The following is a 66,301-nucleotide window of genomic DNA, read 5'->3' on the forward strand; positions in this document are numbered from 1 at the left end:
ATACCTGTACTGAGTACAGGCTGATGAGCCTGATGATCCAGCTTTTGGTCAAAAGCCACCATTGCATCCTCATCCCCACTCCTGCATCCTTATCCTCATCCTGCATCCTCATTTTTGTGCCCTTATCCTTACCCTTGCACTTGCATCCTCACCCCTGCCTTCCACACACAGCCCTCAGTTCTTCCCCATTCCACACTGGAGTACTTTACAATGCCAAGGCCACAATCGGCTCGTTCTCATGCTCCCTCTCCCCAAACGCCCACTGTGGCTGTCAGCACCACACATCTGGTCCCTGAAGGTTTCTCTGAATGGTCTATGAGGTTAAAGCCTTGGGACCCCAGTGGGAATGGAAGATGAGGTTGGGAACCCTGGTAGGTGAGCCCATGGGGGGACAGGGGGCCACTGAGAACCATGCAGGATCAGAGCATAAGATTTCACCACTGTCCTTTCATTACCCCAACGACTGCAAATTCCCTGTCTCTTGGTGTCTCATAAGAAGGACAGGAGAGGATGTAAGCATTCTCCTTGCCAGACAGGGAAACAGAAAGGAAAATCAGCATTTACAAGAAATCAGCACTGCAATCAACCCCCACTGCAATCAAAAACTCTATTTGTCAGCAGTCCCAAACATCCTTCACTCTGGCCCTGAACTTGATCTGATCCTGCCCTTGTCACTTTTGCTTTTGTTTTTGCTTTTGCTTTTGCTTTTGCTTTTGCCTGGGATATGCAACCAGGGCTGCCCACCTGCAGCCCGCAATGCCTGGGGTCTTTCTATTACTATTAAGGCACATTAATTTTCTTCATCTGCCACATCCCTTCACCCACTGCAGATCACCAGCTGTCCTCACACATATGCCCTTGCCCAGCGCTCATGTCTCCCTATCCTTCTGTCCATCTCCTGCTGTGACCAGGGAGTCATTTGGGGCGCAGGACCTCCTGCAGGGCAGGGTGGAAATCCAGACGCAGCCCTCAACCAGTAGACATGGTTCTAAGGTTCCCCAGATTGGGTGATGCCAGTGGGAAGCCCCACACAACCCCTCCTACATCCCTGTTCCCACGCGTCCCCATTCCCATCCCTGTTCCAGTCCCCCTGTCCATTGCCATCCCTGTTCCATTCCCCTGCCCATCCCCACCCCTATTCTAGTTCCCATCCCCAACCCCAGCCCCACCTCCAGTCCTTATCCTTGCCCTGTCCTCGTCCCCCCAACCCCGCTTCTATCCCCATCCCTGTTCCTGTGCCCGTCCCAATCCCTGTCCACATCTCCCATCCCCCATCCCTCATCCCTGTTCCCATCCCCACCCCCATTCCCGTTCCGATCTCCCGCGCCCCTTCAACTTCTTCCTCTTCTCCATCCCCATTCCTCTCCGCGTCCCTGAGCCCACCCATTCTCGTCCCTTTTGCAAATGCCGCCTCAGTGTTTTCCGGGAAAGCAGCGGAGAAGTCGGGGATATAAATACGAGGGCGGCACAGGCACTGCGAGTTTCGGTCTCGCCGCTGCATCCCAATGAGCCACCGCTTCCTCTTCGTCCTCTCTCTTCCCGTGGGGATGGCCGTGGCAGCGACCGCGGCAGGATGCCAGGTGGGAGCTCCTGCTGGGAGAAGAGATTGGGAAACTCGGCGCCGGGGGAGGCTGCATGGGAGCACGTCTCGGGAGTCCCGGAGTTCGAAAAGGGAAAGGCATGCCAGTGTCATCGGGAGGGTGGCATACGAACGGGAGCTGCAGCGCTTGCGGGAGAATAACACGCGTAGGAGACACATCTGCGGGGGAATTCCCCGACAACAGAAGGAACCTCTGATCCAGGGGGTACACAGGTGGTGCCCCTGCTGAGGGAAGTGATCCAAGAGGAAAGGGATGCTCTGGCGTTGTCCGTGTCCCCAGAAGGCATGTGCATGGGGATTCCTTTCTAGGTGCTGCGGGCAATCCTGTGGGATCACCTCCCCTCCCAGGGACATGGAGGGGAATTGGGACAGAGGAAGCATGGGGTCCCTGCCCCAGGGGTGTGACTTGCCCCTGCGTGGGAAGGTGCAGTATGGGAGAGGACAGGCAATGCTTAGAACTGGAGGTGGAGCCTTTAGCAGGTGAGGTGTGCTGGGCTCTGACTGTGATGGAGGCCGCCATGGACCTGAGGGCCCATCGCAGTGGGCTCCCCACTCAAGCCACACATGGGTGCTGAGCACAGCACATGTCCCCACAGGCATGGGCAGGTGTGCCCTGGGCTCACACAAATCACCTGGCAGGGCTACAGCAGGGGTCCTGCCTGTGCTCTTGTCTGTCCAGGGCTCCTACCTTTAGCTTTTCACCTCTCCCCTTTGCTCGGCTTACCCCAGCTTTTGGCTTTCCTGACACAGCTGAGATAGCAGCAACTTTGTAAGTCATGTCTTTTAAAAACGAGTACCTGAGCACTCATGGGTCTTCAGAGACACCCTGCAGTGCCACTGTCCATGGCTTCACCTGTGTTTTCTTTCTTTTCCAAGCTTCTCTGCCAGGAAGCTGAGATCCCAAGTGGGAAAGAGGCCAACAAGGAGAAGGCGAAGGCAACCTACAGCAATTGGTGGCTAGGCCGCACAAGGAATGCCAAGGTGAGTGCTGGCACTCCTTGGGCATTGGGGGTGCAGGCATAGGGCTCAGCGTGTGGGGCAGGGACAGGGGCTGTGTGCAGATAGCCCCAGGGACATGTCTGCTTGTCTCCAGCAGTGCAACTTGACTGGCTGGTGGGAGAACGATCTGGGCTCCAAGATGCACGTGTTCGAAGTTGACAGTGAGGGCAACTTCTCTGGCGAGTACCACACTGCTGTATCAAGCACCACCAATCCCATTCAGCCATCCCCCCTCATTGGCTCTCAACACCTGGACAAGGATGGGCAGTGCACCTTTGGCTTTACGGTCAACTGGAAGAAGTTTTCAGGTCTGTAGCTGCAGCTGTGGCTGTCTGTGGATGTTGTAGGGGGATGGGGAGGGGAGGTCCTGCTGGTCTCAATGTCCATCTCAGTCCCTGTGCTCTCTCTCCTGCCCCCCACCTGCCCTTCCCTGATCTCTTCCTACTCTGGATGGTGTCTGTATCACCTCCCAAAAAACTGTTTCAGTGAGGCAGCTCCAAGAGTTCCTTTTGCAGCATCTCTGCCACACAGCATTTCCCTGCAAACATCGGGATACTCTCAGGCTCCACGAGCATTAAATCCACTAGTGCTTATGAAGCCCCAAAATCAGCTGGGGTCCCACTGGGATGCTAACAGCCATCATCGCTCCAGACTCCACAGCTGTCTTTGTGGGCCAGTGCTTCACAGGGGACAATGGGGATGAGGTCCTGAAGACCTCCTGGCTGCTGCGGGAGAAGGTCAACTCCCAGCCCAATGACTGGAAGGCCACCAGGTGAGCCAAAAAACATCCAGTCCACCTGAGATCCCTACCCCTCTGCCAGCTGGGCACCAACAGGCTACTACTTCCTCACAGGACCGGCCACAACACCTTCAATCGTGTGGGCTGAAAGGAAGGAGAACTATCTCACATCAGGCTTGGCAGACTAGGAGTCCCCTCAGCAGGACCAGTGTGTACCAGCACCTGCTGATGTTATCTGCTCTGGAGGAAGATGTCCCAAAAAGTACCAAATAAAAGTAAATATTTTTCATTTAAACCAAACCTTATTCAGTTTGTTGATATGTCCTGGGAAAGCTGGGCTAAACCACTGCAATGGGTGCAGGATGAAACTTTCAGTCTTTTCTTCTGCGAAGAGACTGGCCCCAGAAAGCCCCTTCTCCAGCCTGAACAGGATGGTGGATTCCCAAAGTGACTCTTTGGCCATGTGATCAGTACTTGCTTTTTTCTGCTCAAAGCCTTATGAGTGTGGTGGGAGGGTAGGCTGGGAAGCTCTTCTGCACCCCAAAAATGTGGCTGGGAGCCCCCTGGTTCTGAGACAGCCCTTGGGCAGGCAGGTGAGGGGTCTTGACAGTGTCTATAGTCCTGGAAAGCAGCAAGGACTGCTCTGTACCAGCAGCACAGTGCCAGTAGCTGCAGTACATCCTGTCCTAAAACTCTTCCTAAGAGAACATGTGATTTACTGCAAAGCAGATGAGTAGCAAATCCAGCCCCAAAGCTCTGCCTGATGGACTATACTACCATAATGGGCAGTGCATGCCATTGTTGCCTTAGACACCCATTTCAGCCAAAACAAATGATTTCCAAGAAATAACTCTGGATGTGAAACTGAAACTTAGTCCTTGTGCCCTTGATTCTCAAAATAACCTGGAACAGTACTGCGTGCTCTGAGCTGGCATGCTGCCATGGGATTTGAGGAGCCTAAGGATAGGAGTGAGCTGTTGGCACTGCCACCACCCACTGCTCCCCTGATTTTTCTGCCACAAATGCTGTGGGAGAGCTTTGCTAACAGCATCTGTGGCTTTAGCAAGTTTGCCACCTGCTCTGTATTTAAGCCTGCCTTGTTGCAGACTTGCATGTGGTTTGCTTCTCACATCTTTCCCCTTGGGGTTCATCTTCCGCTTTTAGTCATGCTGCTGTTCCTTTCTCAGTGCCTCGCTGGCATTGCTCCAGCTTCTTCAGTTCCCTTACAGCCTTTCTGATCAGAATGCCTTTACATTAGCCCTCTGTTGTGCATGTATGTATCTGCTTACATGCTTCAGAGGAAAATGAGAACTAGGAAAGTGGGAGTCAGAGGGACCACAGGACTCTGTTCTCACCCTGAAGCAGGGCCAGCTCAGCAGTGGGGCAACCTGTAAAGTCTGCAGCCTCCCTGCATGCATCCTTCTGAGTTTATTACTGCCTTCATGCCAATATTTCCCCAGGGCAGCACTCTCCAGAGACTGCAGCATTTCTGGGGTGCTCCAGCCAGGTAGCAGTGCTGACCATAGTTGGAGCATCCTGCAAACCCCTGCAGGCAGCCACGGTGCTGGTGAGAAATGCAGTGAGCATTGGCTGGCAGAGCTGTTTGCAAGGCCAGTCCCCATCTGAGGGCACTCAGCAAGGCTGCAATGCGTCCAGCTTCTTGGATTTGAGGTGTCTGGTGATAGGGCGCAGTGTGCTGGAGGGTACCTACAGGCATCTGAGAGTGGCTAAGGTTGAAGATGCTTGCCCATGGGTGTTAATCATCCAACACAGCTCTATTTGCCTCCTTCTAGCACGGGCTCATCAGCAAGACAAAGGTGAACAGCAGGAAGTCCCTTCAGCCCCAGTGCAGACTTCCCTCTGGAAGGAAACCCCACTGTTTCTGCTGCATGACAAGACTTGGTCAGGGTTATACATATACTGTGAATGCTTTTAGGGTCAGGGGGAGCAGGTGGAGGCAGGAGGCATCCAGAATCTGGACTGGAATTGGACCAAGGGTTGGACTTGGTGATCTCGGAGGTCTTTTCCAACCCAACACAACCGATTCTATGATTCTATGATTTTATGATTCTATGATTCTATAATCACATGCAGCATACAACTGCTGACATGTCTGTGTCATGTGTTCATACATAGTGTATCAATTAAAAAAAGAAAAAAGAAAAATCAGTTTATTAGGATCTTGGCACGGTGTGTTGCTCACATAAGGGTCAAATTCCTCAAACAGACAGTCACTGTTAGAATGCAGAAGGAGTCTCCATTGCAGAGGTCCTCCAGCACTTACATGTCTTAAGCACTTACGAAAAACTGTTCTATGCAACCATTTCTTCAGGGACTGTTCCTGTTGATCATTTACAAATGTCTCAACACTGAACATCTTGGTACTCCACATCTGTCTCAGTATAACTGTCATGCCACCTAAGAAGATGGAGGCAGAGAGTTCCCAGGTCATTCAAGGACTCCATGGCTGGTGGGTTTTACAGGCAAAACCTGGTACCCAGCCACACTGCAGCAATGGCAAAGGAGTAAATTTGATCTTTAAGCCTGTACCTTCTCTTATGAGTGAGGACACATAGCTCCCATCCCCGCCACCATTTCTGCATGGTCCTCTGGTCAGGACTACACATCATGCTCTGCTCCTTCACTTCCCTTCACGGCCCAGTTTCAGCTGCAGCCTTGCCAAGCACAGTCAGCCATCCTGAGAGGACAGGGAAGTTCCTTGGCCATGTTTTCAGCCCATCCTGGGGCTGGTTTGGAAACAGGGAACCCTCCTAGGTGAGTTCTGCCTCCCCAGCTCACAGCTGAGCTCATCACACTTGGGTGTATAATCCCTTAGGTGGATGAGGAACCCGTAGCTTGTCCAGATTTCCTTCCATGGCTCATAGGGTTACTCACTCTTGCCACCCTGCCCACACCCAGATTGTGCTGCAGCACTAGTGCTGAGTCCTTTCCACTCCAGTGCACCCCAACTGGGCACCGGGTCAGTGACCTGGGCTCCAACATGACCATCTTGGCCATGAACAGAAAAGGCAACCTCACCAGCTCCTACCACACGGCCATGACAGCCACCATGAATGAGGTCTGGGTGTCACCACTGCAAATGACACACAATGAAACAGAAGGGCCAGTCCACCTTCTGCTTCACTGTCAACTGGAGCTTTCCTGGTGCTTCTCCTTTCCCAGCCTCCCTCTTGTGTTGTCAGAGTTTCCCTGTACTCCTCTGTGATGTCCCCAGTTTCCCTGCCCTTCCTGTGATGTCCTTGATACTCTTCTGCACTTCCCTGCAGTATGTTTTTTAATCCCCTGCTTTCTCCTCTGCTGTTCCAAGCCCTGTTCTCTCTCTACAGTGTCCCTAGAACTTCCTACCCTTCCCTGTGGTGTTCTGGATGGTCACCTACCTCACCGTGGGGTTCCCAGGGCTCACCCATCCCCAATACCAGAGCTGCTTGGCTGGTGGCACCTCTTTGTCCCCACCTCTGGCACATCTTGCCCAGGATGAGGTGGGGCAGAGCTGGATGCAGTCTCAGCTGGGCTCATCCCACCAGCCCTGCATATCCCACACCTGTTCAGTGCCATGCCCCTGGTCTCAGCAGAACAGGATGCTAGGGAGGGAAATATCATCCAGCCATATGCAGCCTTTCCCACTCATAAACTGGAAAGCTGTTTACCTAAGAGGGACAGCCCCATCCCAACACCCTCTCATCCCACTCTTTCACAAACTGCAGACTCCATCACCACCTCCATGGGCCAATGCTCCATGGATGAGGAAATACTGAAGACAGCATGGATCATCCAGGGTGAGGCTGACACATGAGAATGACTGGAAGCCAGTAGGTGGATTACAGGGCACTTCTCCATCCCTATTCTGTGCTGGGGCTGCACCCATGGCTGCTGCCTGGAGCCCACAGTGGAGCACGGAGCCCTGAAGGTGGGTGCTGGGAGCTAGTTGAGAAGAAAGTGAGGAGCAATGGTACCCGGACCCCATGGACTTCTGGAGAAAGTCCCTGAAGTGGAAGCTGAGAGCAGATCTCTAAGTTCTTAGTTAAAAACAAAGTGTAATTTGAACACAGGCACTGCCAGATCCTATTCCCTTGAGTAGGAAGAGAGTGGTCTTCCTTATGTCTTCAAGCCAGGGAAAGATGAGGAGGATTCTCAAATCAAAGCTTATCCCATGTACTGGGCAAGGGCTAGAGAGGTTCCACCTGACCTGGATGCAGCCAGATGCCACCTCTGCCTTCCTCTGGAGCACCGGCAATGACATGTTCACCTGGTTGGAATGATATTTTAGAGGATGTGTCTGTGCTGTCTCCTTATGCAAAGGCCAGGCAGTTTGAGAACCCTTGGCCACGTGCACATGCCTAGCACAGTCTCATACCATTGGAGATTTGCTGGGAGGGTTCAGGCAGGGCCCTGCCCAGCCTCAAAGCACCATGCATGTGTCATCACCTTCCATTGTGTCCAAGGGGCCACCATGCACAGGACATCCCCTCCCATGAGAACAAGCAAATTTTAACATCTGTACATATTTCAGGAAAGCCCTTCTGCATTTAGAATGATTAATTCCAGAGCTCCTGCTGCAGTGACAGTCACAGGTCCCAGACCCAGGGAAAGCCCAGCACAGCCAGAAGGAAAAACAACTTAGAAACAGCAGCAGACACTTACAATGTAGGAGAGGATGGTCTTGGGAATGTGTCCCTGTGGGCAGACACACCACTCTTCAGTGCAGCGGAGCAGTGCTGGTCAGACTGTGCTTACTGCAGCCCTGTGGGTCAGTGGCAGTGGGATAAGGGCAGTCAGGCCATGCCTGCTCCCAGAGTCCAACACTGAGCAAGGAACAGGTTGACAGAGCCTCCTGGATGGAGGATATGTAAATCACCCCAGTGTTCCCACCTCTTTTCTCAGCCGTGCTCATTCCCACATTCCTCCAGCGCTGCCCAGGTCACGCAGACCTCCTCTCCTTGCCTGCCCTGGGCACACTGACATCGGGCGACTTGCCCCGTGGTGGCCAGCCCGCTGCCAGAGGGGCTCCGGTTACAACACTATAAAGGGGATTGGGATGCAGAGCAGGAGAGGGAGCTGTGCCAGGCATTTTGCAGCCCCGCAGCCATGGACAGAGGCACTTTCATCCTGGTCTTCACTCTGGCCGTGGCAGTGCGTGTTGCCCCTGCAGAGAGGAAGGTATGGACACAGTTGACAATGGGAGCATGGCAGTGGAATGCAGCGTGGGCGGACAGGGGTTCTCTCTTGAATGCCAGTTTAGGCTTGGACAAGCAGGAAAACTTTGCAGGCACCCAGTCCAGGCAGGGAGCAGGATATCTCCAGGTCACTCCCAGACACCTGGTATCAGCTCCAGGAAGTTTTACTCCCAAATGAACATCATGCACAGGACACTCCCTCCCTTGAAGTTTGTGTCCGGGAGCACCATGCAAGGGACAGCCCTTTGCATGGGGTCTGTGCCTGGGGCACCATGCATAGAGAATCCTCTCTCATGGGATACTTGTCCAGGGCACCATGCACAGGGCAACTCCTACAAGATGTATGTCTGGAACACATGCGTGGGGCACCCCCTCCCATGGGTTATGTGTTCAGGACACCATGCATGAAGCATCCTTTCTCATGGGATGTGTCTAGGACACTATGCATGGGACATCCCCTCCCATAGGATATGTGACTGGGACACCATGCATGCATGGAGCATCCCTTCCCACAGTGTCTGTGCCTGGATGTACCCTGCTCTGGGCACCCTTCCCACATGATCTTTGCCCAGGGGTGCAGTACACAGGGCACTCCCTCTCATGGGGTCTGTGTGAGCATACTGTGCTTGCTAGCCGGCTGGGACATACTGGCCTTGCTCCACCATCTACTCAGCAGCCAGCAGCATTTCCTCAAACTGGGGTCAAGAAGGGCCATGCGCTGCAGTTGCAACTACAGCAGAGCTTGTGGCTCCAGCTGGGGCAGCAGTAGGGATGGGGACCCCATTTGTGCCATGTTTGAGAACAGAGACCGTGTGACTCTATCCCTTCAGTGCCAGCTCAGCGGGCTGTGGAGGAATGAGCAGGATTCACTGATGGAGATTTCGGCATTGAGGGACAACGGGGACTTCCAGGGAAAATACCTCACACGGGTCACCCTCTCCAGTGGCTGTGCCCACATCTCCCCCCTGAAGGGCATCCAGCAGCAACCTGGTGAAGGAGGCCGGCCCACCTTCGCCTTTACTGTGCGCTGGGACAAGTTCTCTAGTAAGTGTTGGGACACCTGGAGACGGTATGGCACAATTTTCTTTTGCCAGGAATTCTGCTGGGTGATACTTTGGTGCAGCTGAGCAGTAACACCTGCTCAGTGTGGGGCTAAGGGGCAATGCTGGGCTTGCACAGGGCAGCCCCTCCTCACTCACCATCTTACCACCCATCCCAGCAAGGCAGCCTGGGGTGACTACAGTGGGTCCAGACCCTGTTAGGGCACTGGCGACGTGGTGATACAGATCTTGTCTTGTCTGAGAGAGACACAGGAGAAGGGCAGGACCCCCCCCAGTGTGGGTTTGGTGGGTGTGTGGCCATTGGAGTGGGAACACAGCTGCCTCTGGGAAGACAATGGGGAAAGGGAAACGGTCGGTTTCTCCATAGGTCTCCTAATAAGTGCTTCCTCACAGATGCCACGACCGCCTTTGTGGGGCAATGCTTTGTGGATTCGGGTGGAAAGGAGACACTGACCACCATGTGGCTGCTGCGTGAAGCTGTTGGGTCCCTCAAGGAGGACTCAAAAGCCACGAGGTACTGTGGGGCCATGGGAGGCAGCAGTTCCACAACAGGGTCCTGGAGAGGACCCCTGAGGATGAGCAGCTCCCTGAATGAGGGGACCACCCCTGGGAATGCTGCCAAATGGGTTGGCAGCAGGAATGCCATTGTGTCCTGCCAAAGAGCTTGCCTAGCACAGGGACACCTGGCATCTGCTTGAGGAAAGCTGGGGGCATTTAGTGCCTGTAGGCACTGGCAGCATTGAGTGGGCAATTTGTGTGGGTCATCCCACAGGAACTCTCTTCTTCTCACAGGGTGGGCAGAAATGTCTTCACACGCAAACGCACTGCAAAAGGAAAGATCCTGCCAAGCTTCTCCCCATCCTGTGAGGATGTGTCTTTCCCAGCTCCATGACAGGATGATATGGCTGCAGCCTGGCCTACCAACAAGGCAAGCAAAACCTGCCTCTTAGATGAAAATAAAACTTGAAAACCATCTCTTGTGGTTTCCTTCTTTAAAAATCTGCCTTTGTTACCCCTTCTTTCTACATGGATACCCCTGCTAAGGCAATAGCTATCCATTGCCCTTCCCCAGGGACATCTGTGTCTCTGCCTGTTTCCACTTATCCACGTCCCTCGGCACATTTCCCACCTCATCTTAACCCAGCCTTCCACCCTGTGTCATCATTTCCCACCTGCTTGATGGCACCAGAGCTTCCAGCAGCATCCTGAATACATCTGAGTTCCTTGTACTGCCCTCATATCCATCCCCACCAGACTCTTTCCAGTACAAGCACTCCATGCTCAGTAGGGTCGCATGATAGAGGTAACAGTATCAGTAGATATGAAATATTGGTTAAGTGCTCTCTTTGTGGTGTACAGCTCTCCAAGTAAAATGCACACAAGTTAAAACTCCCACCCTGTCCCATCCCATCTCTTACAGCCACCTGCATTACACCCAGGGATTTTTCCCTTCTCTACCACCACATTTTGGCAGGGCTGCTCTATTTGTCTCTGTGGACACCTGCAAATTTAAGTCAGCTCTTTTTGGTGCAAGTGTAAGCTGCATTTTGTACATCCAAAGCTCTTTAGAGATACTGATACAAGGAAGAGGTGTGAATACAATCCTGTTATCATGCAGTGTGTGTTTAGCAAACACGTGCTAAGACCTCAGTATCTCACTGTGGTTACTTCTTCCTTTAACTTCCAGTAAGTAAAAACAAAAGCATCACAATCAGCAGCTGATACACAGAGTATGCTGGGGAAATATTGCTACTAAAGCAGAAGTCAAGCAGCATCTTCCCTTCTGTGCAGCACTGCAGCTGCTACAGATGGCCCTTGCCAGAGATGCCCTGGCACCACCTGGGTGACACCCTGCTCAGGCAGTGGCACCAGCCAAGCAGAGAGAGGGTAAATGTTTAAACAGGTGATAATTTCCAGCCTGCTTGCACAGGAGTCAGATTCCCATGGGTGTTATTGGTGTTTTCCAGGCTGCTATAAATGGCTTATAAATTATCTGTGCCCCTGACCCTCTGCAAACTGTGCTCATCCCTGCATTTCTCCAGCACTGACCAGGTCATGCAGACCTCCTTACCTCCCTTGCCTGTCCCAGGCACCCTGACATTAGGACACTCACCCGTGGCTGCCAGCCTGGGACTAGTGGAGATCTAGTTACAGCCCTATAAATGGGGCCGGGCGAGGAGGTGTGCCGGGCTCAGCAGTCCTGTCGCCATGGGGAGCAGTGCCTTTTTCATGATCCTCACCCTGGCCTTGGCAGCCTGTGTTGCGTCTGCAGAGAGAAAGGTATGGGGATGGGTGGACATGGTGCTGGCATGCTGCTAGACCCCCAGGATGCTGCTGGGCCTGCAGAGCCAAACAGGGGGCCAGGCTGCTGGATTTGGTGGGACCAGCACTATGCAGAGCTGAGGGAAGCAGCAGCAAGGGTGGGAGAGAGGGACTGCTCCTGCAAGGATGCTCCTCACTGAGGGTATCATCGAGAGACAGTCAAACGGAGCCATGCCCCAGAAAATTCCTGTTTTCCCACCAAGCATACATGAAAAGCAGTACATCTGCTGCTTTAGCATGGGAATCTGCTCTCCCTTGAGTGCATCAAACTTACACCTAGAAGCAGCTGGGCTGAAGGCAATCACTGCTAAGTTGTGACACTCACACTGAGGTGGCAATGCCAGCAGCACATCAGGTCTGTGGCACCACCCAGTCCTCCAGGCATTTCTTGGAAGAGCCAGGGTGGTGGTGTGTGAGCAGGATGTCCCTCTGCCTGCCCAGGCACACCCAAGCCTCATGCTGTCCTTGCAGTGCCTCCTCTCCGGATCATGGCGAAGCGACACCGGCTGCCGGATGGTTGTGTCCACCCTCAGCAAGGATGGCAGATTCTCTGGTTCCTACCTGCCTGGTCCTGCCACTAGTGACTCTGAAATCCCCACCTCACCACTGGAGGGGTCCCAGCAAGATGCAGGACTGGTCCCACAGCCCACCTTCTCCTTCACCGTGCACTGGCGGCTCCAAGGTAGGGCAGGAGGGGTCCATCACTCTGCAGCCGGGAGGCCAGCAGGACACAGAGCAGTGGCCTTGTGCCTCACTGCCCAACTTATGTGACTGCAAATCCTTCCAGACTCAGAGACAGACCAGACAGCCGTCTTCCTGGGCCAGTGCTATGTGGGCACCAATGGGGAGGAGATCCTGCATGCTCTGTGGCTCCTCCGAGAGGCAACTGACAGTCCCACTGAGGACTGGAAAGCCACCTGGTGAGTGCTGGATCTCAGTCACTGCTGTGCTAAGCTCTCCTGCATCCCAGGCTGGAGAAGGGAGAAAGCCCCTGGGATGAAGCATGGCAGGACCATGAATGTTAAATGGGTTGGTCACTGGTGCTGAGCAGGGACTAAGGAGCACCCCTGTAACATAGTCAGCTCCTGTATGCCAGATGTGCCCCAGAGTGGTTGACCCTAGGATAGGGTCTGACCACAGTGGGCCCCCACAACGACCCTCCTTCCACTCTCCATGGCAGGAGAGGAGGAAAAGGTGCCAGCACCTGATGCAGTCTCTGCTGTTGGAGCCTGGAGTATCTCACTCAGCATCCTCCTGGCCCCCTCCTTGGCTTTCCCGTTTCATACCCTCCACAGCATAAGTGACCCCACTTGGGTGAAGCACAGTGATTTGGTGTTTTCTGCAGGATTGGCACAAGCATCTTCACACGGATAAAATAACAGCAAGTGGGGAAATCCAGGAGGCTCAGGACCACAGGGAGCCAGTGCTTCTCACAGGCAGGCTCTACCTACACTGCCGTGCTACACTTGAGCAGCTCTCAGCCCACAGGTTCATGCTTTCTCAGGCAAGTTCACCAGATGCAGAATAAAGGGTTTCTGTGGGGATGCAGGGCTTAGTTCTGTTTTCTGTCTTGCCTTAAACCCATGAGGTTTGTCTTGCCCCACAGCCACCCTTCCCCCACTTCATGCTGCATGGCTGTGAGCAGCTGGGTCCCTGGAGATGAGGGCTGTCCCATGTCCTCTTCCTGCCAGTGTGCAGCAGTGCTGTGCCTGCAAACCTGCTGCTGTGCTCTGGGTAACATGTCCCTCAGCATCACTCCCAGATGTTCCCAAGGGTGGGGAACAAACTGGGCTGTGACCAGGCAGCAGGATAAGGCACAGCCTCGGAGTGCTGCCATGGCCAGCATGTCCTAAGGCTGCAGGACAGGATTCAGGCAGAGCATTCCCCATGTGAGCAGCGCAGAGGAAGTTTCTCAGGTAGCTGAATGCATGGAGTGGTTGCAAATGGCTTTTGCAGAGACGGCAGTCTCCCGTTCCCAGCCCCAGCGGATGTGCAGCAGTGGCTGGCTGCCAACTGTCCTCCCATTTCATGGCTGGGGAAAGCTCCCAAATGCCCTGCCCTAAAAGATCCCTTTGCACACCTGTGTTCTCTGAGCAATGCATAGGTGGGGATCTCTAGCCAAGCCCCTGATGTCCAAGCATAGCCAGGGGAAAAGAGTGAAAGGTGCCTCTGGCACTGGCTGGACTTTTCTGGGAATCACAGCCCAGCCTCTCTGCTTTCTGCTTTAGACACCTTGCCAAAGTGCTCCCAGCCTGATTCCTTGGGGGTTCAACTGGCCCAGGGCTGAGGTGCCCCGCTGTGGGAGCTGAAAGGAGACAGCGGCTCCATTGCTGTTTTTCCAGATGCTTTTTAAACCAGTTTTCACATTTCTGCTAGTTTTTCTGTTTCCACCAATATCCAGCAGCTGGTGCTAGTGGATAAAAATAGGATTGATGCTGACACAGGGTTTAGTTTTCCTGTGAAAAGAAAGGTATGTTTTATTTCTACTACAGACTGAAATTCCCATCTCTACAAGAAACTTTGATACATGTAAAATAGGGGAGAAACCTAACTCCTTTAAAGCCATGACCAGGAAGTATTTTGTATTGATTACACAGCCCATGCCTTCCTCAGCAATGGGAGGCAAATTTCATGTCATGCTTTCACAATTTTCTATACATTACTGCCATGGAAAGGAGATGGCACAACCAACACTCAAAGAGTCACCAAGCAAAAAAGAGCCATTCAGCAACACCCATATGGGACTTGCCAAGAGCTGAGCAAAATATTTTGCCCTGAAAGGCCCATGTTTCCAGTCTGTCAGTGTGCTCTCACAATGTAGACACAGGCACCTGCTGGGCCATGAGCAAGGTACAAGTTGACCTTGGGTGTAACAGAGGGAACACAGTGGGGAAGGCAAACAGGGACCATAACACTGACCAAACGCAGAGTGTGAGTGATGTGTGTGTGTAATCAGTGCTGATGCACACACAACCTAGGCTCTGATCCCTGCCGTGTGCAAGGAAAAAACATGGAGGAACTGCAGCAAGGAGGAGAGTGGCAGGAACACCAGGTGCCTCCTGCTCCTTTGCTTGATGTAATGAGGTCCTCAGCTGAAGAACTCATTATGGACACTTTTATCATTGCTTCCCCTTAATCCAAGGCATGAGGTCCAGGCTGAGCTTTCTTCCACTCACCAGCTCAGGGCTGCTCACTGTGGGACAGGCACGAAAACACAGAAATCAATGTAAAATAGCAGACCTCTGTCACCGTGGGTTGAGATCACGATGTAACCACCCTTAGAACTCCCAGATCCTGGCTCCGTGCCCACTCTCCTAAAGCTGTATACCCTGTTGGCATTTGGCCAAGCAAGCCAGCCTGGTATGGAGAGCTGATCCCATCAGCCCCAGGCAAACAGCAGCACCAGCGGCTACTCCCTACTTTGCTGGCAGCACCATCATGTATTACTTCCGATGACTCATTCAATAGCCATTATTGCTGGGCCAGAGACCCCATGTGACATCAGTGGCATTACTCACCCCGGCGCTGAACTGCAAAAAGTGAAATTAAAGTGGGGACGGGCATTACACACCCCTGCCTGGAACTACAAAAAATGAAACTAGAATGAGGATGGTGCAATACTCAGCCTGACCTTGGGGTCTGCTAGCCCCTCCCGTGTACCTAGTGATCCCAACCAGTCCCAGGACCTAGCCCGGATTTAGCAACCCCGCAGAAGGGAGGGCTCTCGCGGTGGCCCCGGCTGGCCGAGGGGACAGGGCTGTTGCAGCACCCTGGCTCTGCTCCACTTCCTGCGATTGTGCAGCGCCCCGTTACGAAAGCAGCGGCGGGGCTGAGAGCGACTCCCCGCACTTCCTACTGGGGAAGCTGCTGCTTCCGCGGCGCTGGCGGCGTGGGTGTGCATGGTGGGCGCGGGGTGCTCGCCACACGCACTTTTCCTCTAAGAGTGTTCTCGTACCCTTGAAAGACGGTGAGAGCAGAGCAACAACCCTGCAGACCCATGCCGTGCTTCAACAAGACTCTCTGCACAGCCGCAGCCGCGGGAAGGCAGTGTACCTTCCTTCCCTTTCATCAAGCTGTGACAGTGAGACCACAGCCTCCCCTGGGTTCCTCTCACGAGGCTCCCAGGCCCAGCCGCAGCCCTCAGCCTTCACCCAGCAGGCCAGCACCTCACCAAAACAGCCACACAGGACACAGTCACACACCATTAATATTTATTTAGACTTTATTAATAAGGAAGCTATTATTATTATGATCCAGTTGAAGAAGTTCCTGCTTATTGCAGGGGGAATGCCACTAGATGACCTTTACAGGTCCCTTCCAACCCAAACCATTCTATATGACTATATGAAATGTCCTGAAGTAGGATGAGATTAATCCACAGGTACCACTAAGCTGCACTTCAGGAAAGACACTCCTCACCAGTTCAGTGTTTCTGCTCAGCCCTGGGGAGCAACCAGAACCAGTTGACTGCATCACCAGCCAGCACGGCAAGGCTTGGGTACATGAGGACATGGTTTTGAAACCGTCCTGTGGCCAGGAAAGCCTTCAGAAGAGCAAGCATCTCTGCTGCTCTCCGCTCCATGGTGCCTCAGCAGTCTGGCTCAAGGCATGCCTGCTTCCTGAGGCCCAGAAGCCTGCAGGATGTGAAAACCTCAGCCCTTAGGGTAGGTAAACAGCATACATGGCTCAGGAAGGACTCCACATTACCTCCTCCAGCCAGGCTGAGAGCTGTGGCCATGGCTCAAAAGCTAGCAGGAACAGGCGACACAGTGGGTCTGTCGCAGTGGGAGGCAGGACCACTCACTGTGAGGGCACTGAATGTCAACTCGCTACCTCACACCTAGAAATCAGGCAACACTGCAGCATGAGGAAGGGACATGGGAGAGATGCATGCAGCCACCACCCACAGTAAGAGGTGCCTGTTCAGCTGGGCAGGGAAGGAGGGCAGCAGCCTTCACCAGCAGCTGTATCCAGTCAGACCAAGCACGGGCACCATGGACCCAACTGCCTTCACCCTTCATTCCACAGCCCATCCCCACAAGCCACTAGATGCACTCTGGGCTGCAAGCCACATCAGCAGCCACAGTGAAGTTTCCAGAACTTCCTGATCTGTCTACTGCTACAGTGTCAGAACAATTTCTCTCTGGTAAACCCTCTGGAGTGCTGGCAATTGGGAGAGTATTCAGAAGAAACTGCTTGGATAGATTAGCTATTAATGCAGTTCTGCCCAGCATCACCTCAAGGAGGCAGGTGCCCTGCATCACCTCAAGGAGGCAGCAGTGGTCACATCTCATTGGCATGGTGCTGCTGGATGAGAACTCTATCAGGGTGTTCCACCCACTCCTGACTCTCGGTTTTCCAGGGCACCAGCACTGCTGCTGGCAAAGGGTCACTCTTGGAAGGGCCCACCTCAGAGTTTGCTGCTGCTGGAGGGTCAGAGGATGAGTTGCTGTTGAAAGACCTAGGACTGGGGTTGAGTGGACTTTGCCTCTCTTCCCATGACTGACTGAGGTTGCCTGACAGCGAAGAGTCCCCAGGCTCTGGGCTGAAGCCCTCCAGCTGAGCATCCTGCTGCACATCAGGTGCTTCGTGGTTCGGGAACTCGCGGATCTGCCGTGACAGCACTGTAAGAGAGGTAGAGCCAGCCCTGTAATTTTCAGCCTCTAACTCTCCAGCTCCAACCATGGAGCCACCACAGAGCACAGGAGAGAGGACAAACTGTTCAACTTAGGGCTTCGTCCTCCCAGGGGAGGCGGGGAGGATGCTGCACAGCTGCCAGGCACAAGCACAGCTTGTCCTCCAAGAGGGACCGGATCTCTCCAGTCCTTGCACCGCCCCTGGCCCTGGGCCTTGCTCCCAGTCAGGCCTCTGCAACAGCGCCAAGAAGGAGTCCAGAGCCTGGGCAGGACAGCAAAGCCAAACCTAGTTGTCATCCTAGGCAACGGGCTGCTGAGCTGGAGGTGTCCCAGAGTTCAGGCTGTCTTTGAGGAAGGTGCTGTGACCTGGAGGGCAGCACTGCACCTGAAGCCATGCCTCAACCCTCACCTGAGCACTCACCTTTGGGCACCAGTTGTGGCTCTATGCTCCCAGGTGAGCGGATGCTGGGGCAGAGAATGAGGCAGAAGGACAGAACCACAATCTAGAAAGATCAGCACAGATCTCAGCAAAGATGGATAGGCACCACTGCCTGCAGTAAACACTTCATCCAAACTTGTAAGGACAACCAAGTCCTCTTCACAGATACCGGGACTGAAACCACTTACCATGGTGCAGGTTGTTCTTCTGGTAGTTTTAGGGGCGGATCGCCTCACCAGGGTCTGCAGTTTCCACAGCTGCTTGAGCAGCGATCTGCAGGAGAGCAGGCAATGCAGGTTAGCAAAGCAGCTGAACAAAGGTTTGCAGGGTTCCCTCCACCCTTTGCAGCCAGGGACAGGTCACAGTCCCCAGCAGAGGAAGAGTCTTCCCCACCTCAACTCCTGCCACATCCAACAAGAGCTTACATGTTCTGCTTCTGCAGCTGCTGCACCTTCTTTTCCAGTTCATGATTTTGAGCTGTACAGACTGCCACCCTTTCCAAGAAAGACGAACAGCACCAGGATAAAACAGAGAGGTTCTGTTAGTCAACAGCAGGAACTTCACCGAATCAGCCACAACCTCTGGGTGGCTGGGGCAGGAAAAACTGGTCCAGGTCTACCTGGTACCAACTGCAGCAAAGGCCAGAGAGTGACACCTCACACCAGATTTGAGGAGGGGTGAAGCTCTGCCTGGTCCTGCAGAAAAGCACCAGACTAAACTATTAAGGACGTTGTCTCCTAGCAACACACCAGCTCTGCAGATTTGTGTCTTCAGGCTGTATTGCAAACTAGTCTGACCTGGAAAACACACTGGATCTGGCAGGTCAGCCACCTAGCTTGAAGAAAGCATGCTCTGGACCATATCTAAATAAAAGAGAGCCAGGCAGGCTATGTCCTGAGATTCTGAACCCTTTGCAGAAAGTTGTGGCCCTACAGGGACAATCACACTTTCTGCCCAGGGTGGCAAAAGCCCAGCAGCAGAGCAGCACAGCAGCTTGTGACAGGCACTCCTTGCTCCCAGCTCAACTAAGGCCATGTACAAGGGGAACAGCCTCACTGTGATCAAGCGGGTCACATATTCATTCTCATCTCCTCATTATCAGGTCTTGAAGGTCCTGTGCATCAAGTACCAAACCAAAGAGATTTCTCCTTTTCCTCTCTGATTACCTCAAGGTTCCTGGGCACCAGGCTTGTTACTCCCTTCCCTTACCAGCCTTGAAGATCCTAGGCATACAGCCAGCTCTGTCACAGCACAGGGAAGCACAACAGCACAGAATGCACTGTCCAAAAAAATCAAGCAATTACAAGTGCTAAGGGGAAACTTGAACTAGAACTGCTGCTAGACAGCGAGACCCAGAACCAGGGACATCTCCACCATTGCCTGTTTCCTCCCAAGACTGAGGGAGTGACGCGTATTCTTTTATGTAATTTTTGAGTCTATGTTATTGTCATTATATTGATACAGAAAACCATGTATTAAGATCTGACCCAATCTGCAAAGGGTGCAGGTGACTAAAAATCATAAGGTGCATTAGGAAGTAGGTGACTAGAAATGTTAAGTAGTATGGTAAATCCTGTATTATGCTGCTTATACATTGTACTATGTCAATTCTGCCACCTGTGCCATTCTAAATCACAATTTCTGGCTATACTAATCATAACATGGTAAGAAATCAGATTTTAAAAAAACAGTAATTGAAACCATGACTTAGCGTCATCATCATTCTGCCAAGGACCCCTAAAAGAACCTATGTGTCCTGTCAGTATTGAACAACACTGCTGTGTGCTCATACCTGTTTTCCAGGCCATCCACATATATCTTTCTCCTGCGACGACTATCCTGAGCTGACTGCTTGTTCCGGATCTTACGGCGCACTTTTCTCAGAACTCGCTCTTCAGCCTGCAAGGTCATTTCTTGTTAACAGCAATCCCAGGGTGTTGGCAATCCCAGCTTCCCAACCCCCACACACATCTCAGTGCCCAGCCCAAGTGCTTGTGTCTTCTGTCCTTCTCACACCACTAAATGAACTGCAAGGCAAACTCTGGCTGCTCATGTAGCCAGCAGCTTCCATAGTGTAGTAGAAGTGAGGCAGACTTAAGGGAAATGAAAAGCACACACCTCACAAGCCACTAGGCAAGCAGGAAGAAAAAGGGTTGGAGGTATTTTTGACGTATCTGCCTCCTGCAAGCAGTCATGAGTGTGGAGTCTGACAGCAGCAGTATAGTATTTACCTGAGCTGCACAGCAGAAGTTTCTGTGCATGTGAACACCCCCAGACTCAAAAGTAGGAAAAGGTCACCAACTCCTGATGCACACTGGTCTGAACACAGTACCTGGACACCAATATTTTCAGCAAGGCACTGTCCTGGGTTTTGAAACCCCCGCACTAGCTGACATGTTTGATTGGTCCAAGCCTGTTTGGCTCTAGCAAGAACTCACTTTGGTCAGTGGGAGACATGTTGGTAAAGTAACACCTTCTTTCTCCAGGAGCTGCTTCTCCTCCTCTGTCAGGACCAGCTCTGGGAAGTCAGACTAGAAAACAGTGAAAATACACATGCTGAGAATGCAAACTACAGGGCAGGGAAGGCACGCAGCAAACACACAGGAATGAGATCAGGACTCTCGCAAAGCAACACCATGCTTTCCCTCAGAGATAGGTCTCACAGAAGCCAAGTCAGAAGAGATGTGAGCAAAAGCAAAGGCTGGGGTACACAGGCATGACAGTCAGTACCTGCACGATGGTTCCAGGCATGAGCTGGGGTTCAGCATCCACAGCAACAGCAATGGAGAAACTAGAGCTCTGTTCCACTTTCTTGCTTGTGTCTTCCAAACCCACCCATGTCCCTGGGGAAGGAAAGGAGAGTCAGATACTGGGCTTTAGTAAGGCAACACCCAATCAGCCAGCTTTGCGTAGCATGAAACTGCAATTTTGTGGCAGCAGAAAGCCTCTACACTTGGATCTCTTCCTCACTTCCTGGCACCCATCCAAAAAAATCTCAATGCAGGAGTGCTTTTCTGCCTGTACCCAGGACAGAAGGAGACTACACACATCACTCACCCAGCTCAATAGTAACATCTCCTTCTGCCATGTCAGACCTCACGCTTTCCAGCACAGGCCAATGGAGGGAATAGTTGTGATCAACCTGCACAACGTCTCTGTTGGCAAAATTGCTGCCAGGGCAATGGGACAGATGTTGATCTTCAGAAATGCTGCTGTCACTGCTGGCAGGCAAATAATCAAGTGTGCCTGGTTCATCTTCTAAGGGGCTCAGAAGTGAGCTGATAAAGTCATCCATTTCCTTGTCCAGGAGCTGCAGAGGAACAGCTTTTACTCAGCAGGGACATAAACCTCCTGAACCTCAACTCAGCAGTCATTTCCCCCAGACAACTCACCTCAGGTGTCGGCAAGCCCCAGTCTTCCAGCAGACCATTCTGCTCCCCTGGAATTTCAGGGCAGGGAGCATCATCCTTCAGGAGAAAGTCAAGGAGGTCCATATCTGCCAGGGCATCCAGTCCCTCCGGGCCTGACATCTGAGCAGGATATCCAGAGTACAGGCATAAGAGGAGACACCAGCACTACTTTGAGATGTCTCTCAGACCCAACAAAGTCTCCCCATGTAACATCAACAGTTGTCAGGGCCCTGCAGTGATGACCAGTCCACCAGTACTTCCTCAACAAGGCTATTACAGCAGTGCTGGTAATCCCAACATGCCAGTTTTCCCACAAGGCTACTGGGACCCAACCACAGGAGCCATGCTCCACCCAGAACATAAAAGTTGCAGGAAAGAGAGGAAAAGCAAAACAGCCCCAGACTTTCTGGCATGGAAAGCATGCAAGATCTTGCTGTTCCATGGAAGCCCAAAAGTGCCCAAACCTCCCACTGTGCAGCTAGCAGAGTCAGCCACATGTCACAAGAAAATTAAGGTCACTATTGAGGGGTTAACTAAAAGGATTTTGTTAAAGATTAAATGATAATCAAATTCTAAATAATCAATGATCAAACATAAATTAAATGGTATTCAGATGGTGACTAAGCAATCATTGACAGGTAATTAATGAGTGATTTGACAAACACTTAAATGATCACTTATTAATTCAAGTAACTTTCAAACAGTCTACTATTTAACACACTTGTAGTAATTAAACTATAGTACACAATATACTTTTGGCTGAAAGCAAAATGCTCCTCACCTTGCTAAAGAGATCAGACACTGGTAAAGGGTCTCTGAGCCCTGAGGAGTGATCTGGAGAGGTGTTCCTGCTCACAGGGAGAATGGCAGCAGTGCTCAGGGGGCTTGGGGAGGCCACAGGTACTGACAGGATAAAGCAATGGACTTGCAGTCAAGCCTCGCCTTGGTGTCTGTGCACGTGTCTGGCAGCTTTAGCTTTGTCTAGGCCCAGCTGAGGCTGCTGCTGCTATGTCCTGATGAGGCATGGCCCAGGTGCCTCAGTTCCTGAGAAGATGCAGCCTCGTGTGGTTCTCACAGAGGGCATGGCTGGGCCAGGATCAGCTGGGCTGGGATCAGCCCGGCCGGCATGTCAGCAATGCCTGAGCCGAAGCTCCACTCACATCCATCAGCCATGTCTCCATTAGCACTGCTGAGGTTTCATATCCAGCTGTCAGGTGTCACAGTCTGAAAAGCAAAGAAAAAAGCACCAGAAAAAGTATAATACCAACAAACCGATCCAAAACTAAGCGGCCAGGGCAGCCCTCAGCCACAGGGCGGCTGTGACAGCTCCCTGCCTGGGAGCAGGGCTGCCCGCAGAAAGTGGAGCAGCAGGAGGAAGGAATGCCGGGCAGAGCTCGCGCAGTGCCAGGGCCCACGGCCTCCCGAGACTCGGAGTTTCTCCGCAGGAAGAGCCAGGCAGGCAGAATGGCGAGGACGAGAACAAGGGGTGACGCAGCAGGTGCAGCAAAAAGAGTGACCACCGCGCAGGGTTCGATCCCCTCTCCAGAAGACCCACCCGAGCGGAGCCAAGCAACTTCTCACAGCGCTGGCCCGGGGGAGGGACCCCAAACCCTGGACCCCCAGAACCTCTAACGCCCAGTTTCCCTCACCCCAGAACCCCAAGCTCCCGAGCTCCGTGACCGCAGACCACCGCATACCGCATCCCTTGATCTCGCACCCCGGACCCCCGAGCCCGCACACCCCTGGGCCCCATGACCCCCATGGGGTCCAGAGCCTTGACACCGCCCCGCTCGCCCCCAGCCCGTGCCGGGCCCGCACCGCCCCTCACCTCGGCCCCGCCGCTTCCAACACACACGCGGTGACGTCACCCGCCTCCCGGCGGGCCGCGCGCGCGCCAGCCCCGCACACCGCGTGACCAAATCACGCTCTCCCCATTGGTCGAGGGGTGCGGGCGCGCTGCAGGGGCGTGGCCGGTGGGGGCGTGGCGTGGCCGGTGGGGGCGTGGCGTGGCCGGTGGGGGCGTGGCGTGGCCGGTGGGGGCGGGGCGGGTGTGGAGGAACAAGGCTGGGGGGGCAGCAGAGGCGTGTGAGCCCCGCGGGTGCCCCGGGTCGGGGGATGCGGTGTGAGCGCCGGGCGGGGCACAGAACAGCCCCCGGGGGCGCGGGTGTGGAGCTGTGCTCAGCCCCCCGTAGCGCCAGGTCGGGCTGGGTCCCGAGCAGCGGGCGCGGAATGCCCGCGCTGTGTGGGCGGAGCGCGGCCCCCGAGCGTCTCGGGACCGCGCCGGGCAGCCCCTCGGCGGGCTGCGCCGCGGCGCATGCGCGGCGGGAAGCGGGCGGTGTCCCCGCGCTCCGCTCGCTCAGGCTCGGCGGGGCCGGCGCGCTGCTCCTGCCCGCTCACAGGTACGGGGGCCGGGGACGCGTGGCGTCCCGCTAACCGGGGAGGGGAGGCCGCGCAGCGGGGACCCGCGGGTCGGCAGCGCACCGGCTCTCGGGGGGCTGCCGGAAACGGATGTCCCGGGGAGCCTCCCCCCGCAGCCCTCCAGGTGAACGGCGGGGCGGGTGGCGAGGGGGGGCAAGGAAGGAGCCGCTTCCCGTTTACCGGCGCCTCCCTGCTTCAACCCAGGCTTGTCCCCGGGGCTGCGATGGCCCGGGAACTTCCGGAATCCGCTGAGGCTTTGGGGCTGAGGGCGGCACCCGAGCACCGGGCACCGGGGCAGCCGGGGTAGGCGCAGCCACGTTATTCCCGGCCACGTTATTCCCAGCCTTGTCCTTGGCCTGCTCAGCCCGGGCTCGGCCTGGAGCCCCCGCTAGCCAGCCCGGGCCAGCATCTCCGCCTCGTCGGTCCCCGAGGGCCAAGCGGGACCAGCCTGGCCGCGGACATCGGCCCGAGGACCGGAGGCGAGCTTTGGGCCGGGCCGGGCACGGTTTTCCCCCGCCCACCCCGCCGGAAGGCAGGGAAAAGCGAGCGGGAAGGGTGTCCGCATCCCGCGGCGCGGTTTTGGGTGGGGACGCGAGAGGACACGCTCCCTCTGGCCGCACCGAAGCCAGGGAGGTCACCGCAGCAGCTCCTACCGGGCCAGACAGCTCGCCATGGACCCGGAATGGGGCGGTGGCGTGGGACTCACGCAGGTGGGACTCGCCCCCATCGGGGAAAGGGCTGCGTCCCCACCGTGTTCCGGCTGGAGCAACTAACCAGACAAGGGAAAACCTGCCCCATCCTCTGCCTATTCTCTGCCGGATCCTGCCCGAGCCCCTTTGCAAGCTCCCCGTCCCTTTGAATCTGCCGGCAGGATGTCTACATGCTTCTGCCGTGCCTTCATCGCTGGCTGTTAGACCCATATTTGGTAGCAATAATTGTTTACTCCCTTCTCCTCTCTCCCGGAGCCTTGCTGCTGAGAAGGGGAGGGGACATATTTTTGGGATCTTTAGCTTTGCTAGCACCAGTAAGTTGCCCAGTAAGGGGTCTGAGCCCCCCTCTTTCCCCCCACAAAACATGGGGTGAAACCCCTCAAGTGCCAAATGAGACGGTGGTGGTGTATGAGTTGCACCAGCCAAGCATGCAAGTTGCTGAACAGCAGCAGCAGGAATTTGGTGCTTCCCGAAGTGACATGTCCTAGCAGATTAAGGAAAGGGGAGTGAGAAGGCTGAAGAAGAGGAAGCAGAAACTGGTGGGTCTCCCTCCTTTCCAGAACTGAGCTTTGCTTGCTACTGGGTAGAAAAGATCCCAAAACGCAGCCATGCTCTCCTCTTGCTTTCAGCTTTCTGTCCCACAGCACATTGCTGGACAAGTCACTTGCCCTGGGAAGTGTGTGTGCCTGGGTCAGTGTAGCTAATGGTCTTCACAGGTCATGGGAGCACCCACTGCACCCCAACACCCCCTCCTGGGATCCTGTACCAGAGGGCCAAGTCAGTAAGGACTCAGCTGAGGCTGTGGCTGCAGTTCCCCCTGCCCCCATGCCTGCCTTGGCAATGGACAGTCTGGAGCTGCCACAATTTGTACTCCATCCCTTTGGAGCACAGGGGATCTCCAGCAGGAGCAGACAGACCTGGGAATGCATACAAAATGTGGGAAGATAACGGCCAGAGCTGCTTCAGCTCTTTGCCTGTGAGCAGGCAGGAGGCTGCAGCTGTGAACCTCCAGCCCAGCTGCCCATTCCCTGCCCATTTCCCATGTGGAGCAGGGCTGCCTCCCTGCAAGGGCAAGAGGATGCTCCTGTTTCAGCCATGGGTAACAGATGAGTGGTCGCAGGAGTGCCATGGAGCTGTGTCTGGCCTTGCCAGCTGCTCATGCTCCCCAGAAGCAGCTCAGCCTCAGCTGAAGAGAAGAAACTGTCTTCCCATCTGACGTGGATGTGCAGCTGGGAAAGAGGAACCTATGTGAACGGTCTCAGCAGTGTGTGGCACCATCACCAGCTAGGACGGCTGGCTCAGCCTTCTGTGGCTGTGTATACTGGTCCCATACTGGAGAACCCAGCCAGAACCTGGGTTGGCTTACCAGCTTAATTTTGGTCCAGTTGATTGTGCAGATGTTGACGTGTCAGCCAAGCCACTGCTGAGAGGCTTTGCATTTTGGTGGCCTGGTATCTGCCTGGCTGTGTTAGTGGCCACAGTAACTGGGCCAGCAACCCTGTGCCTGCGGAAAACCCCAGCACTGGGGTGATTTGCAGCTGACAAAGCTTTCTGTAGCCAGTTCGAAGTCCGGGGGTGATCTGGAGTGGGGCCTTTCCCAGGTGACATTTGGTATTGCTGTTAAAAAAAAAAAACAACAAACCAAAGCCAAAAACCTCAAACCTCATCCGGAGTATCCCCTAGAAAGAGCATATTAAAAATGGCAAAATCGTTGTGTTTAAAGATTTCTTCTTGCTCTGGAAACTTACCATGAGCAGTACCAGCAGGCCACAGTTGAATTTTGGTTGATGTTTTTTTTTGTCATTTAGGATACTAACCCTCCTCTGTGACCATTACTGCAGAACTAAACTAAACTGTATTTGCTGATATAAATATAGCAGTTACATCACATAACGGAAAACTTGCTGTCAGTGGCCCCAGCAGTGTCTCGATGGCTCCATGGGCCGGCATGGCGCTGCCTGCCCATGGTCAGCCCTGCCTGCACTGACGCTGCCTTTATGTTTCCATCACCTGCTTCAGTTTGCTCAGCTAGTGTGGAGTGAGATGGAGGAAGCTGCAACAGCTCCTCCAGGAAGCAGTGCGACCCCATCAAGGCCCTCCCCCTGTCCCCTCATCCTTTTGGGGTCGGCTCAGGAATGTGTCGTGGGTGCACTGAGGTTGCTGTAAAATGCAGAAGTGTGCGAATCTGGCTGCTCTGGTGCCTGAGCTGCCTTTGCATAGCGACAGCCGAGTGTGCTTTTTTGCTCTGGAGATGAGCTAGCACAGAAATTTGGTGTGTGTTCGTGGAGACTTGGTTTGTTTGGTGTTTTTTTCTTTCCAGGGGGACAGCTTGAATTTCACTGTCCTTTTTTCTTTTCTGGTTTGCACGGCCAGGCTCCCACGCTGTCTCATCCATTATGTCTAGTCCAGCTTTTCCTTCCCCACACGGTTCCTGGAGGGGAGAGGTTTGCAGGAACTGAGCCCTGCGTTGCTGCCCTTGGGGCAGGCAGAAGATTTGCAAACATTGTGTGATTAATTGCCACGTTTACTGACAAACTTCTCCACGGTTTGAGGAGGTGTCCTTAGGCAGCAGAGAGCACTTCTGCCTTAGAAACTGCTGTCGGCAAAGTTCAGCTGCTGGAGACTGAGCTTTTTCTGTAGAATATGGAAATTAAAGTGAACCATTTACCTTTCCTCTGGGGTCTTCTTTGATGTCATCAGCATCTTCTCTGTTAGTTTTGTAGGAGTTTGGGAGTGGGAAGGCTTTAGCAGTCACCTTCCCCGTCTTCTTGTGGGGTAGAAAGCACAGTGTCCCTTGTGAAAGGTGTGCTAAGGATGCCTCTGGTGCAGTGCCTGATTTTGAGTTGCTTTAGTAGGGCACGAAGAGGTTGCAGAAATTGCCTGGCTCCTTTCAGTTCCTCTCTACTGTCCGGCGTCCTCCCCTCTCCTTCCTCTGTGGTCTCTGACCTTGTCCTGGCAGTGGCATGTTCTCCTTTTCCTGCAGAGGAATGGAAATGAGCTTTATGCTCAACTTGAGAATATTTTTAGATGTAGTGAAGTTGGCCTGGTGACTGCAGCAGTCCAGCCTGCATATAACATACTTAAAAAACCCTTTCCATGACAGGGTGTTCCTTGTTTGCTCAGCTCCACAGCTTTGCTGGTGCTTCTGGATAGATGGCAGTGGCACGGGTGGGTGCCTCTGCCACCTTCTCTGTGCTAATGGGCTGCCTTGCTCCGGACCTAAAATGCATTTCATTCCTCAGCAGCAGAGACAGTGGGGGCCACGGGCCTCCGCAGAAACATTGCAGAACGACTCAGGAATGCAAAGCTGGAGCCGCTCCATGTGCTGGCGGAGGCGGCACGATCCTTGGTCCCTGCCTCCCACCCCGCACGACCAGCGTGGCTCTGTAGCTCTGCAGGAGGAGGGGTCCTGCTCTCTGACTTGCTCCTGGCCAAAACTGAATGCAAATCCTGCCCCTAGTCTGCTCAGATCGGTGGTTGAGAGCAGCCCCCACTGATGTACCCTCTTCCAGGGGGATTGGACTTTGCAGCACTGGGCAAGGATTCACAGACTCACTGTGGGCTGCTGCAGTACAAGGACGGCTGCCAGCACATTTTGCCCAAGAACCTTCCCAGGCCAGGCTGAGGATGCATGATAATCTTTCACTGACAGCCTTAATAGGAAGCCTGGTAGAAGCAAATCAATCTAAAGGAGAACAAGCAGATGTGGTGCATCTTACCAGTGCTTTTGTATCCTACCACCACCACTAGGATTTAAGGACAAGGCAGCTTGGGTTGGCAGAACAGGGGGACTCCTTCTCTATGAGCAGTCTCTCAGGGAGAGGAAAAAGCATGTCACTGTTGGAGAGCATAAGGTTGGGGCCAGATGGGGACTGGAATGCTGAGAAGGGCAGGGAGCAGTGGGGTGGGGGCAAAGGACCTGGCGCAGGGACCCTGAGGCATGTGGCAACCTGGGAGAGCACTGAAAGCTGCTGTACAGAGGATAAACCCAAAGTAAAGGGCTCTTTGAAGCTGCATCAGGCAAGAAGGGGGCTTATTTACAGGCTTCTTTTACTTCAGTTATTTCTTTCAGATTTTACTCTGATATAAGAATATCTCAGTTCTGATTTGGTGTTATTAAATCTGGTGTTCTGAAGCTCTGTTGAGGAGTGCTCACTCTGAAGCTGCTCTATATAATCCTTCAAGCCTGAACTCCGCAGCTCCCTGAAATGAGGTTGTAGGGAGGTCAGTCTATTCTACTGTGACTGCAGTGAGAGGACTAGAGGAAATAGCCTTAAATTGAGACAGGGAGATTCAGATCAGATACTAGAAATTTTTTTTCACTGCTAAGGTGGTCAGACATTGGAATAGGTTGTCCAGTGAGGTGATGGAGTCACCATCCCTGGAGGGCATTTAAGAGGCATCTGGATCTGGTGATGAGTGATGAGGTTTAGGGTTACAGTGGTTAGTGCTGGATGGACAATTGGATTTGATCCTAAACGTCTCTTACAATCTTGATGGTGCTTTGATTCATTTCTATTCTGTGAAGCTGGTCCTTCAAGCTGGACCCGGCTCAGGTTCTGTTTCAGAAGGCATGTTGTGGCTCTTGTGTGCCCTTGCAGTGAGACCTGCCATGGCTGGTCCCTTGCACTCCTGTGCATCATCCTGTGCACAGATTCCCTTGCTGCTGCCATAGGCCCTGATCTCTGAGCACTCCCTCGGTGTATATGTTGCTTTCCACAGGTAATTATATTTAATGTGTGAGTTCAGTGTCTGGTGCCCTTATCTTGTCTCTCCAAGCAGCTTCAGGCTTTTCCGTCCCTCTGTGCTCAAGCTGCCAGCTCAGCAGTGTCTGCTGGTGCTGTGGGGTGCCCTGATAGCTTTGGGTCAAAACTTGGCTTTCCTTTTGTGGTTTCTGTGTCATGGCAAGTTTAATTATAACCCTTTCCACCATGCTCTCTCAGCTTATCTTGTGTGCTCCCACACAACTCCTTCCTCTTCTCTGGCAGCATCTCCACTGTGTACTAGCTGCTGTCACTCCCGCACCCGGCTAGAATTGGCTTTGGGACCTTGGGACGAGTAAGCAAGTGTCCCAGTGCCAGGAGGCAAGGTCCAGTGCTGGCTGGAGATCCCAGTGTCTGGAAAGTGGCATCCCTTCACAAGCTTGACAGCACAGAGTGGAGTCCTTGCTTGCCAATAGAAGTTGTGTCCTGGCTTTCAGGGAGCAAAAGTGCTGCTGGAGAAGGAGGAGGAAGGAGCCTGTGGACTGGAGGGATCAACAGTCGGAGCTCACCTGTCTGTCTTCTCCAGCAGGTGACGCAGGAGTGGGGACAGCCCAGCCGCCACCATGGTTGCCCTCTCACTGAAGATCAGCATTGGCAATGTGGTGAAGACGATGCAGTTCGAGCCCTCCACTATGGTGTACGATGCCTGCCGAATGATCCGTGAGCGGGTGCCTGAGGCCCAGATGGGACAGCGTAAGTCCATGGTGGGACTGGACTGCTGTGACAGGGCCACCCTGGCTTAGCTCCTGGCATTTCCCTGGTCTCCATTTTCTCTCCTGTCTGTGCCGCTCTGATGCTTTCCCGGAGAAGTGGTGGGATGGGGGGAGCAGGGTCCAAGTTCTCCTGCCCAGTTGAAGTGAGGATCTGAACTTCTCAGGCTCCCTCTTGACACCTCAGAAGAAATCCACGGCTTTGGAAGATGGGAAATCACATTTGAAAGTGAAACATTCGTGAACTAATTTGAGCCTACTGCCCTTTCTGTCTCTACTCCTCTGTCCTACTTGCATTCATCACTACTAGCCTGGACTAGGGGAGTTTAAACAGTTCAGGGGTCAAAGCATTTAAGTTAATTTTTCCATTCCTGGGGAATATATAGACTCCATTGGGCCTGCCCCCCACCAGCAGCTCTCTGCAAGACTTGATGCTGGTGCTCCACTACCCTTCTAAGCCTTCTCAGCTCTGGCATTTTCCTGCTGCTTCTAGGCTCACAATTAAGACTATGGCTCATGAGCTCATGACGTGACTCATGCCCACGCGGATGTGACCTGTCCCCATTGTGAATGGGGGGGGGTTTGAGCTCTGGGACACTGTCTCAGGGGCTCTCCTGGGTCCCTGCAACCCCCAAAAGCAGCTGTGCCACGGGAGAGAGACGGCAGAGAGGAGGTCAGGAGTCGTGGGAAGAGGAGGGGAAGTGTGGCGACATCTGGGAGCCACAGATTCCTTGAGGATGAAAGGAAATGCCTTCTCGCGCTGTGCCTGGCTGGTCAGCAGTCCAGTGGACCACGGCTTTCAGTTTCAGACAGGGACTGGATGTCCGTTGATGCACGGCTATACTGGTGTTGGAAAGAGCATTGCATTTCCTGCTCCTGGGCATGAGCCAGCCTTTTTATAAAAAAACTTAAAGGGAACTTCTTATTCCTGAGTTCCTTTTCAGTTGCTCACAGCTTTTCTTTTCCTATCTTCCTTGCAGCTTTTGTTTCTCTTTGTTCCCCTTAAACACTGGCACTCTAGCTCCCTTTTTGAGCTGCCCTGGTTTTTTGTCACCTTTGGGCTGGGGAGAGCTTCAGTGTAACTTTCCAGCTCTGCTTTTGCTCTGACTCAGGAAGAGCCTCTCCCTGCCCAACCTATGGATCTGGGGCAAGCTGCTCAGTTTTCAGTGCTTTAGAGTTACCCTCTTGGAATTTGCTTTGAAAACAGTTTGCGTTTTTCTTCGGATTTTTTTACTTTAAAAATAAAATGGCAAGCCGGTGTGATTTTTCTGCTCCCTGTTTAGTAGGATCCTAACGGCAGTGTTAGCCAGGCAGGCGCAGGGCGGCTCAGGAATTTGTCCCTCCCCAAAGAGAGATGCCAACAAGATGACGAGTTATAAACATAGCCAACCAAGACAGCCTGCGGCAAAGGGTTGTTGCAGAGGTGGAGAAGGACCTTTCCAGGGCAAGGCCAGGCGTGGTCCTGGCTTCTTTCAGCATGAAAACACGACTACCCCTGTGGGTTTGAGCTGAGGTGCCACAGCCCAGACTCCAGCAGCAGCACTTTCACCAGCCTCAAGGGAGCAGGCCTCTTCCATAAACAGAGGAGTCCTAGCAATTCTAGTCTCACACCAAAGTTCCATCATTTAAATAGTCTCTCCCTGTATCTTTTCGAACTCCACCATGCCCTGGGGAAATGCAGATCCAGCCACGACTGAGTACTCAACCTGTGAATTGCCTTGATTTTATAGACCAGTTCCCAGCACCCTTCCTGGTGATCCAAGATCTTATTACCTTGCTTTCACCACTACTACACATTACACTGAAGATTTCAGAAGGCTGTCAGCCACAACCACAAGCTCTTCCTTCTGTTGTGTCTGTCAGTTCCAAGTTGGGTGTTGCGTAGGCATGCTTCAGATGATTTTTTCCATAGATAACTGTGCTAAAACATGCACCTCAGCTTGCTTGCCAGCTTTGTTGCCCACTCGTTAGGTTTAGACTCCAGTGTTCGCAGTGCTACTGTGCTTCATGGGTTGCACTGATGCCTGTCTCTGGGCACAGACTGGTCTCTTGGTCCCCATGTCCTGTTCAGGACTTCCCTGACAGAGACTGTACCTGTTTTTTAGCCAATGATTTTGGGCTGTTCCTCTCGGATGAAGACCCAAAGAAGGGGATCTGGTTGGAGGCTGGGAAGGCTCTGGACTACTACATGCTTCGCAATGGGGTAAGTGTTTGTCCCACGTCCTTCCAGCTGGTACCTGCCTTGGCTCCACAGTTGGATGTGCCTGCAGTGTGGAGGTGGTGTGGGTGCCCTACTGCCTTGCATCGTGTCATGCAGCACGTTGTATCCCCTCACAATTACACTGGGCATATTGGAGCTGTTGGTGTTACAGTGTGATACGGGTTCCATGCACTGGTTCCACTGCTGGGAGCTGTGCTGTGCTGTGCCTGCAGGATACCATGGAATACAAGAAGAAGCAGCGGCCCCTGAAGATCCGCATGCTGGATGGAACAGTGAAAACAGTGATGGTGGATGACTCCAAAACTGTCACAGACATGCTCATGACAATCTGTGCCCGAATTGGTGAGAGGGGAGGGCAGCAACGGTGGGGAAGAAGGGAGGTGGGGAGACCTGACTGCATCTGACAGGGTACTGGGTGAGTGGCAGCAACTCTGTGGCAGATGGCCTGGCAGCAAGGGTGTCCAAGGGGTGTGTGGCACTGGGGAAGGGGCACTGCTCAGCACGCTGGCATTGCTCCGTGCGTTGTGTTTGGCAGCAAAGTCATCCTGAGTTTGGTTCTCTGCTCTCCTGCAGGCATCACCAACTATGATGAATACTCGCTTGTTCGGGAGATTATGGAAGAGAAGAAGGAGGAGGTTACTGGTACCCTCAAGAAGGACAAGACCCTGCTGCGAGATGAGAAGAAGATGGAGAAGCTCAAGCAGAAGTTGCACACAGATGATGAGTGTAGGTGCCTGGATGTGCTGGGGATGGGGTCACCCTGTGCTGAGGGTTGCAGAGAGAGGAGCAGGGACTCCTTCAAGGAGAAGAGCCGATCAGGGGAGTGTAGAGGACTGTGATGAGGGAATGTGTGCCCACACATCCTGGAGTGTCTCCTGCCTGGGGTCCAGGGCAGAAGGGTGACAGGTGGGAAGCCTGAGGCAGACATCCATTTCTCGCTCCTCATAAGCAGCCCTAGGGCTGGGACCAGCCCTGCCTCAGTGCCTGTCCCTGCTCATGCCCTGGCATTGCTTGCAGTGAATTGGCTGGACCATGGCCGGACCCTTCGTGAACAAGGCATTGATGACAACGAAACGCTACTGCTGCGGCGCAAGTTCTTCTACTCTGACCAAAACGTAGACTCGCGAGATCCTGTGCAGCTCAACCTGCTCTACGTGCAGGTACAGCTTCCCAGAGCACCTGGCTTCACTGCCTTGTGCCAGCCTCTGGCTGGTGGCTGAACGTTTTGTTGGAAGCCACCATGGAGGGTACTTCAGAATAGCCAGTTATCTCCTGGGTAAGAGCCAGTGCTGGCAATCCTAGCCCTGCCCACATTGTACTCCAGAGCTCTCCAGGGAATGCAATGACAGCTCTGTCTGGTAGGCACAATCCTCCTGAAGTCCTGCTGCTGTTCCTCTCCCAGGCTTGATGCTGTCCCTGCAGGGGACAGCCTGGTCCTAGATCCTCCTGTTTTTCAGGGCCACTTAAGTCTGGAAAACAGGTCGTGCTTGGTGTGGAGGGGAGCAATGGCACAGCTGCGTGACTGCCCAGCCCACAGCAGTGTTTTCTATTCGCACACAGGCTCGTGATGACATCCTGAACGGTTCCCACCCTGTCTCCTTTGACAAAGCCTGCGAGTTTGCTGGACATCAGTGCCAGATCCAGTTCGGGCCACACAACGAACAGAAGCACAAGCCTGGCTTTCTGGAGTGAGTGTCCTGAGGAGCCCCATGGCTTGTCTCGAAGGGGCTGGAGCACTTTGCCAGCACCTAGTGCCCCACTGCCCTGTGGGGCTCTGTGGGTTTGGATGTCTCTGGTGCAATCCTTCTCCTCCCTTATAGCGCAGTGCCCAAGTGTGGAGATCCACACCAGCTGCAAAGTGTGCTAGCACCCCACCCGGCCATTCTGCTCCCTCTGGTACCCTGACAGGGACATACAGACAGCTCTAATGGGTGGCCCCCTTGACCTGTCCTGATGGTGCACAGAGAGCTGCATCCTCAGCCCCTCCATCCCACTTTTAGCTAGGGCAATTCCAAGGGTAGCTTTCATAGCTGCAGTGACCTCTCCCACATCCATCCTGCTCTCAAAAACTTCCAGCTCATACCCCCTGGCAGGGGTTTATCCAAAGCTTTAGGCTGGGCCTCTTCATAGTCTGTTGCTAACAACTGGCTTGGCCGTCTCTTGGCAGGCTCAAGGATTTCTTGCCTAAGGAGTACATCAAGCAGAAAGGGGAGCGCAAGATCTTCATGGTATGTCCAGTGGGGAGGTAGGAAGCTGACCTTTTTGCTCCTTCTGACTAAAGGTTGAGGCTGCTACTGTTGCAGGAGGCAGCACATAGCAGTCTGATGGGTAAAAAACAGGAGCAGGACGAGCTCTAGGTGGGTAGACAAGGCAGCTCCTGAGGTATTCCAGAGATCAGAGGGATGCTGTAACAGGGGCAGGGGATGATGGTGGGATAGGGAGAGCCCAGAAGGCTATGCATAGATGGGACTGTGGAGCTACTGCAGTGTTCTGTCTTTGTTGTTGCAGGCTCACAAGAACTGCGGGAACATGAGTGAGATTGAGGCCAAAGTTCGCTATGTGAAACTTGCCCGTTCCCTCAAGACCTATGGGGTCTCCTTCTTCCTGGTCAAGGTACAGCAGCAGTCCCCCTGATCCCACTTATCACCAACGAAAATTCCTCTTCTTCAGCATCCATCCATTGTGTCTCCAGCTACTACACCTGAACCCAAGTTGCTCCAGTTTTCCCTGCCCACCTCTCCTTCTTGCCTTTCCCTGTGCACTGCCTTCCTACTCCTTCCTACTTGCTTTCTCTCATTTTCAAGCTCCATGTAATGGCTGTGACCAACAGAAAGTGTGGCCTTGGGGGTGTTTGGTAGCCACAGGAGACCTCAAAGGTCTCTACCTGGATGGATCCGTCCCAAGGATAGCCCACAGCCCTTCTGTTGTGACCCACAGGAGAAGATGAAGGGGAAGAACAAGCTGGTGCCACGGCTGCTTGGAATCACTAAGGAGTGTGTGATGCGTGTGGACGAGAAAACCAAGGAAGTGATTCAAGAGTGGAGCCTGACCAACATTAAGCGTTGGGCAGCCTCGCCCAAGAGCTTCACCCTGGTAGGGGCCAGCACTTGGTCCTCCACACTTCCTCCCCAGTAGTGGCCCCATGAGGGGCTGCTCTCACTCCACCCCCTCTTGCCTTGCTGTCCTCTGGTGCCTCTTCTGGCTCTTGCTCTAGAGGCTGGCGCTTGAGTGCTTAGCACATACCAGAGGGGCTCAGGGTGGCTGCCAGTGCCCTGCTCCAGTGCTACCCTGTGCCCTGCTGTTGCAGGATTTTGGAGATTACCAGGATGGTTACTACTCAGTGCAGACGACAGAGGGGGAACAGATTGCACAACTGATCGCTGGCTACATCGATATCATCCTCAAAAAGGTGAGGCTGTGCTGAGAAGGGCACTGATAACTCATTCCTCTCTAGAGAAGGGTGCAGGGTGCCCCTTCCAATTGCCTCCAGACAGCCATTGGCACATAGTACTTCTGGGAGAACTGGAGACAGGGCAGGGGAGCCCTGCAGCTCTGGTACTGTCTGGGCTGCAGGAGGAGGGGAAGGTGGGAGGTATGTCCTGTCTGACACGCCTTCTCTTTCCATCAACAGAAAAAGAGTAAAGACCACTTTGGACTGGAGGGGGATGAGGAGTCCACCATGCTGGAAGACTCAGTGTCTCCACAGAAGTAAGTTTTCCAGGAGCAAGACAGCTGCCAAGCAGAAATTAAACAGAGAGTGGGCTCCAGCCAGGCTTGCAGCACAGCAGATGTGGAGGAAATACTGCCAGTCCTTTGGTGCCAGTCCTCCCACAGAGCCTGTTTCTGGGGTTGTGGGCATCCCTTCATGTGGTATTTCTTCCCATTTCAGGTCGACAGTCTTGCAGCAGCAGTTTAACTGTGTAGGCAAGGCAGAGCTGGGCTCAGTGGCCCTGCCAGCCATCATGCGGACAGGGGCTGGAGGGCCTGAAAACTTCCAGGTTGGCACGATGCCACAGCCTCAATTGCAAGTCACCAGTGGCCAGATGCACCGAGGGCACATGCCTCCCCTGGTAAGCTCTCCCTGTACTCACCACAGGGCACAAACTCGGAGACGTGCCTGTTGAGCTTCTGTAGACCCATCCATCTCATCTGTTTGAGTCCATGGCCAGGCACTGCCTTCCTGTGAAGGTCAGGGGCTCTGTGCTGCTGGCTTCATGTCCTTGCTGGTCTGGGTGAGCTGGTGTCCTTCTGCACCCTCTCTGCAAACTTGAGCTACACCCCAGCATTTTGCCCTGGTTGGCAACTGCAGCCTCTCCTTGAGGCTGTACCCACTAGTGTTGTAGTTTGCAGCAGAGCCCAGTGCCTTGCCTTGGTGCCCCCACATCCTCTACAGCTGGAGAAGCACTTGGAAAAGGCCAAGGAGGCTGATTTCTTTGGCCATATGCAGCCTGCTATGCAGGCTTGCTCTAAAAGCCTTATGAGATCCTGTAGCATCTGCTCCCCACTCTCCAAGAGCTAGTTGACTGTTGAGACTTGCTTGTACCTATAGTGGAATGTGGCATTTCCCAGTAGGAGGTGCTGAGTGAGTCCCCCTTTTTGGTAAGTGTATCTCACTTTGTGGAGACTTACGTAGACTTGTCACCAACAGTTGCTGGGGACCAAAATATTTAAGCCTGGATTTCAAGCCTTCAGCATACCTTGGTCTGTCTCTGTGTTGCAGACCTCTGCCCAGCAAGCCCTGACGGGCACCATCAACTCCAGCATGCAGGCTGTGCACGCAGCCCAGGCCACACTGGACGACTTTGAGACCTTGCCGCCCCTTGGGCAGGATGCTGTGAGTGCTGGGTGAAGGTGGTGTGCTGGGGGTGGACCTTGCTGGAGGTTGTTGGGTGGGCTGGGTGAGGCTGGTCACATTCCCAAAAGTTGCAGCAGCCCCTGGGAAGATCTGCTGCCTGATAACGAGATGATGTTGTATCCTACTATGGGGACAGACATGGAGGGGACACTTGGATATGTTCCTTGGTCAGTATGGATTGGAGAGTTTTGGGTGGTCACAGGTCTTTCTTCTTTTCCTTATATTCTCTACCCTCCATTTCTCTGTGTGAGCGTGTGTACAGCTCCCCACCACCTCTACCACCATCTCCTGTTCCTGTTCTCCCCATTTCAGGCATCCAAAGCTTGGCGCAAAAACAAGATGGATGAGTCAAAGCATGAGATCCACTCCCAGGTGGATGCTATCACTGCTGGCACAGCCTCGGTGGTCAACCTCACTGCAGGTGTGTGGAGGGTTGGAGAAGAGGGATGCCCCAGTTCTGGAGAAGGCTCGTAATCTGGCTGAAGGGTGGGTCTCCTGCCCTCCATCATAGACTGGAGGAGCCAGCTTGCCCCAGCTAGAACTAAATCACCCCCAAATGCTGCTAATGTCCCTATAGGGCTGGCCATCAGCCCCAGCTCACCTGGCTTTTAGACCCCTTTCCCTGCCCAGTCCAATCCTTCCTCCCAATCCTTTGCTGATGAGCCATGATCTAGACCAGGCACATGTTGTCCAGTCCCTGCCATAGCTCCAGGCACAGCCATGGAATGGTGCAGCTCTCTTTTCCCAGGCTCTCCTGCCAAATCTCAGTGGATGCAACAGCTTTTCAGGCTCAGAAGCCAGGTCTCTCCCACTATTCCCAGAACGGAAAACCACATCAGTGATAGGCATGGGGATCCTCTTGGAGCATCACCTGAAGTGCATCCCATCCTGACTTGTCTTCTTCCTGTGCAGGGGATCCAGCAGACACAGACTACACCGCTGTGGGCTGCGCTGTTACCACCATCTCTTCCAACCTGACGGAGATGTCCAAGGGTGTGAAACTGCTGGCGGCGTTGATGGAGGACGAGGGAGGGAATGGGCGGCAGCTTCTGCAGGCAGCCAAGAACCTGGCGAGCGCTGTCTCAGACCTGCTGAAAACAGCACAGCCTGCCAGCGCTGAGGTGTGGGGCAGGAGGTGCTGTGGGTCCAAGAGGAAGGGGGAAGCCAAGAGGAACCACTGAGTGAAGTTTTAGGGCTTACTCACGAGCCCAGTGTTGACTATGCCATGTTCCTTGCAGCCTCGCCAAAACCTTCTGCAGGCTGCTGGCCTCGTGGGCCAGACCAGCGGGGAGCTGCTGCAGCAGATCGGAGAGAGTGACACTGACCCCCGGTTCCAGGTGAGTGCACCCAGCAGCAACCAGGCACATACACTCCCTAAAACCATCAGCCTTTGCACAGCACCTGGCAGGAGGGCTGTGGCGCAAAGCATGTCCAGTACACGGCAGTGACTTTGTGAGGGAGGGGACAGGCCATTGCCCATCTCTGTCCCTAGTGCCACTGTGATATAACACCTGGTATCTTGTGGATTCCCATGTAGATCGCAGAAAGCCGGTGTGCTTGGATCCTGCCTGCTTCCGAACCAAAGACGGTAAAACAGGGCTGTAGGCATTGCTTGGTGATCTCCAACACGAGGGGTGTTCCTCTGGGAACTGTCACCTGAATTCTTTGGAGAAGGGCTCTTGAAAAATTATGCTTTTCTGATGCTTAGCTTTCAGAAGTCCATACATTCGGGTCGCTGCTTGACCAAGTGCTGCTCTAGGAGGCCTCCCTTGCAGCCACCTCAGCTCCTGCCTGCTGCTCTCTGCCTATGGGAGCTGCCTGCCTGCCCTTATCAAAGGCCCAGAATGGCTGGAACCTTGTGGGGAGGTTTTAGATGAGCTGGCTTCCAGCTGGCTTGCTTTCCCACGACTACTCCTTCCAGTACAAGGGAGGTTAGCACACTGTCCTGGGCAGGAGGATCCAGCCATAGTATAGTTCAAAACAGACTCAAGAAATAAGGAGTTTCTGTTCATGACAGCCACACAGCCTTGACATGTGCAGAAAGGCCTTGACAGATATCCAAGGAGACGCAGAAATCTAGCACCAGGGCTGAAAGCCGTGCTTGACCAGACAGCAGTGCCAATACAGAGCATTTCCAAGAGGCAGATATAGGACCTGGAAGACAATTTGCAGTCGTGCAGCAGTATGTTCTGCCTCACAGCTAGCAGACCCGAGTGTATCTGCTTCATTCCTTGGGCTCAGATGCAGTGGTCTGGGTACTCTGAGAATTGGTGCATGCACTCTTTGGTCTTTCCTCCTGTCTCAAACGGTGGTGGATTGCAGGGGGAGTAGTCTTGGCTTGCAGAAGGCAAAGGGATGCTGTGACACCTTTGGTTTCATGGCTGGAGGTTTACCTGTCATGGGTTGCAGGGCTGCTCACTGTGAGCATGCACATAGCAGGAGGTTGGCAGGTACAGCAGGCACAGAGCCCTGCTCTGCCTACCAGGGTCTTTGCCCCAGGCATTTCCTGTTTAGCACTAGTGCTGCAAGCCTGGCAAGGTGCCACAAAGGCTAATCCTGAGGGCTGCAATATGCTGTCATGTCTGGTGCCCTGCAGGAAAGCAGTTTTCCATGTTGGTTGCTGCCTGGTCCATGCTGGCAGGGTGGCCCCATGGCTTTCATGCCACTCGGGGGAGAGGAGCCTGGTTGTCTTGTCATATCTCACCTTTAGCCCCAAGAATAACAGCAGAGATGTAGCACATGAGCCAGCAAGCTAGAATAGAAAATGCCTAGCATGCCTGCAGTACAGGTGACCAGTGTGGGAGCATCTGTTCACGTCTTGATAGTAGGATGAGCCAATGGGATGAGCCCCCAGGCTGGCAGCTGTCCCCAGTGTGACTGTACCATGGCTGGCTTGTGTCTGCCAGTTGACTGGAAGGGTTTGTCATTTTGTTGTTCTGTTCAAATGTTTGCAAGCCCCATGCAAATCCAGGCAGTGCCAGTTGTACAATCAAGAAAGGATGGTTGCCTGAGGATTGGGTGTTTGAGTGATTCTGAGTATTGCCTGAGTTGCTGTGGGTGGTGTTCGTGGTAGTGTAAGGCTGCATCTCAGAGCCAGGCTACAGCCTCAGTGCTAGCTGTACCATACAGAAGGACTGGGGTCAAGGTGTTGCCAGCCATTCCAGGTATTCAGTGCTGCTGGTGCTGGGACAGAGTGGATGAAAGGCCCCCGAGAGCTCACATTTCCCCTCTGAATATTTCACGAGAGCCCTGCAAATGGCTGTGGCTGCTCCTACTGCCATGGCTGCCTCGCTGACCCTTTCTGTCCTCTCCCAGGACATGCTTATGCAGCTGGCAAAGGCAGTGGCCAGTGCTGCTGCTACACTGGTGCTCAAAGCCAAGAATGTGGCTCAGAAAACAGAAGACGCAGCGCTGCAGACACAGGTGATCGCTGCGGCCACCCAGTGTGCCCTCTCCACCTCCCAGCTGGTGGCTTGCACCAAGGTAAGCAGCTAGGTTAACCCTTGTCTCACTGTGACTGTAAGCTTCACCTAGCTGTGGGGGTCCTTGGTATGCCAGAACAACATGTCCTAAGGCAGGACATTGGGAGTCTGACACAGGAAGTGGGGGCTGCCTCAGGCTGTGGTCCTTGCCACTGTGCTCAAGCAGTGAGTATCCTCTTTGGAGGAGCAGAGATTTGGGATAGCTGTCCCTGCACAACCCCTGCAAGGAGGCCACCACACTTGCTGCCCAACCTTTCTCCTCCCTTCCAGGTTGTGGCACCCACTATCAGTTCCCCAGTCTGCCAGGAGCAACTGATCGAGGCTGGCAAGTTGGTGGCCAAGTCGGCTGAGGGCTGTGTGGAGGCCTCCAAGGCAGCCACCAGTGATGACCAGCTCCTGCAGCAGGTGGGGGTGGCAGCCACAGCTGTCACCCAGGCCCTCAATGACCTACTGCAGCACATCAAGCAGCACGCCTTGGGTGGGCAGCCCATTGGGCGCTACGACCAGGCCACTGACACCATTCTCAATGTCACCGAGAATATATTCAGCTCCATGGGCGATGCAGGTGAGACCAGCTGATGACAACCACAGTAGAGCATGGTGGATAGTGAGGTACTGGAGAGCCCTGAGGGTTTGCTAATGGGCCACACTTCCGTTCTGTTCCAGGGGAGATGGTGCGCCAGGCTCGTATTCTGGCTCAGGCCACCTCTGATCTGGTCAATGCCATCAAAGCTGATGCTGAGGGAGAGACTGACCTGGAGAATTCACGCAAACTTCTGAGTGCAGCCAAGATCCTGGCTGATGCCACTGCCAAGATGGTGGAGGCTGCAAAGGTCAGTGCATGGGGGGAGGATGGTTGCTGACTTTGGTCTCCAGCCTTGTCCAGTGCTATTGACTCAGGGCTGGGGAGGCGATGAGCGGCCCCTGGGTGGGGCAGCAGTTCCCAGAGTAAGGGTCCTGTGCAGTAGGGTGGGCTTGTCCCAGAGCTGTGGGTGATAGCAGAGGAGCTGTTACCACTCCTGCTGCTGGGCTCTAGCGTGGAGGCTTTGGGTATTTCCCCAGCACCTTAAGCAGCTGGGGCTGCCTTGTGGATAGCTCCCCTGGCATCGAGCCAGAGCACAGGTGGTGCTTCAGCAAGACAAGGGACTCTGGCCCCTGCAAGGTGTGATGGTTTTTCTGCTCTCTCCAGGGAGCTGCAGCCCACCCGGACAGTGAGGAGCAGCAGCAGCGGCTGCGCGAAGCAGCAGAGGGGCTCCGTATGGCAACCAACGCTGCAGCCCAAAACGCCATCAAGAAGAAGCTCGTACACAAGCTGGAGGTGAGATGCTGGGCAAGGATCTGCGGAGAACAAACAGGCACAGTTAGTGAGCAAGACCTGTCCAGTAGTCCCCCACATTCCTGCACTTTACAGGGGAATAAAGTCCTTTTCATGTACAGTGTCTTCACTGTGTCACACAAAGACCTCCCTTCCCTTCCCTTGCCTGCACCCTGTTGCTTTGGGGTGCTGGGCATGGAGGGTGCTGGAGATGCTTCAGTGTCACAGATGTAGCCCCAGGAGAAATTGTTTAGAGGAGCTGGGCCCTGGTGAGTAGGGTGGTGGCTTGAGGCAGACTGCCCTGCCACCAGTGTTAACTCGTTCCTCCCTCTGCTAGCACGCAGCCAAGCAGGCCGCTGCCTCGGCCACCCAGACCATTGCCGCTGCACAGCATGCCTCCTCCTCCAACAAGAACCCTGCTGCACAGCAGCAGCTGGTGCAGAGCTGCAAGGTAAGGGCCTGGGCCTGGGCCTGGGCCTGACGTCTCCTGTGCTCCCTCTCCCCATCCCATCTCCCATCAGCCATGCTGGGGCTTCATGCGCAGCCACAGTGGGCAAGACAGGTCCTTGGGGTCATCACTCAGGTCTCCCAGGAGCCCATGTTTTGATTGCTAGTTCTGGTTTGGATCCATCTTCTTTCGACCAGGCCTCTCTAGTGATGCTTTTTCTCTGACAGGTGGTGGCAGAGCAGATCCCGATGCTGGTGCAGGGTGTGCGAGGAAGCCAGTCCCAGCCAGACAGCCCCAGTGCCCAGCTGGCTCTTATTGCTGCCAGCCAGAACTTCTTGCAGGTATCTGTGCTGCCCAGAGCCTGCCATGCCAGCTCTGTTATTACAGTTTTTCCTACTGTGCCTGGCCCTCCTAAGATACTGGGAGACCTTCTACACACATTCAGCTGACACACTGTGTGTTCATCCCCGTCTCACTGTTGTTTTTTTGGCCTGACAGCCTGGTGGGAAGATGGTAGCTGCAGCCAAGGCCACAGTCCCCACCATCACGGACCAAGCCTCTGCAATGCAGCTCAGCCAGTGTGCCAAGAACTTGGCTGCAGCTCTGGCTGAGCTCCGCACAGCTGCCCAGAAGGTGAGAGGCTGGGTCCCATCCTGCAGCAGGACCCTGGCTGTGCAGAGCAGGGGAGGACAGTGGGGACAGCCCAGTGGGGTGGGCTCAGCAGTCACATGTTCACCTTCCCTTCTGGCCCATCACAGGCTCAGGAGGCATGTGGACCACTGGAGATAGACTCTGCACTGGGTCTGGTGCAGAGCCTGGAGAGGGACTTGCAGGAAGCCAAGGCAGCTGCCCGTGATGGCAAGCTCAAGCCTCTGCCAGGAGAGACGGTGAGGGCACAAGGAAGGGTGTCTCAGGGTGATGCAGGGTGGACTCAGGCAGGGGAATTGCAGCTTACCAACATGTCACAACTCATCCCCCTGTAGATGGAGAAGTGTGCCCAGGACCTGGGGAACAGCACCAAAGCTGTCAGCTCTGCCATCGCTCACCTCTTGGGAGAGGTGGCCCAGGGCAATGAGAACTATACAGGTACTGGCCTCTACAGCAGAGCTGGGAAGGGGGGGCACTGAGCTGATGGGCACTGACATCTCCATCCCTCCAGGAATTGCTGCCCGGGAAGTAGCCCAGGCCCTGCGCTTACTCAGCCAGGCTGCCCGTGGTGTGGCAGCCAACACCTCCGACCCTCAGGCACAGAATGCCATGCTGGAGTGTGCCAGCGACGTCATGGATAAAGCCAACAACCTCATTGAGGAGGCGCGGAAAGCAGTGGCCAAGCCTGGTGACCCAGAAAGCCAGCAGCGTCTGGCGCAGGTGGGGAGAAGGGGTACCCTGGTCAGACTGTGGGGGGGGACATGAGGCTGGCTGGGAGATGGCAACCGCTCTTTGCCTCTCTGCAGGTGGCCAAGGCAGTGTCGCAGGCCCTGAATCGCTGTGTTAACTGCCTGCCAGGGCAGCGAGACGTGGATGCTGCCATCCGCATGGTGGGAGAAGCCAGCAAGAGGCTGCTCGCAGATTCGGTGAGCCAAAGTGGAAGGTCCTGGGCAAGGCAGTCCAGCTGCATCAGATTCCTCTAGTGTACTCCAAAGCATGTGCCAGATTTTCATCTTTACCTCCATTCACCTTGCTGCCTCTCCTAACTCTTTCCTCCTTCCAGTTCCCTCCCAGCACCAAGAGCTTCCAGGAAGCACAGAGCCAACTGAACCGGGCGGCTGCGGGGCTCAACCAATCAGCCAATGAGCTTGTGCAGGCATCACGTGGCACCCCTCAAGACCTGGCCAAGTCCTCTGGCAAATTTGGACAGGACTTCAATGAGTTCCTGCAAGCAGGAGTGGAGATGGCCAGTCAGTCCCCGGTGAGAGTAAATGCCTGTTGGGCTGTCCTGCATACAGTGAGAGGTTTGGGATGCCTGAGAAGGTGGCTGACCACAGGCAGGGTGGCCAAGGCAGTGGTGGTTAGGGTGACTGTGGCCAATGCTGCCAGTGGGATGGGGTCTGGAGCTGTGCAAAACCACAGCAGCAAGGAAAAGGTGGCTTGGGTTACTTTGGTGAGAATTGCTGTCATATTCTTGCTGTTGGCAAACAAGTTGGATGAAGGGAACTGGCTCAGCTTGAAAATCACTGGAGAAGACCCAAGGTGGGTGTGGACTTTGGAAACCTGTTACAAATAACCCTTCTTGGCTCCTTGCAGAGTAAGGAAGACCAGGCGCAGGTAGTGTCAAACTTAAAGAGCATCTCCATGTCCTCCAGCAAGTTGCTGCTGGCGGCAAAGGCTCTGTCTGCTGACCCAGCCGCCCCCAACCTCAAGAATCAGCTGGCAGCGGCAGCACGGTAGGAGGAACTGCTCCATGAGAGCTGCTGGCCACTGCAGTGGACTTAGATGGTGGGGCAGGCACTGATCCATGGGTCTTTCTTGTGTGCCTGGCAGGGCTGTGACCGACAGCATTAATCAGCTGATCACCATGTGCACCCAGCAGGCCCCCGGCCAGAAGGAGTGTGACAATGCACTGCGGGAGCTGGAGGTGAGAACCTACATCTTAATGAGATAGAGAAGGGGCTGAGATGCTGGGGAAGGGGAAGCTGTGCCCCATGCCAAGGGGCAGGAGAAAGTGAGGAGGAGATTCAAGTGAAGGATGCAGAACCTTCATCTGGACGTGACCTCTTTGTCCCTGCAGACGGTGAAGGAGCTGTTGGAGAACCCCACCCAGACTGTCAATGACATGTCCTACTTCAACTGCCTTGACAGTGTCATGGAGAACTCCAAGGTGAGCCCTGATCCAGGAATGGAGGTTTGAGGAAGGGCACTGAGGATTTGGGAAGTATGTGGGGGCAAAGCGAAAGTTTGTTCCTCCTTCACTGATGAAGCACAGTGAGCTCTGATCCTGTGAGCACTGTGGTAGCAGGAGATGGCCTCCATAACAAGAGTGTGGTGTGTCCTTCAGGTGCTGGGTGAGTCCATGGCTGGCATTTCCCAGAATGCCAAGAACAGCAAACTGCCTGAGTTTGGGGACTCCATCAGTGCCGCCTCTAAAGCTCTCTGTGGGCTGACAGAGGCAGCTGCCCAGGTGAGACACATTCGGTGCCAGCCCTGGGCGTTACCCCAAGTGCACAGTTGCCATATGAATCCCACTCCTGCCCTTCCAACCCTGTCCCTGTGGGACAGTGCTGCCAGGCTCCTCTGCAGCCCATGCCTGCTCTCAGCCTCCCTGCTGTGTGCAGGCTCTCTCTCACTGCCTCTGCCATGCTCCTAGGCTGCCTACCTTGTGGGGGTCTCGGACCCCAACAGCCAGGCTGGACAGCAGGGCTTGGTAGACCCCACACAGTTTGCCAGAGCTAACCAAGCCATCCAGATGGCCTGCCAGAACTTGGTGGACCCTGCCTGCACCCAGTCCCAGGTGAGTGTGGGGTGGGACACCATTAAAAGTATTTGCTTGCATGAAAAGAAATTCTGAGACTAGTTGAAAGAGCTGTGTCCCAAAAGTTAGCCAGGATGATGGCTGGTGTCTCATCAGGCCCTGTCAGCTGCAATGGAAACCAGCTGGCAAGCTTTGGTGCAATGGTGACAGTCCTCATGGAGGGCTCTCTGGCCATGCAGAACCTTGGTGATCCTTCTTGAGTCCCAAGAGAGGCGCCTGTGGTCACTAATGACCCATATAGGGTGGGCGGGATGGGAGAGCTGTGGGGGTAGGGGGTCATGGTGGACCCTGCCTTACTGTGTTTTCTCCTATAGGTGCTGTCAGCAGCCACCATTGTAGCAAAACACACCTCAGCCCTGTGCAACACATGCCGCCTGGCATCCTCCCGCACTGCCAACCCTGTGGCCAAGCGCCAGTTTGTCCAGTCAGCCAAGGAGGTGGCCAACAGCACAGCCAATCTGGTGAAGACCATCAAGGTGAGGTTTTCCTTCTGAGGCACTGTAGTGGGGATGGGAGTTGAGGCACAGTGGGGGTTGGATAACTGCTCTGGTTTCTCCACACCAGGCTCTGGATGGTGAGTTCAATAAGGAGAACCGGGAGCGATGCCGCGCTGCCACCGCCCCTCTCATAGAGGCCGTGGATAACCTGACAGCCTTCGCCTCCAACCCTGAGTTTGCCACCGTTCCTGCCCAGATCAGCCCAGAGGTGAGATACTGCAGGGAAAGAGAGGATATGGCCTGGGTGTGACAGAGGCTGCTGTAGGGTGCTGTGCCTTTCCTGAGCCTGAGATGGAATCCCACTGTGGAGCTGGTGCATTGAGGGGGTGTGATGGGAAGTTGTCAGCAAACCTTGCCTTCAAGGACTGCTCCAGGGTAAGGGTCTTGGGAGACTTCCCATGCACAATCCCTTACCTCACCAGCCCATTGTCTTCCTGTGCAGGGACGCAGAGCCATGGAGCCCATTGTTTCTTCGGCCAAGACTATGCTGGAGAGCTCTGCTGGCCTCATCCAGACTGCCCGTTCTCTGGCTGTCAACCCCAAGGACCCACCACAGTGGTCTGTGCTGGCTGGACACTCCCGCACTGTCTCTGACTCTATCAAGAAGCTGATCACCAACATGAGGTGAGCTGAGTCCTGCTTCTGTGGCTGTGGCTCTGTCCCTCCTGGCAGCTACCCCTGCTCTGAGTGAGTGTTCCTGGGGATGTTTTGGCTTATCATCTACTTTGTCACTGCTGGGGGCAGGAGGCAAGGCACAGGATGGAAGAGGCTGTCCTTCTTGTCCTGTCTGGGAGCTGCTCTGCCAGTTCTCACAGGAGTTGATGGGAACATGTGCTGGTGTGCCCACACTCTTAGAACACTGGGTTGCCACAAAGCCCAGGAGTGGGATCCTGCCCCTCAGCAGCATCAGCCAAGGCTGGGGATGAAGGAGTGGCATTAGCACGTGCCAGCCCTTGCCTGATCCATCTGTCACACAGGGACAAAGCTCCAGGACAGCGGGAGTGTGATGAGGCTATTGAGGTCCTGAACAGATGCATGCGGGAGGTGGATCAGGCCTCCCTTGCTGCCATCAGCCAGCAGCTGGCCCCACGAGAAGATATCTCCCAAGAGGTGGGTCAGGGACATGCTGTGGCAAGCCTAAGGATGTGGGCATCCCTTCCCCAGCTTTCAGTGGTATGCAGAGACCCCAGCCCTGCTGCAACCTCACACAGCACCCTCTGTTTGCACAGGCTTTGCACAACCAGATGATCACAGCTGTCCAGGAGATCAGCAACCTGATCGAGCCTGTGGCCAGTGCAGCACGGGCTGAGGCGTCGCAGCTGGGGCACAAGGTAACCAGGGTGTGGAGGCTGATGAGGCATTTGATGCACAGGGAGGAGAGGTACAAGGCAGCTGGGACTGCAAGCTGCTGGTGCTGACACTGCTCTACCCTAGGTGTCCCAGATGGCTCAGTATTTTGAACCGCTCATTATGGCAGCTATTGGCGCTGCCTCCAAAACGCCCAACCACCAGCAGCAGATGAACCTCCTGGACCAGACCAAAACACTGGCTGAATCTGCCTTGCAGATGCTATACACAGCCAAGGAAGCTGGTGGGAACCCCAAGGTGAGTAGGAGAGACAAGTGTCAGTAACATGCCTCTCTTTGGGGGTGCATGGTGCACATGTGTGTGCCAGACATGGAAACCCCAGGGTGAGTGTGCAGCATCCCTGTTGGAAGGGGAGCCACTGGCTGCCTTCCCTCACTCTGGCTCATCCTTGCAGCAAGCTGCCCACACCCAGGAGGCTCTGGAAGAGGCTGTGCAAATGATGAAGGAGGCGGTAGAGGACCTGACTACCACTCTGAATGAGGCAGCCAGTGCTGCAGGTGTTGTGGGGGGCATGGTGGATTCCATTACCCAAGCCATCAACCAGGTGAGGGGAGTGTGGAGATGATGTGGTCAAGGCTGGGTGTGAGAGAGAGAAAGAGTTAAAACCTTACAAGATAAAGACTGAGCCAGAGCTGAAGTCAGAGTCTTCTGATGGTCTCTTGCAGCTGGACGAGGGGCCCATGGGAGAGCCAGAGGGCACCTTTGTGGACTACCAGACCACAATGGTGAAGACAGCCAAGGCCATCGCTATGACTGTGCAGGAGATGGTGAGTGCAAGCAAGCCTGTCACTGCAGAGTGCACTGCCTGCCTCCCAGACAGGCGACCACCTTCCTTGCCTTGTCCAACTCCTGCTCTTCCATCAACAGGTCACCAAATCCACCACCAATCCGGATGAGCTGGGCACACTGGCCAACCAACTTACCAATGACTATGGGCAGCTGGCACAAGAGGCCAAGCCAGCTGCCCTCACTGCTGAGAACGAGGAGGTACAAGCATGGGGGATTTGCTGGAGTGTGCTGTGAGGCAGAGCAGGGGCTACTGGGGCATGAGAACAGAGGAAAGGGACACTCAGACCTCTTGTTGGAGTTGTGGGCTGGCAGCATTCACACCTCCCCTGAAACATGGTGTGTAAACAAGGAGCAAAGCTGTGTTTCCTTTTTTCCTCCTCCTGAGTGGGAGGTTTGGGAAAGAGGAGCTGGGTGACCAGTGTTTCCCAGTGGGTATAACAGATGCAGGGCTTAGTTCCCTGCTGACTCTGACGTGCACATGTTCCTCTCCAGATCGGCTCCCACATCAAGCGCCGGGTGCAGGAGCTGGGTCACGGCTGTGCTGCTCTGGTCACCAAGGCTGGAGCCCTGCAGTGCAGCCCCGGTGACGCCTACACTAAGAAGGAGTTGATAGAGAGTGCACGCAAGGTTTCTGAGAAGGTAAGTGGTCCAGAGGAAGTGGTGACATCATGGTGAGGTTAGGTGGGAGGGATGTTGGAGTGAGCCATATGCCCTTGGAGCCACCATGCTAGGTTCTGCTGTGGTCCTGCTGGCTTCTGCTGGCTCTCAGCCATGCTCACCCTTCCCAGCTGATGAGGTGAATGCTGAACACCCCTCTCCAGGCACCAAGCAGCTGGTACTTGTGATGGGTGAGGTGTCCAGGTGCTGCTGACATGCTGATGGCAGCCTGCCAGGAGAGTCTGATCTACACACTGGTGACAGCCCAGGGCTCTCCAAATCAGTGCTTGCAGTATTGGACAAAGCATTTGCTGTGTCTCCAGCCAAGCTTGCAGCTTGTGCATGCCATTCATCAATCAGTCTAAAGAGCATACTTCTGAATAACAGATGAAAATGTAGCTTAAAAACTCCAGTTGATAGAGTAGCAGTGCTTGTAAGCACAATCACAAAAGCAAAACAAACACTTGTTTGTCTTGCCTGGCACATGCCTGCATGCTCAGGACCTTCTGCAGGTCCTTCTTTCCACAATTACTTTCCATTAGGAAGCTTGTTCTCCTATGAATGCTTGTTGAAATTGGAGTTCAATAGCTAAAGAAGGAACAAGTTGTCATGTTCTGATGTGCATCATGCAGATCTTGATTATTTGAAAACTACCAGAATCCAGTATCTCCTACACCAGCAAACGTGATAGGTGCAAGGTAAAAACAAATAACTGGAAGCTAAGAAGAGGTGTCCAGACCAAACAATTCCCAGTTCCTTTCCTTGATATGGAGTGGCTGTGTCCTGGGAGGTGTTGGAAGTGTGTGGGCTGAGTTCCCTGAACCTGCTCTGCTCCCCTGGTCACTCTACTTGTACCCAACAGGTGTCTCACGTGCTGGCAGCTCTTCAGGCTGGGAACCGCGGGACACAAGCCTGCATCACAGCAGCCAGTGCTGTCTCTGGCATCATTGCTGATCTTGACACCACCATCATGTTTGCTACAGCAGGAACCCTCAACCGGGAGAACTCGGAGACCTTCGCTGACCACAGGTACCTCGATACTTTGTCCAGCCTCTGCTCAGCCAGGGACACCCCTGTCTGGCTCTGTCCTGTGGTTTCCTGTCTTTCTGAATTATGGGTCAGTCCCAAGAAGAGCTCCAAGCTCAGGTCACACTGGCTCTGTTTCCCTTCTAGCTTGTACATACAAAAAGCAGAGTCCTCAGCCTCTCTGTACCCTAAGGACTATATGTGTGGTAGAGGGCTGTGTCCTCCTTGACTGCCATTTTCTCCCCAGGGAGGGCATCTTGAAGACAGCCAAGGCACTTGTGGAGGACACCAAGGTGTTAGTGCAGAATGCCACAGCCAGCCAGGAGAAGCTAGCCCAGGCTGCCCAGTCCTCTGTGACCACCATCACCCGCCTGGCAGAGGTGGTGAAGTTGGGTGCTGCCAGCCTGGGATCTGAAGACCCAGAAACTCAGGTGGGATTGAGTGTGTGGGCTGAGGGGAGACTGCTGATAGCTTGCTTGGAGGCATTGGGGGTTGAAGGTGTCATATGGTGCTCTGAGCTGTATCCTATGTATTGTGAAGAGAGTGGACTGGGTTTTGGCTGGTGCTGGCTGAGCTGGACTCCCTCTGTGCCTTATGGTGCCCAAATCTCACCTTGCTGCACTGCATCACCCCCAGCCTGAGTGTGACTGTAGCTAAGCCATTTCCCTGATCTTGCTCTTCCCAGGTGGTCCTGATCAATGCTGTGAAGGATGTGGCCAAGGCACTTGGAGACCTGATTGGTGCCACCAAGGCAGCTGCTGGCAAAGCTGGGGATGACCCTGCTGTCTACCAGCTGAAGAACTCTGCCAAGGTCTGTGCTGGGCGTGATAGGAAGGAGGGGATGTGAGGCAGGAGGGCTGGAAAAAGAGCAGGGAAGGTTTCTGCCTCTCTGGAGACAGGACCACAACGGGGAGGCAGTCAGGGCAAAAGGGGAGGAAAGGGCATATAAAAGGCTGAACACAGCAAGCAGAGCAGACATTGGTGGGAAAAAAACATGAGGCAGCGTGAGTGAAATATGGAGACAAGGCCATTTTGGACCAAATATGAGGTAGGGACAGGTGCTGACAGCAGGCCAGATCTTGTGTGAGGATTCACCTGGTTCTCTTTTTCACTTCCACAGGTGATGGTGACAAATGTCACTTCCTTGCTGAAGACAGTGAAGGCTGTCGAGGATGAGGCCACGAAGGGAACACGGGCGCTGGAGGCCACGATAGAGCACATACGCCAAGAGCTGGCTGTGAGTAACACCTGTGGTGCTGCAGCTGCCACCCTTCTCTGCCACTGCCCTGTGCCTCACCCTGCTTCTTGCCTTGCAGGTCTTCTCCTGTCCGGTGCCTCCTGCCAAGGTCTCCACCCCGGAGGACTTCATCCGCATGACAAAAGGCATCACCATGGCCACGGCCAAAGCGGTTGCCGCGGGCAACTCCTGTCGGCAGGAGGATGTCATTGCCACTGCCAACCTGAGCCGCCGCGCCATCGCAGACATGCTGCGTGCCTGCAAGGTGGGCCAGGCAGGGGATGTGGCCCTGGCACGGGTTTGTGGGTGCCAGCAGGGATTGTGCTGGATGTGAATGGAGGTTTCTCTGTCTGTGTTCCAGGAAGCAGCCTACCACCCAGAAGTGAGCGGGGATGTGCGGCAGCGGGCACTGCGCTTTGGCAAGGAGTGTGCTGATGGCTACCTGGAGCTGCTGGAGCATGTGCTGGTGGTGAGTGTCCCCATTTCAGTTCCCAGGGTAGGCAGAGGCTGAGCATGGATGCCTGGATGTTCCCCAAATCCCCAGTGTCCTCTGGGATCTTCATCTCCTCCCGCTGAAGTATTTGCACAGTCCCCTTCACTGCCTATGCTGGCACAGCATGTGGCCGAGCCCCTGCCATGGAAGCAGATGCCAGAGAGCTCAATAGGCTCTGAAGAAAGGTATTTATCTAACAACAGATGGAGATTAACTGGCCATAAACAGATGGAGGCTGGAAATTCAACAACATGGTAGCAAAATCCTGTAAAAGTGCAGCTTCCAGTAAAAGTGGTGGGAGTAAAAGATTTCAGGCAGTGGGAAAACAAAGCTTATTAAGCTCACAGCAGTGTGGGAGACGGGCACGTGTGGTACACGAACAGTGCCTGTGATAGCAGAGATTATTACTGCAAGCATCTGCTGCACTGGTGATCCAGTCTTCATCTGACTGAGTGCTCCCAAGGACTTCAGTTGCAAGATTAGTTTACAAGGAGCAAATTAAGACTCTAGCAGAAAAAAAAGATTGAAAAGATCCAGTGAGGTCCTTCCAGCAGTTTGCATTTTTGGCAAAATCACAGAAGTGGAGTTGGGCACTATGGGGATATGCATACCCAGCCTATGGAGCTGTCAGATCCCTCAAACCAGGATCAGGACAAAGACTGAGGGCGAGTCAGCTGTGTCAAGGTTTCACTAAGCTGGTTAGTGAGAGTCTGCCGTTCAGGATCACCAGATACAAGGTGGTGGAGCCCAGACTGTGGTTTCCTGCGGGGAAAGTCCCTTCAGGCAGAGGAACCAGCACTGGCAGCCAGAGGAGGAGATGGACGGGAATCAATGACTAGAAATGGAAGCTGAGCAGAGTAGTCAAAGGGTTGTTTTATTCAAGGGAGGCAACCACTGGAGTACAGCTCCAAGGGGAGCAGTGAGTTTTCCATCCTCTGTATCTAGATCAAATGTCTATCTGGAAGATGCTTCAGGCACACGTGAATCATGGCAGCCAAGGCTGAAGTGCTGAGTAGAAATTCTCTGGCTGACCTGATGTTAACAGATGATTAGGATAATGACTTAGTGAGGCAGTGCGCAAGATCAGCCTGCTTGCAGTAACACACCGTTCCCCTGTATTTTGGGTGTTACAGTCCAGCTGCCATGCAATGTTCTGAATATCATACATTGGTACATCCCTTGAAATGTTCACTGGAGCTGCGTCTTACTAAGCTGTTAGCCTCTGGGGTGTCTTCAGCTCCAGAAAGAGAGCATTTAACAGTTTTGAACATGTTGTCAGAGCAGACAGCACACTTAATATTGTGGCATTTAGGCTGGATGTGCTTGTGAGGACAAACTGGCCCACACTGTGTGCCATCAGCATGGGTGCTCCAAGCCATGTGCAGCTTTGTGACTTTGCTGAAAGGCCCCATTGAAGACCAGGATAAAACTGTGACTTCCCCAGCCTCCACAGCACTCTGGTCTGTGAAGGCAGGAGTGAAGCTCATGGGTCCTGTTTATCAGAGGGCAGCAGGCTCCTGGAAAGCCACAAGCAGGAAGGATCTAGGGGAATGGGAGGGGAGATGGCAGATGGGTTGCTGCCTCATTCCCCAGCAGCAGCAAGTTCGCTGCTATACACTGTTGTCCCCAAGGGAACCAGTGCCTTCTACAGAGCACAAACAAGCATGGTTAGGGTTCAAGAATGAGGGTTATTTGACTCAGGCTGGAAAACGTGGCTCCCGGCAGAGTAGTGGGAAAGCCTGCATATTTCACTGGGGAGGGGAAGGAATTTGAACCTCCATGGGGACTTGGTATTTGGTAACAATAGGTCTCTCCCTCCAAAAGCAGAGACATCAGTAGCTGAAAACTGCAGTGAAGCAATTCAGAGTGGGGAGAAATGAGGTGTAAAGGGAGTGAGGAGGAGACTTCTGAGTGTAGGTGGCTCCTTCAACTATGGGAGCCTTATCCATGTGCCCCATCTCATTCAGCCCTCCAAGGCTGAGGTATGAGCTAATGATGGCAGCGCAGGTCCCCACCAAGAATTTCTGGTCCTTCATTCACCCCTCTCCTTTTGGCTGCCCTTCACCGAAAAGCACCCACTTTCCTCTACTGCCTCCACACCCCAGTCCCCAGCGCCCACATGTCCTGGCGGGAGCATTCACTGCTTTCTTTTCTCTCTTCTCCCTCCCTCCCTCCCTCCCTCCCTCCCTCCCTGTCAGCCGGTGAGTAAGGCAACATTGGGGTGCCTGCTGGTTTCTAACCTCAGCATGAGCTTTACTCACAGCTTGTCTGTGTGCCCAGCCCAGTGCTGGGGTGGCACTTGGTGTGTGTTCACAGGGGCTCTGGGTCAATGTGTTTATGTGTCTGTACTCAACACTCACACCTCCTTCTGGCTCGTGGGCTGCCCGTGCAGTGTGAGGCAGGCAAGCAGTGACCTCTGCTTGTTTGTACAGACCCCGTGTGTGAGTGTGTGTGTGTGTGCGTGCGCACGTGTGCTGTGGTGTGTGCATGTGTCCCCCTGACTCCAGTGAATTACTCTTATGGCACTGTCTGCCATCTTGCCCTGGTGGGGCCAGCCATCCTAGGCTGGGATGTGGCACCAGGGTATCCCCCTTTGCCGAGCTCGCGTTTGCAGACAAATTACTCAAATGGTGGGGTGAAGGAAATGCTTCTGGAGCATGAAATGTCTTGCCAGGAAGAAATCTTGGAATGGGTAGCTGCTGGAATGGGGGGAAGCTCATCCCATCCTGGGTCAGGAAGACAGTAGCTAGGGTCACTTGAGAAAGCATCTCAGACAGTTCTTGATGTGTACAGATGTGGGAGGGGGCTGGGGGATCCCACCCTTCTCCCCTAGGGAGCACACCCACACAGCCTTATGAAGTCCCTCTTTTCCAGTTGCTTCCATCTGCTTCTTCCCCAACAGATCCTGCAGAAGCCGACTCACGAGCTGAAGCAGCAGCTGGCAGGCTACTCCAAGCGCGTGGCCAGCTCTGTAACCGAGCTCATCCAGGCAGCTGAGGCCATGAAAGGTGAGGAAAGATCCTGCTCAAAGGGGCAGAACCGAGGGCTGGGATTAGGGTGGAGGGCTCAGCAACTGATGGAAGAAGTAGGGTGAGTCAGAAATGAGACTGCAGGCAGGTATAACCTGCCTCACTTCCCCATGTTCCTAGGGACGGAGTGGGTTGACCCAGAAGACCCCACTGTCATCGCTGAGAATGAGCTGCTGGGGGCAGCAGCTGCCATTGAGGCTGCAGCCAAGAAGCTGGAGCAGCTGAAACCAAGAGCCAAGCCCAAGGTAGCAGCTGAGCCTTGTCTGACCCTGCTCACCTTGGGGGTGGACTGGGGCTCTCTTGCCTGTGCTTCAGCCAGGTTTGAAGCCCCATCTGACGGCTGGTCCCTCTTCCTGTACTCCCACTGCCTCCTACATCCCCAGCTGGACCTTCCTCAGGCAGCCCACGCGCTGCTGCACCCCACAGACCTTAATCCAGCTTTGTATGTGCCCACTCAGCCCCCTGCAGCCATCATCCTGGTCTGCACCGTCTGTCCCTGCACCCCTGCCTGGGACTTACACTCTACTTTTGCCTACAGCAAGCAGATGAGAGTCTGAACTTTGAGGAGCAGATTCTGGAAGCTGCCAAATCCATTGCTGCAGCCACAAGTGCCCTGGTGAAGGCAGCCTCCGCGGCCCAGCGGGAATTGGTGGCCCAAGGAAAAGTAAGGCTGTAAGAGGGGAAGAAATAAGATTTAGGGCTGTGGTGCATTCTCTGTTCCAGGGCTCTTGTAACCCTTGTGCTCCCTGACAAGAAGTGCAGAGGGTGGTAAGCCTCTCACCTCTCCTTCTTCGCAGGTGGGCGCCATCCCCGCCAATGCAGTGGATGATGGACAGTGGTCTCAGGGTCTCATTTCAGCCGTGAGTATCAAGGTTATGCTCAGGAGTTGAGGGGGACCTTCCTCTTGTCTCCTGCCGCAAAGAGGAGGATCCTCTGCCCTTGTGCTTCTCCTCTGTGTAAGAAGCAGCCATGTGCTGAGACACGGCATGGAAGCTGGTTCTTGCCATCCCATGCACCATAACCTCCTTGGGGCTGATTAGAGCTCCTGTACCCCCTCCTGACAGCCTCTCTCCCCACAGGCACGCATGGTGGCTGCTGCCACCAACAACCTGTGTGAGGCCGCCAATGCAGCGGTGCAGGGCCATGCCAGTGAGGAGAAGCTCATCTCCTCTGCCAAGCAGGTGGCTGCCTCGACAGCCCAGCTCCTGGTGGCCTGCAAGGTGAAGGCTGACCATGACTCAGAGGCCATGAAGCGGCTCCAGGTGAGTCCAAGGCTGCCCCTCCAGCCCCACCTTGCCTCGCTAGCCCCACCCTCCTCCCAGTTGCTTGAGAGGGATGGATGGGAGTTAAGAGTGCGTGCTTACCAGGGCTTGTGCTCTCTGCCTGTGTGCCATCACTCAGAGGTTCATTGGAACACAGTCTCCAGGTCGTTTGGACTTAACTGCTCACTGCATTCCAGGCATGTGAGTGATGCTGGGCTGCTTGGCCTGGCAGTGTTCAGGGATGATGAACTGGCACAGGAATGCCTGAAATAGGTGCACTGCATCACTGGTATTCAAGAGGTTAATGTTTGGGGGACATGTTTGGTACTGCCCTTAATCATCAGAGGCCATGGTATACAAGAGATTAATGCCCATGCATTTGGGGGTTAACATGGGGTCTCAGCTCCTTTGGGGACAAAAGCTGGGGAGAATCAGCAAGGCTGCCTCCCAGTCCCTGCCCCACTGCTCAGACAGGAGCCAGAGCCTGGCTGGGAGCAGCAGTGCCTGAAATGGTCATGAGCGGGTGGCAAGGCAGCGAGCCATGTAAAGCAATCCCTGCCTGCAGCTCAGTACTCCTGGCTGCCTGTCCTGCTTGCTGGCTCAGCCTGGGGCAGGGGTTCCTTCACACCCCTGGGCAGCAGTCATACCCTGGGGCTGTGACTTATGCTGGCTTTCCCTGTTTCCCTGCTGCAGGCCGCCGGAAATGCTGTCAAGAGAGCGTCAGACAATCTGGTGAAGGCAGCGCAGAAGGCAGCTGCCTTCCAGGACCATGATGAAACGGTGGTGGTGAAGGAGAAGATGGTCGGGGGAATTGCACAGGTGAGGAGCGAGGCTGCTCCAGTGGGGCAGGAGCAGCTCCGGGTGTCACCACAAGCTGTTGTGTGTACTTGTCTCAGAAGTGTGTCCTACCACCCACTAGCATGGGTCATGTCTCCAGAGAGCCTCACAAAAATTTTGTGGGTGTACCCATCCCACCCAGCACCAGTTAAACAATGTGGCTTCACCTTGTCCTGCCACAAGTAGCAGTGGGTGATGGTGCACACTCCCAGGAGTATAATGCTCTGACTTCTTGGTGCAGTACCCACCCTACCCCAGTGTCTGTGACACATGTGAAAGACAGACCATTGAGTAAGGGGTGAGACTTGCCTGGTATGGAGTGCCACAGGTCGCAGGGCTGCCTCTATGCAGCTGAGATCCTTTACTGGGCCCTTGGGGCTGAGCCTGCCAGCTGTGCTATTCCGCTTATCTCCAGAGTATCATGCTCTCACCCCAGGGAAAACAGCCCTCGTGCCCAGGGAGGCTGTGGCTGTGATGGGAAGGAAGCAGCAGCCAGGGCGCCTGGCTCTGGGGTTGCCCTTTGCTGTGGCAGAAGCTCCGGCTGTCCGTGTGGGAGGGCAGCTGTGACCCCAGGGCTCTCTCCCATCAGATCATTGCTGCCCAAGAGGAGATGCTGCGCAAGGAGCGCGAGCTGGAGGAGGCGCGGAAGAAGCTGGCGATGATCCGGCAGCAGCAGTACAAGTTCCTGCCCTCGGAGCTGCGGGATGAGGAGCAGAACTGAGCCACATGCCCTCCCTCTGCTCCCCGCACAGACTGCTGCCCACCTGCCTGCCTGCTCCTATTTAAGATGACCTGCCTCAAGCGAAGGGCTGCGTGGGCTAGACCAGAGCTCTGCCCGCACCCAGAGTGATGGGACTAACCCAGCTGCCCCTCCAAGCTGGCGCTGCACCAACAACTCCGCTTCGCTGCCCAGCCCACCTTCCCATGCACCCCCAAGGCACAATCAGAGCGCTCGGAGGGACTCGATTGGGGTGGGAGCCGGGGCTGCACTGGCTCAGGGCTCACCTGCCAGCCCCGGGGTTTGGGCCCACAGAGCTCTCCACTGCAAGGGGATATTTACTTGTGCCTTCATCGTTCCCACTTGTGCCCCTTTCCCCTCTCTCCTCCGTGCGGGATGGGGAGCAGCAGGCGGCTTGTCCTCTCCTGTGCGATGGCATGCAGGGAGCAGTGTGGTCCCTCGCTGAGCTCTCGGACAGACCTGCCTTTCACCTTCACTGCCTTATTGCTGGCTGAACCTTCCTCTTCAGTTTCCCTGGGAGGCACGGAAGCGCCCCCATGAGCATCCTCTTCAGCCTGGGCCCCTCTGGGGAGCAGCAGGGTTGGAAACCACAGTGCCTCTGCTCAGGATGGGGGGTGATACAATGAGTTCACCCCAAGAGCTGTTCTCTGCCTTCCCATGGAGCTTCCCCCCTGCCCGTGCCCCAGCCAGCTCTGCCTTCCTTCTTCTTCCCAAGTGCCTGCATTGTTTTCCAAGATCTACAGTATTTTTGTAACTTTTCCATTTCGCTAGTATTGAGCCTGCAGCTTTCAAAGTTCATTTATTTCCCTGCCCGCTCATGCCCTGTCCACTAACACCCAGCTCTTGCCGGGGTCCCGTAGCCCAGTATCCCATCCCTCCTCGGCTCCAGGACCCCCATCCCTTCCCCTTTGCACTTGCTGAGGCTTCTCTCACTATTTTGATACTTTAAGCATCCCATGTTAAACATTGAAGGAAACCAGCTTCCCCTCGAGCCTCCGGGGTGGGGTGGGGGATGCCAGTGTCTCCTCAAAAAGTTGCATTCATCAATAAAATCTGGTTTTCCTGCATTATGGCCAGCTGGATATCAACGGGACCCCCCAGGAGACAGGGAGAGCAGGGGGGCCACAGGCGCCTGCCCTCACAGCAAAGGCAGGGGGGAGTGTACCACGGGTGCTTATACAGCATGGAAAATATTTGAGGCACGTCCAGCCCCAGGCACCCGGCAGGCCGGACCCCTGCTGCCAGCCATGTGCTGGCCTCGCAGGTGCTGCCGGGGGGCCACCACTGCAGGAGGGGGCCCTGGGGATTTTGTTTCTGGGGGTTTTGGGGCTTCAGGGAAGGCAGGAGCTTGGGGGAGGTGTGTGTATGGAGCTGCATTTCTGGCCTCATTCCTGCTGCCAGCCAAATATACCCCTGGGTAGGGTGCTGTAGGGGACTCCCCCTCCCCAGTCACTGGTGGCCCATTGGTGGGAAGGCAGCAGTCTTTGGCGTGCTGTGGGTCTGGGAATGTGGCTGAAGCCCTCCCGGCTGCCGGTGCTGAGCTCACGCCCCGAAATAGTCTCCTGGGGGCAACCTGTGCAGGCAGCAGCTGCCCCAACATGTCCACACCTGTTCCCACCCCATCACTCATCAGGGACTTGGGGGGCCTGAGCAGTTGCGGGGCAGGCAGGGATGCGGTGGGGAGGTTGGCACGTGTCCCCTGCCTTTGAGACCTGTGAGGAGCTACAAGCATCAGCAGAGGCAAGGGCAGCATCCCACAGTATCCCAGCCAGTGACCCCTGTTCTCTTGTGGACATGTTCCTGGGGGTGTGGAGGGGCTGTTCCCCCTGGGACACTCACCCCTGGCCAGGCTCCAGGGTGGATTTGTGGCTCTCACAGGCATCTCAGTCCTCCCAGCTGTCCACTGACAATCTGTGGAGTGACCCAGGTACTGACTGGGCATGGGGCCCTTCTGAGCAGCCAGCAAGGACACTGAGGGGACACGGCATGGCAACAGCCCCAGCCTCATCCTGGTGTCCTGGGGACAAGGGAGCCCCAGCACCACTGGCACAGGGCTGCAAGCACATCCACTGCTGTGTCCTCCAGCTTGGGTACAACATAAACACCAGGGGAGGGACACGGTGTGATTAATCCCTTCAATCTCACACACCAGTCAAGGGGTTATTTTGGCAGGCAGGTTAAGGCAAGGACATGTGCAAGTTTGAAGCTGGGATGGCACAATCATGAGATTGCCAGAGCCTTTGCAGGAAGACAAATCCAACTAAGTTGAAGGTGAACGGGGAAGCCATGTCCTGACTTCTTCAGGAGCCCAAGAATGGGATGAGAACCTGCAGCATGGATTGCACCTAGGAAGGTCCCATTAGTTGTCAAGCCTTTTCTTGGGAATAAAGTCAGACTGTAGAGTGAAACATGGAAGGGATTGTCATCCTTGGAGACCTTGGCCCAGGACAAAGCTGAGCATGGGGCAGTAATGGGAGGGACATGCACACACACACCCCTCTGCACCCCCCTATCCTAGAGATAACTACCCAGAGGATGGGCGTAAGGGCAGAATTGTGGGCCTCAACACCTGAATAGTCCATGGGGTGCCCATCAGACATGACTGACACCTGGAGCAAGGGGATGGGGCAGGAGGGGAAATTAGCATCCTTTGGGGACAACATCTGAGGGCTGTCTTGGCTCCAGGGCAATTTCCTGGCTGTTGGCACCATGTCCATCATTGTTCTTCGCCCTTGAGGCTGTTCAAGCCCATGAAGTTGCTTCAGGCTGACATCTCACAGAAAATGGGGAATGATGGGAGATGGATCTTCCCCCTCCCCTCAGAAGCCGCATGCTGGCAGTTACAGATTCTCTGTGTCCAAATATTTATCAGTACTAGTAGCTGCTCTCCTGAGTCCAGCAGTGGCTCTTCTGCTTTCCCCTTGGAGCCAGCAGCCTCTCGGTCCTTGGTTGCTTCCATCCCTCCTATGCCCTCCTACCATCTGGGCCTGAGGGCTGCTAGAAAGTCACTTTCTCCAGTTCAAAACTGTTTTACTCCTCTCTGCTTGGAGCATTGGTGCCAAAATGCAGCGTCAGTCAAGGGCTGGCTGTGGCCCAGGGGCAGTGGGCTGGGGGAGCCCATGCACCCCTCATATCCCAACCCCATCCCAGCCTCCCTTCATGCCACACAGTTCCTGTCACCCCTCCTCCAGCTCCTTCCAGTCCCCCCAACCCATAGTCCACCCTTTAGCTGGGAATGTGCCAGAAGCATTTACGATCGTTATTAAAGCACAGGTTATTTTTGGAGGAGCTGGGATTTAAACGGTTTGCATTTTTTTGCCTGTGGAATACAGTTTATCTAGAGCAGAAAGACGAAGAGGGGCATCAAGCTGTCCACACGTCCTGTGTCACCCTGAAATGCCACCCTATGAGCTGTGTGTGTGTCAGGTGTCCCTGTGAGTGCCAAGGGACAGTGGCACCAAGGTGCAAGGCGGGAGGGGAGTACCAAAAAGTCTGCATAGACCTGGGCCCTCCTGCCCCACCAACAGCTGAATGGGGATGTCATGGGTTCCACTGATTTCTCTCCTGTGAGATTTTCCCCATGTGCGTAGTGTGTCCCTCAGTGCAATCACAGCCTATGGTTGCCCCTGAGTGCAATCACAGCATAAGGTGTCCTCAAGACTTGAATGCCAGCCTGTAGATGTTCCCCATGTGCCATGCCAACTCTTGAGGCGCCCCCAAACCAGTGCCAGCAAGCAAAATCCCTCAGGTCCCAGGTTGCAGTGACCAGGCACATAGGATACCTATGGCAGCAATGTATAGCCATGCAATGTCCTTCGGCATAAGGCCAGCTTGGACTGAGGCCAGTGCCACTGGGTTAGCCCTTGCTCAGTGCCCCAGGGGGTCCCGTGTTCGGATCCACTGCAGTGTCCCTAGCACAGTGCTACGGAATGGCCCTCGCCCAGTGTCACTGGGGTACCACTAGAGCATCGCCTCGGGCTGTGCACCTCCCAGTGCCACCAAGGTACCCACAGCACAGTGACAGGGGGTGCCCGGTGCCGCGGCCACGTCGATGCCCTCCGGAGGTGCTGCCCCCCCGTCCCGCTCGGTGCGAGGGCCGGTGGCGAGCCTGTCCCTAAAAGGTGCTGGCGGGCGGCGGGGGAGGCGCCGGGGCCGCCCCTGCCCAGCGCGGCCCCTCCCCAGCTTTTAGTCGGCGCGGCGGGGCGGAGAGCGCAGTGCCGGTGATCCCGCCGCTCCCGGTGCTCCCGCCGCTCCCGGTGCTCCGCGTCCCGCCGCCGTCTCGCGCCCCGCCGCCGACCCACCGTCACCATGGAGGCCATCAAGAAGAAGATGCAGATGCTGAAACTGGACAAGGAGAACGCCATCGACCGCGCCGAGCAAGCGGAGGCTGACAAGAAGCAGGCAGAGGACCGCTGCAAGCAGGTGGGTGTCCCACGGGTTTCGGCATTGCCTCGGGAACCTCCACTTTAGGGACATCCAGCCCCGGGGACCTCGTTCTTCTGGGTGTCCAGCCTGGAGACTCCCTGCCCTAGGGGAGTCCAGTGCTGGTGACCCTGTCCTGCTGGATGCCCAGCTCAGAGGACCCTGTCCCACTGATTTTCCATCCTGGGAATCCTCCTCCACCCTCTAGAAACACCTAGCCACAGGGACCTCCCCACACTGGTTGTCCAGCCAGGAATTCCCTGTCCTAAGGACGTCCTGCCCCGGGGACCTTGCCCCACTGGGTGTCCTGGTTGTGGATCTCAGATCTTGGGATTGCCAGCCCTTGAGACCTTACTTCACTGGGACCCCATCCCCAGCACCTTACCCTGTCTTCAGGGACCAGTGCTTCAGTCCATTTCCCCTGAACCCTCACGTTGTGCCCCCAAACATGCCTTATCTCAGTGGAACATCCCAGTGCCACCTCCCTATCCCTTTGCCAGAGGGACTGTGTATGCCCACCCCCGTGACACAGACATAGGGGCAGAGATTGGTGTCCCCAGAACTGTGTTCCCAGGTCAGGAGCTCTCCAGTCCCCTGTACGGGAAGAGAGACCACCACTCCCTTATCCCCACCACACGCAGGGATGCTGGGGGCTGCTCTACACCAAGAACACCCCAAGGAGGTGTAAATCAAAGTTGACGGAGGGAGTATGTCCGTGGGCTTCTGTTGTGCCCCCACAGCCAGGGCATCCTCAGGATGAGGACAGGTGTCCCCAGGAGGAGGGTGGTCATCCCTTTCCAGCCTTGCAGACACCATCATCGCCCCTGACCCCCATCTTTTGTCCTTTGCCCAGCTGGAGGAGGAACAGCAGGGCCTGCAGAAGAAACTGAAGGGCACCGAGGATGAGGTGGAGAAGTACTCTGAGTCTGTCAAGGAGGCCCAGGAAAAGTTAGAGCAGGCAGAGAAGAAAGCTACAGACGTAAGTAGGCATGCCAGCAACTCCTCCTCCATGCAGGCGCTGGACATCGAGGGGGGAGGCAGTTAAAGGAAGAGGGGGCCCTTATATGGAAAGCATCCGAGGGGAAGACTGTCAGGATCCCATTCCTGCAATGCTGACACTGAACCAGGCTGATGGGTCCTGTGGGGGATGAGGGGGCCAGGCCAGCTGTGGTGGGCAGTGCTGGAGTCACTGGTCATGTCTGGAGCTTTGTGGGCAGCCAACAGCCTGGCTCCCCAAAGCTAATGGGGACCAGTGTCCTGAGCTCTGTCACAGGTCCCCAGACACGCACCTCTGCAGTGCTTTTAGGAAAAACTGGCACTTATTAAACAGCAACAGAGCAGAGAAATTGAAAACTCTCTTTCTGTAGTTAGCAACTGAGTGCTGGCTGCAAGGAAGAATGCTTGGGGTGGGTGGAGGGGGACTCTGGGTGGGACGTGGGTGTGTGAATTTGGGGTCCAATGTTTCACCTTGTACCCTGACAAGGGCAAGGCCAGGAAGAGTTTTATTTAGTGCCATGACTGATGTTTCTCCTGGGAAATAGATCCCTCTGGGGAGATGTTAGGAAGGTGTTGAAATTGGCTTGTGCCTGGCCAGGATGAATGGTGGAACAGCTGTGTGTGGCCACGGGACCGCTCGGGAATGGGGTATAACGACCTGTGGTGCCACACAGAGTATTTGACACCCTATAAATAAATCCTCCTTTTGATAGCCATCCCTTCTTTGAGGAAAACCAACCCTGGAAACTGGAGGAGAAGCTAAAGGAGAGCCATCTGGTGCACAGCCAACAGGGCATGGCCAGACTTTTTAGGATTGAGAACAAAAAATTCAATCCCAGCTGGTTTATGGAGCTAAATGGGGCAGATGTGTCAAATCTCTGAGGTGGTCGCCAAGGACAAGGGTGACCAGACAAGGACAAGCAGCAGCACACAAATGTCTCTGGCAGTCCAGAGCCCCTGGGCAGTGCCCAGGGGGCTCCCCAGTCTTGTTTGCTGATCCAACAGATCAGCTCTGGTTTAGTTAGATACTAAACCAACTAGTCAAAATATTGAAAATCCTCTGGAAGGGCACATTTTTCCTGGCATGGGGCAAGCGTGTCAAGCTGGGTAGGGTGGATGCTGTGGTATAGCAGGGTTCACACTGGTCTGGTTCCATCTCTACTGGTGTGGGACAGTGTGGCTGAGAGTGGATGGGATGTTCCCAGTGTGGGGCTCAGAGGAAGGGGCAAACAGTGGCACTGGGGAGATGTCAGCTATGGGATGCAGAGTGGTTTGCTGCTGGTAGTGGGCTGTGCAACGTCATCCTGGGCAGGAATGGTGTGTTTCCCTGCTCTTGGTCTGCAGTGGCCTGGCAAGTCTGGGCTTTGGCACAGGGAGTCCCATAGCAGCAGATACAGTGGAGCCACCAACCACTCCAGGGAAGGGCCGGAGCGGGAGGCATGGTGAAGGAGCAGTGTCAGGCTGCAGACTGGCTGAAGCAGCACTGGGGCTCCATCGCCAACCAGCACAGCCATCTCAGGTCCATGCCAAAGTCTAAATAAGCTGCACCATGCGTGGGGCTCAGGGAGTCACCAGGTCTTTGCGCCAGGGACCTGAATGTGCTGACAGCTCTAAGTGCCAGAGCTGGTGTCATGTCCTCCCTGGTGAGAGGTGCAGAACAGCTCCTGGCTCCAGCAGGAAGCACCAGACAGATCCCCAAAACGCACCCACCATTCTCCCTCTGGCTGCAAGGACAGTATTTGCCTTCCCCATCCCTTGGGCAGGTCAGGGCCCACACCAGTGATCCAGGCAGCCTCCTGCTCTTGGCAAAAATGTCCTGCCACTGTCCTGCCACTGGCACTGGATGGCAGTGCACGAAAGCCATTGGGACTGCACTAAGGAGTGCAATTATGATGCCCCAGGCACTTGGAGAGGAGTCAGATGGTGGTACAGAACAGGGAGTGCCTGACTTCTGATCAACAACTCCACAGTGCTGACAGCCCCTTCCCAGCAGCTGTGCAAGGCCACTGTGGTCCCATCACCTCTTGTCCCCAGGAGGGACAGCCCATGGTGCCTAGGTAAAGATGCAGGCAAAGGCTGCTGGACACCGTGCAGCTGAGACAGTGGGTTTAGCCAGAACAACTCCCTCCATCCCCCTCCATCCCCAGCAGTGACTTGTCCCCAGCCACCTTAGAGGGGCGTAGGGAAGCTGGCGTTCCCAGGCCATGATCCCGAAAGCTTCACCCATGTTCCCGCCCCAGTGGCTCTCCCTGGCCAAGACTTTGCTCTTATTTGGTGATTCCCTGAGCTAGTGGGAGGGAACAGGACTCTGCTGGGAAGTGACTGCATCTCGGGGTGGGGCCTCAGCAGAAGGCACCTAGCCTGGCCACTGTGGAACCAGGGGGGCTACCCCCCAGTCCGTCCCCCATGTGCCTTCAGTCAACTCAATCTCTGCCCCACTGCTGCCAGGAATCCTTGTTTCTGCTCTGGGCCCTGGGCCCAGGCTTGGGAGCACTTTTGGCACCCAGCCATCAGACTGGGAATGGGGCAGGACGGGCCGGGACCAAAGCCAAGCCCATGGCCAAGCCCAAGGCCATGTGCTCCCAGGGAACCCACAGCATCGCCTCTTCCAGTGCTGCTTGGCAAGGGGATATGGAGCTGCAGGGCACAGGTAGCTGTGTGGCTGGGTCACCCCCAGGACCCCTGGAGTTGATGGCAGCTGGTGGAGTCATCCTGGGAATTGGCATCCCTGGAGGCAGGTGTGAAGTGCAGTCAGGGCTGCCTAGGAGCTGTCACAGCTTCTTAAGGGAGGATTGAGTGCCAGCCAGGTTTCTCCTGATAGATCAAGACATGTGCCCAGCTAGGATGGAATGCCAGGAGCAGGGGGACTGGCCTCTCCTACAAGGGCACAGCCCCCAGGGGAGCTGGGGGGTGCAGGGAGCTCCATGTGTCCTGTGGATCTCTGGGGGGCTGCCAGCCAGGTCTACACTTGGGGAAGCAGATGCCAAGGGACTGAACAGGATGGATGCTGGGGACCTGGCTGGAGCCCCAGGTACCCCGGGAGGATGTCCTGGAAAGGGCTCTGCTTCATGCCTCTTACTGACTTCCTATAGGGAAAAAGTCCATGACTCTCAGTTCTGTAGCAAGGAGTGTGGAAGACAGTTCTTGGAGAGCACAC

General features: G+C 54.8%; 6 protein-coding genes across 14 annotated transcripts in view; 5 read left to right on the forward strand and 1 right to left on the reverse strand.

Moving 5' to 3' along the window:
* The first annotated feature begins 1,236 nt into the window (after positions 1 to 1,236).
* On the forward strand, positions 1,237 to 3,632 carry LOC139684433 (avidin-like). 2 transcript variants are annotated; one of them, XM_071580393.1, is made up of 5 exons: positions 1,237 to 1,580; positions 2,477 to 2,581; positions 2,697 to 2,907; positions 3,251 to 3,371; positions 3,453 to 3,632. In XM_071580393.1, exons 1-5 carry the CDS (start codon positions 1,506 to 1,508, stop codon positions 3,484 to 3,486), a joined length of 546 nt encoding a protein of 181 aa, XP_071436494.1. In that variant the 5' UTR covers positions 1,237 to 1,505; the 3' UTR covers positions 3,487 to 3,632. The 2 variants fall into 2 exon arrangements, with proteins under 2 accessions (XP_071436494.1, XP_071436493.1); XM_071580392.1 differs by having other exon boundaries at positions 1,238 to 1,580; positions 2,694 to 2,907.
* A 4,812-nt stretch (positions 3,633 to 8,444) lies between these two features.
* Positions 8,445 to 10,486, forward strand: LOC139684813 (avidin-like). Its single transcript, XM_071581140.1, has 4 exons — positions 8,445 to 8,516; positions 9,364 to 9,577; positions 9,988 to 10,108; positions 10,387 to 10,486. Exons 1-4 carry the CDS (start codon positions 8,445 to 8,447, stop codon positions 10,484 to 10,486), a joined length of 507 nt encoding a protein of 168 aa, XP_071437241.1.
* Positions 10,487 to 11,802: 1,316 nt separating this feature from the next.
* LOC139684976 (avidin-like) lies at positions 11,803 to 13,295 on the forward strand. Its single transcript, XM_071581444.1, has 4 exons — positions 11,803 to 11,874; positions 12,388 to 12,598; positions 12,704 to 12,836; positions 13,262 to 13,295. Exons 1-4 carry the CDS (start codon positions 11,803 to 11,805, stop codon positions 13,293 to 13,295), a joined length of 450 nt encoding a protein of 149 aa, XP_071437545.1.
* Positions 13,296 to 16,115: 2,820 nt separating this feature from the next.
* On the reverse strand, positions 16,116 to 23,305 carry CREB3 (cAMP responsive element binding protein 3). The gene is made up of 11 exons (XM_071581309.1): positions 23,230 to 23,305; positions 22,183 to 22,625; positions 21,384 to 21,521; positions 21,049 to 21,301; positions 20,722 to 20,834; positions 20,430 to 20,522; positions 19,784 to 19,890; positions 18,417 to 18,485; positions 18,180 to 18,264; positions 17,974 to 18,055; positions 16,116 to 17,540 (listed from the first exon to the last, which is right to left on the reverse strand). Exons 3-11 carry the CDS (start codon positions 21,519 to 21,521, stop codon positions 17,200 to 17,202), a joined length of 1,281 nt encoding a protein of 426 aa, XP_071437410.1. The 5' UTR covers positions 22,183 to 22,625; positions 23,230 to 23,305; the 3' UTR covers positions 16,116 to 17,199.
* Positions 23,306 to 23,710: 405 nt separating this feature from the next.
* TLN1 (talin 1) lies at positions 23,711 to 58,793 on the forward strand. 3 transcript variants are annotated; one of them, XM_071579994.1, is made up of 58 exons: positions 23,711 to 23,800; positions 29,819 to 29,985; positions 32,108 to 32,205; positions 32,436 to 32,565; positions 32,797 to 32,949; positions 33,241 to 33,383; positions 33,784 to 33,911; positions 34,391 to 34,451; positions 34,732 to 34,836; positions 35,161 to 35,316; positions 35,531 to 35,632; positions 35,855 to 35,931; positions 36,113 to 36,293; positions 36,944 to 37,057; positions 37,391 to 37,499; positions 37,991 to 38,199; positions 38,317 to 38,415; positions 38,616 to 38,666; positions 40,394 to 40,561; positions 40,831 to 41,125; positions 41,227 to 41,393; positions 41,750 to 41,878; positions 42,213 to 42,326; positions 42,551 to 42,664; positions 42,822 to 42,956; positions 43,082 to 43,210; positions 43,307 to 43,409; positions 43,483 to 43,691; positions 43,778 to 43,897; positions 44,035 to 44,232; positions 44,568 to 44,707; positions 44,805 to 44,898; positions 45,052 to 45,141; positions 45,319 to 45,441; positions 45,628 to 45,771; positions 46,107 to 46,268; positions 46,357 to 46,497; positions 46,732 to 46,913; positions 47,267 to 47,399; positions 47,519 to 47,620; positions 47,724 to 47,894; positions 48,052 to 48,201; positions 48,323 to 48,424; positions 48,525 to 48,644; positions 48,939 to 49,085; positions 49,966 to 50,132; positions 50,377 to 50,560; positions 50,815 to 50,940; positions 51,250 to 51,366; positions 51,446 to 51,631; positions 51,728 to 51,835; positions 54,762 to 54,867; positions 55,009 to 55,133; positions 55,427 to 55,552; positions 55,686 to 55,748; positions 55,968 to 56,150; positions 56,844 to 56,969; positions 57,577 to 58,793. In XM_071579994.1, exons 2-58 carry the CDS (start codon positions 29,856 to 29,858, stop codon positions 57,706 to 57,708), a joined length of 7,677 nt encoding a protein of 2,558 aa, XP_071436095.1. In that variant the 5' UTR covers positions 23,711 to 23,800; positions 29,819 to 29,855; the 3' UTR covers positions 57,709 to 58,793. The 3 variants fall into 3 exon arrangements, with proteins under 3 accessions (XP_071436095.1, XP_071436097.1, XP_071436096.1); XM_071579995.1 differs by having other exon boundaries at positions 23,730 to 23,800; positions 29,822 to 29,985; XM_071579996.1 differs by lacking the exon at positions 38,616 to 38,666.
* Positions 58,794 to 61,939: 3,146 nt separating this feature from the next.
* Positions 61,940 to 66,301, forward strand: part of TPM2 (tropomyosin 2) — a 13,719-nt gene continuing 9,357 nt past the window's right edge. For all 6 annotated transcript variants that reach the window (XM_071580058.1, XM_071580060.1, XM_071580062.1 and 3 more), the window contains exons 1-2: positions 61,940 to 62,148; positions 63,002 to 63,127. In XM_071580058.1, coding sequence (XP_071436159.1) covers positions 62,035 to 62,148; positions 63,002 to 63,127 — 240 coding nt within the window. In that variant the 5' untranslated portion in view covers positions 61,940 to 62,034. The remainder of the gene's footprint in view (positions 62,149 to 63,001; positions 63,128 to 66,301) is intronic.

This window comes from Pithys albifrons, chromosome Z, assembly GCF_047495875.1.
Source record: "Pithys albifrons albifrons isolate INPA30051 chromosome Z, PitAlb_v1, whole genome shotgun sequence".
In the NCBI taxonomy this organism is placed as follows: domain Eukaryota; kingdom Metazoa; phylum Chordata; class Aves; order Passeriformes; family Thamnophilidae; genus Pithys; species Pithys albifrons.

What these genes read in the sequence shown, in the direction of transcription:
- LOC139684976 (XM_071581444.1), top strand. Translation starts at nt 11,803, where the DNA reads ATGGGGAGCAGTGCCTTTTTCATGATCCTCACCCTGGCCTTGGCAGCC. An exon ending in CGTGCACTGGCGGCTCCAAG is followed by an intron (nt 12,599 to 12,703) that starts GTAGGGCAGGAG and finishes AAATCCTTCCAG; the next exon opens with ACTCAGAGACAGACCAGACA. An exon ending in GAGGACTGGAAAGCCACCTG is followed by an intron (nt 12,837 to 13,261) that starts GTGAGTGCTGGA and finishes TGTTTTCTGCAG; the next exon opens with GATTGGCACAAGCATCTTCA.
- TLN1 (XM_071579994.1), top strand. Translation starts at nt 29,856, where the DNA reads ATGGTTGCCCTCTCACTGAAGATCAGCATTGGCAATGTGGTGAAGACG. An exon ending in AAGCTGGTGGGAACCCCAAG is followed by an intron (nt 47,895 to 48,051) that starts GTGAGTAGGAGA and finishes TCATCCTTGCAG; the next exon opens with CAAGCTGCCCACACCCAGGA. An exon ending in AACCAAGAGCCAAGCCCAAG is followed by an intron (nt 55,134 to 55,426) that starts GTAGCAGCTGAG and finishes TTTTGCCTACAG; the next exon opens with CAAGCAGATGAGAGTCTGAA.
- LOC139684813 (XM_071581140.1), top strand. Translation starts at nt 8,445, where the DNA reads ATGGACAGAGGCACTTTCATCCTGGTCTTCACTCTGGCCGTGGCAGTG. An exon ending in TTGCCCCTGCAGAGAGGAAG is followed by an intron (nt 8,517 to 9,363) that starts GTATGGACACAG and finishes CTATCCCTTCAG; the next exon opens with TGCCAGCTCAGCGGGCTGTG. An exon ending in GAGGACTCAAAAGCCACGAG is followed by an intron (nt 10,109 to 10,386) that starts GTACTGTGGGGC and finishes TTCTTCTCACAG; the next exon opens with GGTGGGCAGAAATGTCTTCA.
- LOC139684433 (XM_071580392.1), top strand. Translation starts at nt 1,506, where the DNA reads ATGAGCCACCGCTTCCTCTTCGTCCTCTCTCTTCCCGTGGGGATGGCC. An exon ending in CGACCGCGGCAGGATGCCAG is followed by an intron (nt 1,581 to 2,476) that starts GTGGGAGCTCCT and finishes TTCTTTTCCAAG; the next exon opens with CTTCTCTGCCAGGAAGCTGA. An exon ending in GCCGCACAAGGAATGCCAAG is followed by an intron (nt 2,582 to 2,693) that starts GTGAGTGCTGGC and finishes GCTTGTCTCCAG; the next exon opens with CAGTGCAACTTGACTGGCTG.
- CREB3 (XM_071581309.1), bottom strand. Translation starts at nt 21,521, where the DNA reads ATGTCAGGCCCGGAGGGACTGGATGCCCTGGCAGATATGGACCTCCTT. An exon ending in AGATGTTACTATTGAGCTGG is followed by an intron (nt 20,835 to 21,048) that starts GTGAGTGATGTG and finishes TTCCTTCCCCAG; the next exon opens with GGACATGGGTGGGTTTGGAA. An exon ending in TGCCTGGAACCATCGTGCAG is followed by an intron (nt 20,523 to 20,721) that starts GTACTGACTGTC and finishes ACTGTTTTCTAG; the next exon opens with TCTGACTTCCCAGAGCTGGT.